The sequence below is a fragment of the Hyla sarda genome, chromosome 5 (genome assembly GCF_029499605.1).
Source record: "Hyla sarda isolate aHylSar1 chromosome 5, aHylSar1.hap1, whole genome shotgun sequence".
NCBI classification, from domain to species: domain Eukaryota; kingdom Metazoa; phylum Chordata; class Amphibia; order Anura; family Hylidae; genus Hyla; species Hyla sarda.
Window position 1 is genome coordinate 75,042,156 of NC_079193.1, and position 72,089 is coordinate 75,114,244.

Below are 72,089 nucleotides of genomic sequence, written 5' to 3' on the forward strand. Positions count from 1 at the left end.
TGAGGACACCATATAGTGGCTGAATGACACAGCTTGGATGAAGCTAAAGCATGAGGACACCATATAGTGGCAGAATGACACAGTGTGGAGGTGTTGGCTGCATGAGGACACCATATAGTGGCTGAATGACACAGCTTGGATGAAGCTAAAGCATGAGGACACCATATAGTGGCAGAATGACACAGCATGGACATGTTGTCAGCATGAGGACACCATATAGTGGCTGAATGACACAGCATGGACATGTTGTCAGCATGAGGACACCATATAGTGGCTGAATGACACAGCATGGACATGTTGTCAGCATGAGGACACCATATAGCGGCTGAATGACAGCTTGGATGAGGCTGAAGCATGAGGACACATATAGTGGCTGAATGACACAGCATGGAGGTGTTGGCAGCATGAGGACACCATATAGTGGCTGAATGACACAGCTTGGATGAAGCTAAAGCATGAGGACACCATATAGTGGCTGAATGACACAGTGTGGAGGTGTTGGCAGCATGAGGACACCATATAGTGGCTGAATGACACAGCTTGGATGAAGCTAAAGCATGAGGACACCATATAGTGGCTGAATGACACAGTATGGAGGTGTTGTCAGCATAAGGAGACCATATAGTGGCTTAATGACACAGCATGGACATGTTGGCACCATGAGGACACCATATAGTGGCTGAATGACACAGCATGGACATGTCAGCATGAGGACACCATATAGTGGCTGAATGACACAGCTTGGATGATGCTGAAGCATGAGGACACCATATAGTGGCTGAATGACACAGTGTGGAGGTGTTGGCAGCATGAGGAGACCATATAGTGGATGAATGGCACAGCCCGGAGTTGCCAGCAGCATGAGTAGGCACTAGGCCTTTACAATCCCTAAGATTAAAAGATGAATTAAGAAATTTAAACCGAAGATTTTGGATAGCGGGTGCTACCTATGAGAAAATTTGAAACTACCAGACCCAGGCCCCACAGCGGCATCAGTAATCCATATATTGCCTGAATGACACAGCCTGGAGTTGGCTGGTGCACGAGTACACAGCAGGGCTTCACAATCCCTCCCAAAAAAAAACACAATGTTAGAAATTTTTGAAAAAGATTTTGGATAGCGGGTGCTACCTATGAGAAAATTTGAAATGACCAGACCCAGGCCCCACAGCGGCATCAGTAACCCATATATTGCCTGAATAATACAGCCTGGAGTTGGCTGATGCACGAGTACACACCAGGGCTTCACAATCCCTCAAAAAAAAAACATAATTTTAGAAATTTTTGAAAAAGATTTTGGATAGCGGGTGCTACCTATGAGAAAATTTGAAATTAACAGACCCAGGCCCCACAGCGGCATCAGTAACCCATATATTGCCTGAATGAAACAGCCTGGAGTTGGCTGATGCACGAGTTCACACCAGGGCTTCACAATCCCCCCCCAAAAAAACACCAACACTTTAGAAATTTTTGAAAAAGATTTTGGATACCGGGTGCTACCCATGAGAAAATTTGAAATTAACAGACCCAGGCCCAGCAGCGCCATCATTTTTGTATTTGAAATTTAAAACAACCTTTGCGTGTCCCGGACCCCAGCGTGTGGGTACGAAGGATTAAATCCAACAAGCCCACACAGGGCTCATGTGGCCGAGAGATTTAGGCGAAACGTCTCCATTGCCCTGACCGGCTATTGTTTCCAAGACTTCTCGCCAAGGCAAACCATGTGAAGAACAGCGTGACACCGCCGTGACCGGCACACATGGAAGGGCCACTGAGACTTGTCCGGGCAGTGGAGGCTTAAGACACAGAGGAGGATGTGGAGGCGGAGTAGCACACTGTCGCAGGACCAGCGGGCTGACAGAGTGTAGCAGGACGCAGCATTGAGTACACACCAGGGCTTCAGAATCCCTAAGAAAAAACAACCGTTTTTTAAATTATTTTAAGAATATTTAGGACAGCGGGTGCTACCTATATGTTGCATGAATGACACACCCTGGAGTTGGCTGTTGCATGAGTACACACTAGGGCTTCAAAATCCCTCCAAAAAAACACAATTGTAAAAATTTATGAAGAAGACTTATGGATAGCGGGTGCTACCTATGAGAAAATTTGAAATTCCCAGACCCAGGCCCAGCAGCGCCATCAGTAAACCATATATTGCCTGAATGACACAGGCTGGAGTTGGCTGTTGCATGAGTACACATCAAAGCTTCACAATCCCTAATAAAAAAGACAAACATTTTTGACGAAAAATTTTAACGAAAATTTAGGACAGCGAGTGCTCTCTATATATTACCAGAATGACGCAGCCTGGAGTTGGCTGCAGCATGAGGAGACCATCGAAATGTGTGATTTTTTTATTTGAAATTTAAATCAAAATTTGTGTCCCGGACCCAGCCGTGTGGGTACAAAGGACCTAATCTCACAAGCACCCACAGGGCTCATGTGGCCGTAAGATGTAGGCGCAACTTCTCCATAGCCCTGACCGGCCATTTTTGGTTTTTGTACCTTTGTTTAAGAACAAGCGCATATCCAAGAGTCCAGAAGACTCTATAATGCAGGATGGTGGACCACCAAAAGACATTCTTCTATAAAAGAATTTTTTATGAAATAAAGAAGCAGAGTTCATCCCTCTGCATATTTTTTTTTTTAATTTTATTTAAAAAATCATTTGCAACAATCGTTCAATGGTGTAATGGTTATTATTGAGGAAAATTCAAGATTATTACTGTGATAATTATCAGAAAATTTGAAAAAAACACTACCCAAGAGTGTTTAATAACCCCATACATTGCACCATAAATGTTGAAATTTTAATTAAGCATGTATGTATGTATTTCAAAAATCCTAAAATGAAAGGCCCAAGCCCAGAAGCATCAGGAAGTCAAGTACTTCCTGAAAGACACAGGAGCAGTCAGGAGTAGGCATCAGCAGTACCCAAGAGGCTTTAATAACCCCTTTCATTGCACGATCACTCGTGAGATCGAGCAATAACAGGTGTGTTATGCCTTCAGATGTCCGGGGCTGCACGCACGCTACACTGAACGGACCAGCATGTGTCTATCTTTCACCAACAGGTGCGGGTAACCCACTGAACCCCCTTCGCGATAGGCATCAGGGATTACAATTATTTGCCAGGAAAGAAGAATCAAAGCTAAGCGCCGGTCATAAGCTCGGGTTCATTAAGTCCCTGCCCTTTACTGTGTCTCTACTACCGATTGGATGGTTTAGTGAGGTCCTCGGATCGGCCCCGGCGGGGTAGGAGAAGGCCCTAGCAGAGCGCCGAGAATTTAAAGATCATTGTTGAAATTAGCATTAAGCATGTATTAGCTACTGCTAAACTTTCAAAAATGTAAGGCCCAAGGCCTGAGGCATCAGGGAGGCAATTATTTCCTGAAAGACACAGAATGAGTCAGGAGCAGTCATTCGCAGTACCCAAGAGGGTTTCATAATCAACCCCTTACATTTAAAAGTCAATGTTGAAATTTGCATTAAGCATGTATTTAGCTACTGCTAAACATCCAAAAATTGAAGGCCCAAGGCCTGAGGGCAGGGAGGCAAGTAGTTCCTGAAAGACACAGAATGAGTATGGAGCAGGCATTCGCAGTACCCAAGAGGGTTTCATAACCCCTTACATTTAAAGATCAATGTTGACATTTGCATTAAGCATATTTTTAGCTACTGCTAAACATCCAAAAATTAAAGGCCCAAGGCCAGAAGCATCAGTGAGGCAAGTAGTTCCTAAAAGACACAGGATGAGCCAGGAGCAGGCAATCACAGTACCCAAGAGGGTTTCCTAACCAACCCCTTACATTTAAAGATGAATGTTGAAATTTGCATTAAGCGTGTATTTAGCTACTGCTAAACATCCAAAAATTAAAGGCCCAAGGCCAGAAGCATCAGTGAGGCAAGTAGTTCCTCAAAGACACAGAATGAGCCAGGAGCAGGCAATTGCAGTACCAAAGAGGGTTCCATAACCCTAATTGATAACCCAAGAGGGTTTCATAACCAACCATAATTGGGAAATGTTGGTGTAGCAGCTTGGTCAATCTACTCTGAGGCATCTGGCATTGGTGGCTGGAAATCCTGTCTGATCCATCCCTGTTTCATCTTGACAAACGTCAGTCTCTCCACATTTTTGGTGGACAGACGAGTTCGCCTTGGGGTGACTATGGCCCTGGCCGCACTAAACACCCGCTCTGATGGCACACTACTGGCCGGGCAGGACAGCTTTTCCAGGGCAAACTCTGCTAGTTGTGGCCATAAATCAAGTTTGGCTGTCCATAAGTCCAGCAGATATTCAATGGTTGTTGGCATGTCCATGTCAAGGTATGCCACCACCTGCTCCATGTCTACCTGCTGCTGATGAGTTGCTTCACTATGCGGGTGAAGAAAGCTACTCATCAGCGACTGTAGACTCAGGCTGCGGCTGATTGAGCTGGTACTGCTCCTTCCACCCCTCCCCTCCCCAGCAGCCATGGCAGTGGAAGGTGAGCGCAGAGGGCCCCCCGAGTCAGACCTGAGAGTGGATGGACCATGTGGCCGATAGGCATCAGCCAACTGACTACGTAGAATGTCTCTGTAGTAGGTCAGTTTGTCCTCCCTCTCAGTGGGTGTTAAAAAGGCCCCCATCTTGGGACGGTAGCGAGGGTCTAATAAGGTGGAGATCCAGAAGTCATCCCGCTGACGAATTTTGACAATTCGGGGGTCACTACGCAAGCAACTGAGCATGCATCGTGCCATTTGCGCCAGTGACTCGGAAGGACTACCTGCCTCCATCTCCACTGCATACTGCCACGGTGTGTCTAGGTCCTCTGTCTCAACTTCCTCATAACCCTCCATAACCCATGGTTTCAATCATTTGTTGTAGGAAATGTAGGAGTAGAATTACGTCGTTCATGGCGTAATCCAGGTGACTCACAAATAATGTGGCTTCCTCAAAGGGCCTCAGCAAACGGCAGGTGTCACGTATGAGCTGCCACTGGTTCACATTGAAGTTACACAGGGGAGTACACCTCTCTGCTTGGATCATCAAGAAATCGGTGATGGCTTTTCTTTGTTCGTATAGTCTGACCAACATATGTAGGGTGGAATTCCAATGTGTGGCAACGTCACAAATAAGACTATGTTGTGGGATACCGTTCGGACGCTGCAGCTCAAGGAAGGTGTGCTTGGCGGTGTACGAGTGGCTGAAGTGCATGCACAGTTTCCTTGCCATTTTCAGGATGTTTTGCAAATGGGGTGAAGACTTGAGGAAGTGCTTGACAACCAGATTCAACACGTGTGCCATGCAGGGCGCATGTTTCACTCTTCCTTGTCGCAGCGCAGACGCGATGTTCTTCCCGTTGTCTGTCACCATGGTTCCCATTTCCAGATTTCGTGGAGTAAGCCATACTCGGATTTCTTTACGAATGAACTTTAGCAGTTCCTCCCCTGTGTGACTCCGTTCGCCAAGGCAAACCATGTGAAGAACACACATGGCCCTACACACATGGTACGATGAATGGCCACCGAGATTTGGACATGCAGTGGAGGCCGAGGACACGGTGGAGCATGAGGAGGCTTCGTCGCACACTGTAACAGGACCAACTGACTGGGAGCGAGAGCGTGGAGGAGGAAGCGGTGTGACCTGTCCAAGTTGCTGTTGTGGCTGTGCAGGAACCACATTTACACAGTGAGCCGTAAAAGACAAGTATTGTCCCTGCCCGTAGTTACAGCTCCACACGTCGGCGCTGCCGTGCACTTTTGAACACAACGACAGGCTCAAGGACTGGCCCACCTTCTCTTGTACAAACTTATGCAGGGCTGGTACTGCCTTCTTCACAAAGAAATGACGGCTTGGGACTCTCCACCTCGGCTCGACACAGGCCATCAATTCTTTGAAAGGTGCAGAGTCCACCACTTGAAAAGGGAGGGACTGCAACACCAGCAACTTGGACAGGAGCACATTCAACTTCTGCGCCGTTGGATGAGTGGGCGCATACTGTTGTCTCTTGGACATGGCTTCGCCAATGGATTGTTGGCGGAATGGCTGACTAAAAGCGGGAGAAGCAGGAGCGACAGAAGGAGGGTTTGACATACAGCTCCCTTCGGCTGAGGTGGTGGAGCCTTGGCTGGATGAAGGAGGGAGTGGATGGCCACTGGGTGATGCCGCAGGCTGGACCACTACATCGGAGCCACAGTTCTCCCAGGCCGCTTTATGGTGGTGAAGCATGTGTTGAAGCAGGGCTTTGGTGCCGACATTGGGACCCTGGCCACGCTTCACCTTCTGCCGACAAATCTTGCATGTGGCTACGTGAACCTCCTCCAGATGCCTTATGAAAAACTTCCACACCGCTGAGTAGCTGATTTTCCCACCCGCACTCCACACTAATTGACTGCTACTGGCGCCGTCTCCAGGAACCCCTGTTCCACTACCTCCCGGAAAGGTAGGCTGCTGCGAAGGAGGTGGTCTCCCCCGTGCACATTTGGCTCCTGAATTTCCACTACTGCCACCACGCTGACTGTCAACCGTGCTACCGCCTTGCTTCCTCAAGGGCAACCTGCAACTCTCTTCTCCTGATGATGATGAAGCCCCTTCTGCACCCAGCTTCCAATTGCGATCGGCTTCATCATCATCAACAGTTGTGTGCACGTCACTGATGTCCTCCTCAGGTTCCCCAACAGTGTCTGCTTCAGGACCACGTCACTCTCCGCATCACTAATTGGCCGCCTAGCGGAGCAAGCGACGCATGTCTCCTCCCCTTCTTGGCTGTCCAGTAGCTGCTGACTGTCCTCTATTGGATCGTCCTCAGTAAATAGTGGAGCTGAACCCACAGCATAAGATACTTCTTTAGGAGAGGGAACAGCATAGGACAAAGGCAATGAGAGGACACGGACTGCTCCCAGGCCATGCCAACTGAGGGTTGTGTCTGAGGAACCCACCGACTGTTGACTGGGGGTGTCAGATGTAACTTGTGATGATGTGGATGAGCGTGTTAACCAATCGACGACAGCAGATCTGTTGCTGGTCGAGACACGACCACTGGCTGATAACGGGAGCTCAAGCCTCTCGCTGTGACTCCTGCTGCCACTCGCCCCAAGTCTGCTGCCAACTCTCCCTAAAGTGTTTAGGCCTCTGCCACTCCTCTGTGCACATCCTGGCACTTCTCTGCCTTACATACTTAGTGCGTTTATGAGGGTATTACAATACGCTACACTACTCTTTAAACAGTATTTGTCTAGAACAGCAGCAGGTGATTACTTACGGCTGTCCTTGAATAGTATGTAGGCCCTTGACAGATTAACAGGTACTAAATGGTACAATACTTGGATGTACGTATGCGGTATGCACTGATGAGGGCCTATTGGCAGAAAAAACTCTGTATTTTTGTAAAACACCAGCTGGTGGATACTATTGTTTGGACTTTGACGGTTTGGAGCACCTTGACAGATTAACAAGTACTAAATGGTACAATACTTGGATGTACCTATGCGGTATGCACTGATGAGGGCAGTAATATGCCTAACTATTAGCAGAAAAAACTCTGTATTTTTGTAAAACACCAGCCGGTGGATACTATTGTTTGGACTTTGACGGTATGGAGCACCTTGACAGCTTAATAGGTACTAAATGGTACAATACTTGGATGTACGTATGTGGTATGCACTGATGAGGGCCTATTAGCAGAAAAAACTCTGTATTTTTGTAATACACCAGCCGGAGGATACTATTGTTTGGACTTTGACGGTATGGAGCACCTTGACAGCTTAACAGGTACTAAATGGTACAATACTTGGATGTACCTATGCGGTATGCACTGATGAGGGCAGTTATGTATGCGTAACTATGTGCAGAAAAAACTGTTTAAAAAAACAAACAGCCGGTGAATAGTATTGTTTAGACTTGCACAGTATGTAGCCAGCCCCTTGACAGATGAACAGGTACAAAATGGTGCAAATGCCCTACAGTCCACTGAACAATCACGTATTTCTGAACAGCAGCCGGACCCAACAGTGCAGCACCAAAAAAAAAAAAATCCAGGGATTAAACCCTAAATTGCACTCAGTCACACAATTCTGTGCAGCAGAAGTTTTGTGGAGCAAACAAAAAAAAACTCAATTGGGCTGAACAATGAGGAGATAAGATGCTTCATAAAGTTCAGGCAGCTTGGAGATCTGTATGAGGCAGCTGACAGCTATCTGCCCCTCTCTGCTGCAATGCTCAATAACATGAATAGGAGGTTTAGCAATCAATGATCCTTCTCAGAGTAACAGCAAAGCACTCTGCACTCCTGTATTTCCCTAATGCTGATGTGTCTAGCAGTTGCAGTGTAACGCTGTGGTATGAGCTATTCACACACACGCAGTCCCGTCCTCTCCATCTGAGTGCATAGATTAAATGAAGAGAGGAAAGATGGCCGCCGATTATATAGGGGCTGTGGCATCACAGGGGTCAGTGAACACTGATAGGCTGCATCTCACATGTGATTCAGGGTCAGCCCTCCTACCTTCATTCCCGCCGCTGTTTCCCACCCTCCCATAATCCCCTGCCCCATGTACACACATGTGGATCCGCCATCTTAGGTCCCCAATAGCCTGGAACGCTGTAAAATGGAGTTTAATGAAGCGATTCGCGCGATAGAATCGCAGCGATATTCATATTCGTTGCGAATCGAATTTTTCAAGAAATTCGTAATGAATTCGGGTTCGTCAACTTAAATTCGCTCATCTCTAGTCAGATGGACCCTTGCCCCAACACTGTGTGCCAGACATGCCATTACTTCCTGTTGCACAATCGAGTACCGGTTGGGGATTGCCAGGGTACCTTCCACTGCGGTGTCCCAATAGCTAAAAAAAATGTTTAGCTGTTTTTTTTTTTTTTTTTTTTTTTTTTTTCTTAAATTTCCCCCAAAAATTTTTTATTAATTTTTTAAAAGCTGGCGGGCTATAAGTTCAGACAAGCCAGCTGTCAGATGCCGGGCTAGGGGGTGACCTTGTGACATTGGCATCTTATGCTCAAACATGTCCTTGACAGATGTAGAGTAGACGCTATAGGCCTGACACACACGCTTGCAGACAACTAACTGCTATTCAATCTATTACAGTCAAAATTGTATTTTTTTTGTTAAATTTACACAACTGTCACACCACATATGATTTGCACTAGTGTGACAATGAGCCCAGCAGGCCCAAAAACTCCCAAGTGTGAAGTGAACTGACAGATTTTATTTCACGGCCAAAAAAAAGGATTTTTTTTTTCAAATTTACACTACGGTCACACCACATATGATTTGCACTAGTGTGACAATGAGCCCAGCAGGCACAAAAACTACCAAGTGTGAAGTGAACTGACTTATTTTATTTCACAGCCCAAAAAGTTTTTTTTTTTTTTTTAAATTTACACTATGGTCGGTCACCCCAAAGATGATTTGCAATAGTGTGACAATGAGCCCTGAGGGCCAAAAGACTCCAAAGTGTGAATTTTATTTCACAGCCAAAAAAGGTTTTTTTTTTTTTTGCACAAGTGTCACACCAAATGAGATTTGCATTGGGTTACACAATTTGCCCTGCAGGCAAAAAAAAAACTGGCAACTGTGACGTGAACTGACAGTGACTGGTTTTATTTAACAGCCAAAAAAGTTTTTTTTTTAATTTGCACAACTGTCACACCAAATATGATTTGCACTAGTGTGACAATGAGCAAAAAAGCTTGCCAGCGGAGTTCCCCCTTTAAGCAGTGGTCCCCAACCAGGGTGCCTCCAGCTGTTGCAAAACACACGGACTGATATATTTCAGCCCTTTGAATACTGTAGTAGTTAGTTGCTTTAAAGAAAAAAAGCTTGCCAGCGGAGTTCCCCTTTTAAGCAGTGGTCCCCAACCAGGGTGCCTCCAGCTGTTGCAAAACACACGGACTGATATATTTCAGCCCTTTGAATACTGTAGTAGTTAGTGGCTTTAAAGAAAAAAAGCTTGCCAGCGGAGTTCCCCCTCTAAGCAGTGGTTCCCAACCAGGGTGCCTCCAGCTGTTGCAAAACACACGGACTGATATCTTTCAGCCCTTTGAATACTGTAGTAGTTAGTTGCTTGAAGGAACTTAAGTTTTATACTGGAGTACCCCTTTTAACCAGTGGTTCCCTCCCAACCAGGGTGCCTCCAGCTGTTGCAAGACACACGGACTGATATCTTACAGCCCTTTGAATACTGTAGTAGTTAGTTGCTTGAAGTAACTTAAGTTTTATTCTGGAGTACCCCTTTTAACCAGTGGTTCCCTCCCAACCAGGGTGCCTCCAGCTGTTGCAAGACACACGGACTGATATTTGAGCCCTGAAAAGGGCTTTTTTGGGTGCTGTCCTTAAAGCAGATGTTACTCTAGTGCTTTAGGAGTAAACTAGACCCTGAATACACCACCTAGCAGCAACCTAGCTATCGCTTTCCCTATACAGCAGGAGAAGCTTCTCTGACCTTCCACTTCCTAAGCCTGCAGCATGCCGAATGAGGGTAAAATGGCGTCCGTGCAAGAGGTAGGAGGGTCTGGAAGGGAGGGACTGCTGCTGATTGGCTGTAATGTGTCTGCTGACTCTGACTCACAGGGTCAAAGTTTACCGCAATGTTAAAGTATAGGGGGCGGATCAAACTTCACATATGTTCGCCCGCGAACATGCTAAATTCGCCGGGAACTGTTCGCCGGCGAACAATTCGCTACATCTCTAGTTACCATAACATAATAAATGGGAAAACACTGGGTAAATCTGACATGGAAAAGAACTTAGTGGACAGCAACCTGGAATGTAGCAACTAATGCCAGGCAGCTGCTGCCAAGGCAAATAAAATAATAGGATAAAGCATAGGATATGAGCATAGTTCAATTGCTTTACAAATCAATAGACAGCATAAAGGATTATTAGGTAAAGGTTTGAACACCAGAGATTGGTAGGACATAGCAGGGTGGTTGTGCTTTACTATTGTCTTTTCTTTTATAAAACTACTTTCAATAATATATGTTAGCTTTGGTATATTTAGATTTTACTCTCTATTTTGGCCCCAGATTTAAAAGATAAGCTGTTTCATTATCCGCATTTGATTTCATATTCCATGTGGTATGAATAACCTCCATGCAGGGCTGACTGCACACAGACACAGACATGATGAAGGATACGTCATAAATCTGTCACTCAGTTAACAGGGTCATCAAACACCTTTCCTGGTCACAAACATAGTGCCTTGGTGTAAGGTCTAACCAACAGTAATCAACACTCAATGTAAATGTCATGGATAGAGATAACCTTACATATGACATGTGTCAAACAAACCAGTCTAAATACTTCCTGGAGCACTTATAGCTAATAACAGACACCATGACAGATAGTACTGTCACAGTCGTCTGTGGCTCTGTCCATTGTCTCTTTGGGCGTTTCCTTGCGACCAATAGAGGAAAATGACAGTGTTTTTTTTTTTATTTTTTATGTTTCAACACTTGTTTTCAACCCACCACAATTGATTTTGAAGGGGTCCATGCACTGTCATTGGAATGGATGGCATGTAATGCTATATATCCTGAAGTGGTTGTGACTTACAATAACAGCTAATAGTAAGGGTTTAGAAAAGCCAGCGGCTACATAAGGGATGTGGGTTGATGTGTGTGTGAGACTATGAAACTTCACATGCCGCCTGTGCCCTGTGTGAATGGTGCAGTAGTGCCCCTCTGTGACCACCCTCTTTTACCGCCAATGGCACTGAAGAGATAGATGACTACAGGGCTAAGTCATCATTATCAGTCCTATAGATAGTGAATGGAGCAGCAATTATGCAGACGTACTACTGCTCTATTCACACGGCATTTTTTGACCGCTGTTCTCTTGATTAACCAATTACCAGTTGCTCCTTATGACTATTAAAAGCATTGACATTTTTTATTTGTACTGTTTTCTTATTTTCAGTTGACATTACTGGGGTTCTGAACCAATCACCAGTTTTCCATAGAGTTATGGTCTCAACATATAATGGTCCTCCCGGAACCAATTAATATTCTAGCTTAAGGGACCAATGTATTGGAAACAAGGAAGTACAGCACAAGCATAGAGTGTAGTACAATATACACATGCTATATATAGCACAAACATAATATTCATCATATAAAGAGACACATAATAAAAAATAATCTTTCCCTCTAGGGGAAAATTTCCCTGGCTCCAACCTCCTTCCAAGATTTTGATTTATGGCTTTTACAGCGTCTGTCTATTTTTCTCTTAGGTTAGGTAACATTACCTTAAAAAATTATGTATGTTGTCACATTTGCAGACTGTTTTTAAGACTTCATTGGGAAAGTTTTTTGTTCTGTGAATCTCCCTCTTACTACTGGCCAATCATATACGATACATGCCCCATTAATGTAAATACATGGTTGGATAATAGATTCTCCTTGCATGGTATCAGTCACTTGTTCAATTATATATACGCAGCTTATATACATTTATTTAACATTTTATCTTAGTTTCAGAAGTACAGTATCTTAACTATTTGCAGTTCAGGTTGCTCATAGTTTACACACTACAAATGTTATGAATCCCAGTAGGAGGCCAGTTTTAGGTTATATCTGTGGTAAATGGCACTACAATGAAGAATGGAATACAATACTGTATATCTCCCTAATATTTTAGTTTATACTTCCGAACTGGAGGAACAAGTTGACTTCAATGTTCGGAGAAATAAATAAAAACATTTCCTGTGTTCTGGCGCATCAATTAGACTGGAGCATAGATATCAATTGAATTTATTTATACAAACAATGCTTTTCGACCCTGGACTAAGGTCTTCATTGGGTTACAACAAACCATGGTATACCAGTCTTTTAACATTGTTTGTTGTAGCCTTATGAAGACCCTAGTCCAGGGTCGAAATGCGTCGTTTGAATGAATAAATTCAATTGATATCTACACTCCAGTCTAATCGAACACAGGAATTTTTTATTTTATTTCTCTGAACATTTATTTTACCGGACGTGGAGGCTCCCAAACCGGGCCGTTCCTGTGGTTGCTCATTGGACACACTACCTCCACAAGCTCCTGTAGGTGTTTTGCCCTCAGCACAACACCATTTGGTAACGGCAACTGTTATCATTTTATCCTGCCCTGCACATTTCTGACGGACTTCACTAGGGGCGCACCAGGGTCTCTTTCTTCTTTCTATTCACAAGTTGACTTCGAGGGACACAACTACAAACAGGGCTATTACCTGATTCCACTAAAGCTTGCAGAATCCTGTTATTCATTTTACTATTTCAAAACTCATTTTGATATTTTGCAAATTATTGTTCTTTTCTTGCAATCCCATCCAATAGTGAGAAGAGGTATAGTGGTTATCCACTTCATAAAAATGTATCCCTTATCCCCCATCTGTACTTTAGCCCCACCTCTGGAGATGTGTTCTTGCTTAACAGAAGTGACAGCACACTCAGCCAATCACCAGCTGAGTCAGGGTCCTGTCTTGGTTGGTGATTGGCTAAGTGGGCTGTCACTTCTGTTCAGCACCAGTGTGTCTACGAAGGTGGGGGTTGGAGCATGCTGAGGAAAAGTGGTGGACCCATGCATGCAGAGGTGAGAGCTGGGCCTTGTTCAAGAGATTACAGGGGGTCTCAGAAGTCAGACCCCCCCCCTCCCAAAAAAAAAAATCAGATGCTTATCCCCAATACTTTGAATAGGGGATACGTTCTTATAAAGTGGATAACCCTTTTAATAGTGATATATTGGTGAATGTGAAAAGAATCTAAAATCATCACACTTCTACTTGAGTCATACAGGTAGTGTGGTCATTTCAGATTTTCTTTATATCGCTTTCTGGAACCAGGTTATCAACTACTGAGGCATCTTAAGCTAAACTGCTATCAATGTATTGAAATAGTATTTTGCCTCTGTATGCACATGAACACTTGAAAGAGCATGATTCATTTAGGATTGGGACTAAGGGGATGACCCTCTCAGGCACCACTGGCAAAAGTTTTTCTCATGTGGAAGCGAAGAATCAAACTTGTTAAATTCCAACACATACAATACATTTTATATAAATAATAAATATAAATAATTAAGGATAAATAAATGTTACATTTTAACCCCTTAAAAATACACAAACCATTTTGCCCTTAGGACACAGTCAATTTCCTTTTTTCTTTTTCGTGTTTTTCTTGTCCCCTTTTAAACAGCATAAGGCTGGGTTCGCATAAGTCCGGCACCCAGCATAGTTCCCCTCTGGCGTGCATCGGAGGGAAACTGATGCTAGAACTGATCCCATTAATTTGAATGGGACAGATTACAATCATTCAACGTCTCAATTTTGATGCTGGATGTTTGGACACGCAGGACGGCACCGAACAATGGAATGCAGCTTGCTGCATTCCCCTGTCCAGCGTCCAGAAACAATGCCGGATGCCGTACATATGTGAACCCAGCCTTACTCTTTTCCTTTTCATTCCACAGACCCATGTAAGGCCTTGTTTCTTGTGCACCTGTGTGGTAGATGAGTGGTGTGGTCTAAGGTGCCGCTAGTTTTCACTAGAGCTACTCCTGGCACGACTCGACCACACAGGCGGCTGAGGAGATTCAAGGCACAGGTGGGATAAGGCAGCTCGTGGTCTAGATAGCAGGAGGTCAGGGCAGGCGGCACAGTAGCGTAGTCAGAAACTTAGCAAATAGTCAGTAGGCAAGCGGCAAAGGAGCAATGTCAGGTCACGGAGCAAGGGTATTATACACGGCAAGGCAATACACAGGAATGCTTTCTCCAAGGCTCTAGGGCAACAAAGATCCAGCAGGGAAGTGTGGGAGGTGGATGAATTTATCAGTGAGCCACAGGTGTTACTTCACAAATGGGCTCACTGGCCCTTTAAATCCCCCTAGGGGACGGGGACATGCACGCTAGAGCAGAGAGGCAGAGGCATCCCATGGACAAGATTCTTTTGAGAAAACCGGTTTATGACAAGAGGCTTGAGGAGAGAAACGTGGAAGGAATTGGGAATACGTAACATAGCAGGTAGACGGAGTTTATAGGAGACAGGATACATTTTTTGTAGAATCTGGAAGGGACCAAGGTAGCGAGGACCAAGTTTGTAACAGGGTATCTTGAAGCAGATGTATTTGGATGAAAGCCACACCATGTCACCAGGAGAGAAGGACGGAGGAGGTCTTCTACTCTTATCAGCTTGTGCCTTCATGCTGAAGAAGCCTGGGATAAAGACTGTCGGGTCTGTTGCCAGATGGCAGAGAAGTCACGGACCAGCTCATCAACAGCAGGTACACCAGTGGAAACTGGGAGAGGAAGAGGAGAAAGGAGATGGAGTCCGTAGACAACAAAAAAGGGAGACAACCTTGTGGACTTGGAATCCTTATGATTATATGAGAGTTAAGCCCAGGGGAAAAGGTCGACACAATCGTCTTGCGAGCTGAAACATAATGCTGAAGATAAGTCTCAAGAATTTGATTAACTCTCTCCACCTGACCGTTGGGCTGAGGGTGGTAGGCCGAGGAGAAGTCCAGATTGATGTCCAGACAGTTACAAAGGGCTTGCCAGAACTTAAAGACAAACTGCACACCACAATCCGAAACGATATGCTGAAGAAGACCATGTAAATGAAAGACATGCAACAAGTACTTCGCCAGCTGTGGTGCAGAAGGAAGACCTGGTAGAGGAATAAAATGAGCCATCTTGGAAAAACAATCTACAACGAGCCAAATGACGTGTTGTTATGAGATGGTGGCAAATCGGTGATGAAATCCATGGCGATATGGGATCAGGGTAAAGGCTGTAAGAGTCCTGCAGGTCTCTGTAAAGGAGTTTTGTCACGGGCACAAGTTTCACAGGAATGAAGAAAATCAGAAACATCACATTCAAGATGGAGCCACCAGTAGTGCCGGAAGATTAGAAGTAGAGTCTTGCGTATACCAGGATGACCTGCTGTCAAGGAAGAATTACCCCATTTCAGTACCTTGAGTCTCAATCTGGTGGGCACTAAAGAATTGAATTTCAGCAGGAGCAGCAGGAATCAAATGGACAGGAGGAATAATATGCCTAGGCGTGGAGTCCAAACCAATGACGTCCGAGGACCTGGAGAGAGCATCTGCCCTCATGTTCTTATCTGCCGGACGGAAGTGTTTGAAGAAGTTGAACCTAGAAAAGAACAGTGACCACCTTGCCTGGCGGGGGTTCAAACACTGAGCAGACTGAAGGTATAGAAGATTCTTATGGTCGGAGTAGATGCTGACCGGATGAGAAGAACATTCCAATAAATGTTACCATTCCTCCAAAGCTAGCTTGATAGTGAGGAGTTCACAATCTCCAATGGAGTAATTTCTCATAGCCGGAGAAAAGGTTTTGGAGAAGAACCCACAAGTTACACAGTCTTGCACTTGGAGTTTTTTCTGAGTAAGAACAGCACCCTCTCCAATAGATGAGGCATCAACCTCCAAAGCAAAGGGCCTCTGGTATGTAAGCACAGGAGCAGAGACAAACACAGACTTTAAACGGGAGAAGGCCTCTTCAGCCTCTTGAGGCCAAGATTTAGGATTAGAAGTCTTCTTAGTGAGAGCCACTATTGGAGCAACCAAGGACAAAAAATGTGGGATGAAATCACGATAATAGTTAGCGAATCCCAGAAAGCGTTGAATAGCACGTAGGCCCGAAGGACGAGGCCAATCCAATACTGCAGACAATTTATCTGGACCCAGGCCCGGTTGAGAGACAATGTAGCCAAGAAACAGAAGACTAGACTTCTAGAACAGGCATTTCTCCTGTTTGGCATAGAGATGATTCTTCCATAGTTGCTGGAGAACCAGACAAACATGAGTACGATGTTCCTCTAAGTTGGAAGAGAAGATCAGGATGTCATCTAGAACAACACAGGTGTAGAGAAGATCACGGAAGATATCATTGACAAACTCTTGAAAGACGGCTGTGTTCGTCACGAGTATTGAAGACTGTTTTCCATTCATCTCCCTTGCTGATACGAATGAGGTTATACGCTCCACGTAAGTCCAACTTGGAGAAAACCACATAGACGGTCAAAAATTAGGTATTGGGTAATGGTTCTTGATTTTGTTAAGTCCCCTGAAGTCAATGCATGGATGGAGTGAGCCATCCTTCTTTCCTACAAAAAAGAAACCAGCTCCAGCAGGAGAAGAGGACTTACAGATAAATCCCCTTTGGAGATTCTCCTGGATATACTCAGCCATAGCTTTGGTCAGGATCCAATAGAGGGTATATCCTTCCATGAGGAGAAGTGGTACCAGGCAGAAGATCTATAGGGCAGCCATAAGGACGATGTGGAGGCAAAGACTCAGCCTGCTTCTTGCAGAATATGTCAGAAAAATCTTGGTAAGGTGGCGGCAGGTGAGGTAAAGGAGGAAGACGAGAAACAAATTTAGGCTGAACTGGTTGGAGGCAAAGATTTTAACAGGATTGTCCCCAGCGAATTATTTCTCCAGTTCTCCAATCCAGTTGCGGAGAATGGCATTGCAGCCAAGGAAGGCCATGAAGAATCTCTGAAGTACAGTGTGGCAGAACATAGAATTCAATCTTTTCTTTATGCAATACGCCCACTTGCATGACGAGAGATTCTGTACGGAAGTGAACCATACAGTCCAGATTTTGTCCATTAACAGAGGAGATGACCAAGGGCTTGGCAAGCCGAGTGACAGGAAGATGATACTTGTGGACCAAAGAAGCACCAATAAAGTCACCTGCTCATCCAGAATCCCAAAATTCTGTAGCACTGAAGGAAGACTTGGCTGAAGCGAAGACTTGTACAGAAATAGTTAAGCGTGGAGAGGTAGTATTCACACCCAGGGACGCCTCTCCCACGTGCCCTAGGTGCGGGCGTTTCCCGGACACTGTGGGCAAACTGTACAGTCCTTGAGGAAGTGCTCCGGGCTACCACAATACAAGCACAAATTTTCACTGCGTCGTCGTGACTTCTCCTGTTGCGAAAGACGAGAACGATCAACTTGCATAGCCTCTTCGGCAAGAGGCGCAGGAAACTGAAGAGGTGGACATTGAAACACAGGGGCCAGGCTAGGATATCTCCGTGTTCGGGCTGGTTCCCTCTCTAAGCGCAGTTCCTCCTGTCTCTCAGCAAAGCGCACAACAATGCGTGTGGCCAAGTGGATAAGTTCAGTCAAAGAAAATGGAGGATTACGTGCTGCGAGGGCATCTTTAACCCCTTAAGGACGCAGGACGTAAATGTACGTCCTGGTGAGGTGGTACTTAACGCACCAGGACGTACATTTACGTCCTAAGCATAACCGCGGGCATCGGAGCGATGCCCGTGTCATGCGCGGCTGATCCCGGCTGCTAATCGCAGCCAGGGACCCGCCGGCAATGGCCGACGCCCGCGATCTCGCGGGCGTCCGCCATTAACCCCTCAGGTGCCGGGATCAATACAGATCCCGGCATCTGCGGCGGTTCGCGATTTAAATGAACGATCGGATCGCCCGCAGCGCTGCTGCGGGGATCCGATCATTCATAACGCCGCACGGAGGTCCCCTCTCCTTCCTCCGTGCGGCTCCCGGAGTCTCCTGCTCTGGTCTGTGATCGAGCAGACCAGAGCAGGAGATGACCGAAAACACTGATCTGTTCTATGTTCTATACATAGAACAGATCAGTATTAGCAATCATGGTATTGCTATGAATAGTCCCCTATGGGGACTATTCAAGTGTAAAAAAAAATGTAAAAAAATGTAAAAGTAAAAAAAAAGTAAAGAAAAATCCCCTCCCCCAATGAAAAAGTAAAACGTCCGTTTTTTCCTATTTTACCCCCAAAAAGTGTAAAAAACATTTTTTATAGACATATTTGGTATCGCCGCGTGCGTAAATGTCCGAACTATTAAAATAAAATGTTAATGATCCCGTACGGTGAACGGCGTGAACGAAAAAAAATAAAAAAAAGTCCAAAATTCCTACTTTTTTAATACATTTTATTAAAAAAAAATTATAAAAAATGTATTTTTTATATGCAAATGTGGTATCAAAAAAAAGTACAGATCATGGCGCAAAAAATGAGCCCCCATACCGCCACTTATACGGAAAAATAAAAAAGTTAGAGGTCATCAAAATAAAGGGATTATAAACGTACTAATTTGGTTAAAAAGTTTGTGATTTTTTTTAAGCGCAACAATAATATAAAAGTATATAATAATGGGTATCATTTTAATCATATTGACCCTCAGAATAAAGAACACACGTCACTTTTACCATAAATTGTACGGCGTGAAAACAAAACCTTCCAAAATTAGCAAAATTGCGTTTTTCGTTTTAATTTCCCCACAAAAATAGTGTTTTTTGGTTGCGCCATACATTTTATGATATAATGAGTTATGTCATTACAAAGGACAACTGGTCGCGCAAAAAACAAGCCCTCACTCTAGTCTGTGGATGAAAATATAATAGAGTTATGATTTTTAGAAGGCGAGGAGGAAAAAATGAAAACGTAAAAATTAAATTGTCTGAGTCCTTACGGCCAAAATGGGCTGAGTCCTTAAGGGGTTAATCCTGCTTGACAGTCCTTTTTTGAATGTGGCACACAAGGCCTCATCATTCCATGCAAGTTCTGAGGCTAGAGTGTGGAATTGAACCGCTTAGTCACCAATGGAAGAATTCCCTTTACAGAGGTTCAACAAAGCTGTCTCAGCAGAAGAGGCACGTCCGGGTTCCTCAAAGACACTCCAAAATTCTGCCAAGAAAGCTGACAAATTGGAGGATACTGGATAACCATGGTCCCAAAGGGGTGTAGCCCAGGCCAAGTCTTTTCCGGACAGTGGACTAATGGCCGGGAAATGCCACCTTCGCACGTTCCCTCGGAAACTGTTCAGACATGAGCTCCAAGCGCATGGGGCACTGTGTGACGAAGCCTCTGCATAACTTTTGAATCATACGGCCCGAGCGCATAACTTAACAGACACCTTTCATTTTACCATAAAATGTATGGCATAACCAAAAAAACATTTGTGGGGAAGGGAAAAATGACATATTCTTTTTATTCTGTGGGTTCATATGAATAAAATGATAACCATGTTTACATATCTTTTGTATTATTGTACAGCTCCTGCGCTTACTTCATAGTAGGACTGCCGCTCAGGTTGTAAATGTACACCCTAGGGCATTGAGTACTAGGGCACCAGGACATACATTTATGTCTATTGTGCTTAAGAGATTAAAGGAAATCTGTCATCAGTGTCACCTGCACTAACCTGATGGCAATGATACTTACCTGGTCATGTTCTGTGCTCCACTTCTTCTGCAATCTTCCACCGTAGCTTCTGTTCCAGGGCCAACTTGGAAAATGGAAGGGGCTTTGTGATGTCACTGCTGCTGTTTGCATGCAGCAATACGTCACATCATGTATGTTTTACATGCAGTGCATGGATGTCTTGATCTTATTGCAGGTTTGTTGCAGATTTCATGCAAATTTGGCTTCCCCATCAAAGTCAATAAGGAACACCAAATGAACATAGGTGATAAATGAATTAATGATGTGGAGCCCGCTACTAGGACTACCATCAATAGCTAGAACTGAGGTTCTGAGTGCCCTATTTCACCCAGCTATTACAAGAAAGGTGGATACACAAACATACATATTTCACCAGTTTTCCCATTCTGTAGGAATCAATTGTGCTTTTAGGTTGTCTCTGAGCTAGTGGCCTTCCTTGTCCCTATACATATGCTAAGAAGCAGCAGCAGCATGGAAAATATTATAGAGCAGTAGTGAGCTGTCTAAACTGTAAATCAAGCTCTGGGTAATACAAATAGCTTGTGTACTCGATGCAGTTTCTCTGCCTGCCTCTCCATCAACTTAACCCCTTAAGGACTCAGGGTTTTTCCGTTTTTGCACTTTCGTTTTTTCCTCCTTACCTTTTAAAAATCATAACCCTTTCAATTTTCCACCTAAAAATCCATATTTGCAGTGACATTAGTCATTTTACCCAAAAATGCACGGCAAAATGGAAACAAAAAATCATTGTGCGACAAAATCGGAAAAAAAACGCCATTTTGTAACTTTTGGGGGCTTCCGTTTCTACGCAGTGCCTATTTCGGTAAAAATTACACCTTATCATTATTCTGTAGGTCCATACATTTAAAATGATACCCTAGTTATTTAGGTTTGATTTTGTCGCACTTCTGGAAAAAATCATAACTACATGCAGGAAAATTTATACGTTTAAAAATGTCATCTTCTGACCCCTATAACTTTTTTATTTTTCCACGTACAGGGCGGAATGAGGACTCATTTTTTGTGCCGTGATCTGAAGTTTTTATTGGTATGATTATTGTTTTGATCGGACTTTTTGATCACTTTTAATTCATTTTTTAATGGTATAAAAAGTGACCAAAATACGCTTTTTTGGACTTTGGAATTTTTTTGCGCGTACGCCATTGACCGTGCGGTTTAATTAATGATATATTTTTATAGTTCGGACATTTACGCACGCGGCAATACCACATATGTTTATTTATTTATTTTTTTCCACTGTTTTATTTTTTTTATGGGAAAAGGGGGGTGATTCAAACTTTTATTAGGGAAGGGGTTAAATTACCTTTATTAACACTTTTTTTTACAGTTTTTTTGCAGTATTATAGGTCCCATAGGGACCTATAACACTGCACACACTGATCTTTTACACAGATCACAGGCGTATATCAACACGCCTGTGATCAGTGTTATCGGCGCTTGACTGCTCCTGCCTGGATCTCAGGCACGGAGCAGTCATTCGCCGATCGGACACCGAGGAGGCAGGTAAGGGCCCTCCTGGTGTCTGGTCAGCTGTTCGGGACGCCGCGATTTCACCGCGGCGGTCCCGAACAGCCCGACGGAGCAGCCGGGTCACTTTCACTTTCACTTTAGAAGCGGCGGTCAGCTTTGACCGCCGCTTCTAAAGGGTTATTAGCCGCGGGTCCCGGCCGTTAATGAGCACCGGGACCGACGCGATATGATGCGGGATCGTTCATATCGCGGGAGCCGGCGCAGGACGTAAATATATACGTCCTGCGTCGTTAAGGGGTTAAAGGGGTACTCCGGTGAAAACCTTTTTTCTTTTAAATCAACTGGTGGCAGAAAGTTAAACATATTTGTGAATTACTTCTATTAAAAAATCTTATTTCTTCCTGTACTTATTAGCTGCTGAATACCACAGAGGAAATTCTTTTCTTTTTGGAATGCTCTCTGATGACATCATGAGCACAGTTCTCTCTGCTGACGTTATTATAACAATAATAACACATCATTTATTGTTGTCATTAGTGGGATTTGAACCCAAGTCCCCAGCACTGCAAGGCAGCAATGCTAACCACTGAGCTACCATTCTACCCTTAGCATACATTTGCTGTGCATCTGCTATGCATGGTTGCTAAAATGGACAGAGATGTCAGCAGAGAGCACTGTGTTCGTGATGTCATCAGTGTTCCAAAAAGAAAGGAATTTCCTCTGTAGCATTCAGCGGCTAATAAGCACTGGAAGGATTAAGATTTTTTAATAGAAGTAATTTACAAATATGTTTAACTTTCTGCCACCAGTTGATTTAAAAGAAAAAAGGTTTTCACCGGAGTACCCCTTTAACCCTCCTTTCCCTATTCCCCTTTCTCCTCTCCAAAGACTTATATGAGTAACATGGAACTTGTACAGAAAAGATGAATTTGAGCAGTTCCTCAATGTGATGAGTTTTTGAAAAGGAGTCTGATAAACCATAGCATATAAAACAAACTTTCTTATATTTATTTATACTGTTGTTAATGTATGCAATGTTTGTTGCCATCTGCAAAGTGTTCTACCTCATTGCATGATCAATTTGAGGAAGAATTTTAAGGATGTATGTATGTATGCTACTGCTCTATTCAGTCATAGTTATCATGCTTGGTCCTTGCAGGTCTATAGTGGGAAACTGCTTTCCTAAGACAAATGCAAACGAGAGTTTCTTATATTACAATCTCTTTTTTAACACAGTCGAAGGGATCCAGGGCAGAACTTCCCTTTATAATTCTCAAACCCATATCAACATTTAAACAACATGTTTCTTTCTGTAGAGAATTTGTGAAATGTTTCTCTTCCAGACTGCAATCCATTATTAAGCTATAAAGTAATGCCCCTAGTTATAAAATGGGAAGATGTATGTATAGTGTGAATACAGATGGCAGATTTATAATGCTATATCTCTCAGACAGGATGTGACACTACATTCCACTACGAATAAGCTGCAACATTACTTACAATTTAGTTTATAAATCATCTTTGCTATTCAGCAGATTTCTCGGTTCATAATGTTAAACCTTGTTCTTATTATTCACTTCTGGTCCGTACCTGCCAGAAAGATTTTCTTTAAGTGATATATTATTTGAAATCTACATTTAATTTGGCTGTCAGATCTGAACTAAGACAATAGCTAGTTTTATATGTTTTCCTACATGGCATTTACCTCATTAGACATGTCAAAGGGCGGTAGACTGTTGCTGAAAGTTAAATTATAGAAGGAAAATATTAGAAAATATTAAAGAATCATAAGGAAACAAGGAAAATTTGGAGTTGCTGAATTTGCTTTGAATGTCCCTAATTTTTAAGAACATTCCTGGCAAATATTTATCCAGGGATTGTCCTGCAAATGCATGGGGGCATTTTTATTTTTATTTTATGTCCATCACTATTGGATTAATGATGGTAATGATTTTTAACTCCTCCTTTGCAGGCTCAGCTTTAAAGCTCTGGGCACCAAAGGGTATCGTCTGAGGTTAAAATACTGAGGTCTAATTTACAGTGTGGAACAGGATACGGCAGGTGGTGGATCCTCTGGGCCTGTGTGGATGATGACGTGAGCCATGCCAGGGAGCGGAGTCTAAGGTGCCACTGGTTTTCACCAGAGCCCGCCGCAAAGCGGGATGGTCTTGCTGCGGCAGGCGGCACCCAGGTCACTACCCCTGGCACGACTCGTCCACACAGGTAGCTGGGAGGTGGCGTGGCACAGAAGGAGACTGGCAGGATGTTGCAAGATGGCAGTGGGTCAGGGCAGGAACACAGGTGCTGGGTAGGTAAGGTAGCAAGGAGCAGGTACATGGTAACAGAGACACAGAACTTTCACTATGGCAATAGACAACCAAATATCCCGCAGGGAACCAAGGGAGGAGCTGATATTTAAGGACCAGGGTGCAGGTGTAGTCACTTGATTAAATAAGCACTAGCCCTTTAGAAGTGAGAGCTTCGGCACGTGCGTGCCCAAGGAGGCGGAGGCACACGCGTCAGGGCTTTGAGGACATGAAGAGGCGGAAGATGAGGGAGGTGAGTGACGGGCTGGGATTCGCATGCGGGCGCATCCCGCAATTCGAATCCCAGTCCTGCTGGCAGCGGGGACATGAGCAAAAGAGCGCTCGGCGTGTCCGGCCGGGGCACAGGCGTTACACAGCGTCTGCTCTTGAGTCTGAATATTGGTTTCTGGTCTGGTGTATGATCTCAGGTCTGAATCTTAAAGTTTGTGATGTGAAGAATGATGTAAGGGGTCTGAATACTAGTGTCTGGTCTAGGGTATGGACAAAAGTGTAAATATCCGGGTATGAATTGTGGGTGCTGGGTTGAGGGCAACATTTTGGGATTTGGTCTGGGTATGGAGTAGGATTTCCATCAAACGCCAACTGCACTTTAACTTTAACGCCGGAGGACCCTGAAGAAGATGCCGGAGCAGCGGGACCCCATAAGGAGCCCCTGGGAGACCATCGGGAGCGGTCAGGACGCGGTCCGGAGTGGCGGGGACAGGTGAGTATTTAATGCACTTTTACATTGCACGAATCCCTCAACATATGATGGATTCGACAAACGATGGGTCGTTTGGAACGAATTACCATCGTATGTTGAGGGACCACTGTACTGATCAGTGCTATGTCCTATACAGTGGGGATCAAAAGTTTGGGCACCCCAGGTAAAAAAAATTATTAATGTGCATAAAGAAGCCAAGGAAAGATGGAAAAATCTCCAAAAGGCATCAAATTACAGATTAGACATTCTTATATGTCAACAACAGTTAGATTTTATTTCCATCATTTACACTTTCAAAATAACAAAAAACAAAAAATGGCGTCTGCAAAAGTTTGGGCACCCTGCAGAGTTAATATTGTGCACTGCCCCCTTTGGCAAGTATCACAGCTTGTAAACGCTTTTTGTAGCCAGCCAAGAGTCTTTAAATTCTTGTTTGAGGTATCTTTGCCCATTCTTCCTTACAAAAGTCTTCCAGTTCTTTCTGGGCTGTCTGTCACGCACTGCTCTTTTAAGGCCTAACCATAGATTTTCAATTATGTTGAGGTCAGGAGATTGTGAAGGCCATGGCAAAACCTTCAGTTTACGCCTCTTGATGTAATCTCCCAGGGATTTCAAGGTGTGTTTAGGATCATTATCCATTTGAAGAAGCCATCCTCTCTTTAACTTCAGCTTTTTCACAGATGGCATCAAGTTAGCATCCATAATTTGCTGAAATTTTATTGAATCCATTTTTCCTTCTACTCGTGAGATGTTCCCTGTGCCACTGGCTGCAATACAACCCCAAAGCATTATTGATCCACCCCCATGCTTAACAGTTGGACAGAGGTTCTTTTCATTATATTCTGTTCCCCTTCTTCTCCAAACGTACCTTTGCTCATTCCGGCCAAAAGGTTCAATTTTAACCTCATCGGTCCACAGAACTTGTTTCCAAATTGCATCAGGCTTGTCTATATGTTCATTTGCAAAGTTCAAACGCTGATTTTTGTGGTGAGAACATAGAAGAGGTTTTCTTCTGATGGCTCTTCCATGAAGACCATATTTGTACAAGTATCTCTTTATAGTGGAATAGTGTACCAGAACTCCAGTGTCTGCCAGATCTTTCTGGAGGGATTGTGCAGTCAAATGTGGGTTTTGAATTGTTTTTCTCACAATCCTGCGAGCTGTTCTGTCTGATACTTTTCTTGGTCTTCCAGATCTTGCTTTAACTTCCACTGTTCCTGATGACTGCCATTTCTTAATTACATTCCGAACAGAGGATATTGACATCTGAAAACATTTTGCTATTTTCTCATAGCCTTTAGTGTTGAGCGGCATAGGCCATATTCGAATTCGCGAATATTCGCGAATATATGGACGAGTATTCGTCATATATTCGCGAATATTCGCATATTCGTAATATTCTCATTTTATTTCCGCATATGCGCAAATTCACGTATGCGAAAATTAACATATGCGAAAATTAGCATATACAAAATTAGCATAAACGAAAATTCGCGCACGGGTCTCACACAGTAGTATTAGAGCCTTCTTTACACCACACAAGCTGGAAGCAGAAAGGGATGATCACTGTGATGTGTACTGTGAAAAATAAATAAAAATAAAAAATATTCGTAATTACGAATATATAGTGCTATATTCGCGAATATTCACGAATTTGCGAATATGCTATATTCGCGAATAAAATTCGCATTGCGAATATTCGCGAGCAACACTAATAGCCTTCTCCAGCTTTGTGAGCGTCAACTATTTTCAGTTTCAGATTTCTAGACAACTGCTTAGAAGAACCCATGGTGCTGATTGTTGGGGCAAGGTCAGATGAGTCTGGGCATTTAAAACCTTTGAGATTGACATCACCTGGTCTTCCCAGATGATGATTGAGAACAATCCATGACACTGGAAGGTCTCAGCTTTGCAAAGGGGGCAGTGCATGCTATAAATTCTGCAGGGTGCCCAAAGTTTTGCAGGTGCCATTTTTTTGTTTTCTGCTATTTTGAAAGTGTAAATGATGGAAATAAAATCTAACTTTTGTTGCCATATTATAAGAATGTCTAATCTGTAATTTGATGCCTTTTTGAGATTTTTCCATCTTTCTTTGGCTTCTTTATGCACATTAATACAAATTTTTACCTGGGGTGCCCAAACTTTTGATCCCCACTCTACATAGCACTGAACAGTATTAGCAATCAACTTATTGCTATAAATAGTCCCCTATGGGGACATAAAAAGTGTAAAAAAAAAAGTAAAAAAATGTAAAATAAAAAAGTAAAAAAATTTGAAAAATCCCCTCCCCCAATAAAAAAGTAAAACGTCCATTTTTCCCATTTTACCCCCCAAAAAGCATAAAAAATATAATTAATACACATATTTGGTATAGCCGTGTGCATAAAAGTCTGAACTATTAAAATATATTGTTAATTATCCCATATGGTTAACGGCATAAACGTAAAAAAAATAAAAGGCCAAAATTGCTGTTTTTTGTCACATTTTATTCCCCAAAAAATGTATAAAAAATGTAGAAAAAGTTAAACCTAAGCAAAGATGGTACTGATAAAAACTACAGATCATGGCGCAAAAATTGAGCCCTCATATCACCCCATATACGGAAAAATTTGAAAATTATAGGTGGTCAAAATAGGGCAATTTCAAACATACTAATTTTGTTAAAATGGTTTGAGATTTTTTTTTTAAGCGGTACAATTATAGAAAAGCATATAACATGGGTATCATTTTAATTGTATTGACCCACAGAATAAAGAAAACATGTAATTTTTACTGGAAAGTGTACAGCGTGAAAACAAAACCTTCCAAAATTTGCTAAATTGCTGTTTTCTTTTCAATTTTACCACATAAATAATGTTTGATTGTCATAAATAATGTTGATTTTGTTACATTTTATGGTAAAACGAGTGATGTAATTACAAAGTATAATTGGTGATGCAAAAAAACAAGCCCTCATATGGGTCTGTGAATGGAAATATAAGAGAGTTATGATTTTTAGAAGGCGAGGAGGAAAAATGAAAATGCAAAAATAAAATTGGTCTGGTCCTTAAGGGGTTAAACACATTGGCCCTCATTTACTAAAGTCCAACCAACTCTTTTTCTCGGTTATTGCGCCTAAATTTTGGTCGCAACGTCTTTGCGACTAATTTTGCGACCAAATTTTAGACGCTCAACCGACATTTTAGAAAATACTCGGAGTGTTTTTTTTTCACTCTGAAATGGGCGTGTTTTATGCAAAAATTGGCCTTTTACCAACAAAAACAAAAAAATACTCGGAGTACTTCCAAAATCACTCCAGAAAAAGCGTGAGTTTGCCTCACACAATAACCGACAGCCAAGAGGCCGAGTGAAATTCCCAAAATGGAGTGATTTCTAACAAGGGACTGTTTGCCATTGTGTTTTGTGTGAAAGTAACTTGGTTTATAACCGGAAAACATTTTGTACAGTTAAACACTTTTATGAATAAAATATTTAATGTTTGGGTGATATTTTTTTTTTTTTTTTACATTACATTTACATTTACATTACATTTACATTTTTTTACACCTAAATAATTTTAATTAATGAAACTGTTTATAAACAAACTAGTCCAAAACCTTTTGACTCACACAAATACATTTTTATTTATAAATGGTCTTTAAGGTCCAAAAAATGTTTGTGTTACGTGTTTGGAGTTTGTGTGACACAATTGACTAGTGCGACACAAAAAACACGGGCGACAGAAAAATAACCGACATGTGCGACAGATTAGTAAATAAGCCTGGAAAAAAAATGGAGTGATATAGAAAACACTGCAGAATAAACACTGCACTTTTAGTAAATGAGGGCCATTGACTACTTTTGGTTAACCCCTTAAGGACTCAGAGTTTTTCCGTTATTGCACTTTCGTTTTTTCCTCCTTACCTTTTAAAAATCATAACCCTTTCAATTTTCCACCTAAAAATCCAAATTATGGCTTATTTTTTGCGTCGCCAATTCTACTTTGCAGTGACATTAGTCATTTTACCCAAAAATGCACGGCGAAACGGAAAAAAAATCATTGTGCGACAAAATAAAAAAAAACGCCATTTTGTAACTTTTTGGGACTTCCGTTTCTACGCAGTGCATATTTCGGTAAAAATTACACCTTATCATTATTCTGTAGGTCCATACGGTTAAAATGATACCCTACTTATATAGGTTTGATTTTGTCGCACTTCTGGAAAAAATCATAACTACATGCAGGAAAATTTATATGTTTAAAAATGTCATCTTCTGACCCCTATAACTTTTTTATTTTTCCACGTACGGAGCGGTATGAGGACTCATTTTTTTGCGCTGTGATCTGAAGTTTTTATCGGTATGATTTTTGTTTTGATCGGACTTTTTGATCACTTTTTATTCATTTTTTAATGGCATAAAAAGTGACCAAAATACGCTTTTTTGGACTTTGGAATTTTTTTGCGCGTACGCCATTGACCGTACGGCTTAATTAATTATATATTTTTATAGTTCGGACATTTATGCACGCAGCAATACCACATATGTTTCTTTTTTTTACACTGTTTTATTTTTTTTTATGGGAAAAGGGGGGTGATTCAAACTTTTATTAGGGAAGGGGTTAAATGACCTTTATTAACACTTTTTTTAAACATTTTTTTTGCAGTGTTATAGGTCCCATAGGGACCTATAACACTGCACACACTGATCTTCTACACAGATCACAGGCGTGTATTAACACGCCTGTGATCAGTGTTATCGGCGCTTGACTGCTCCTGCCTGGATCTCAGGCACGGAGCAGTCATTCGCCGATCGGACACCGGGGAGGCAGGTAAGGGCCCTCCCGGTGTCCGGTCAGCTGTTCGGGACGCCGCGATTTCACCGCGGCGGTCCCGAACAGCCCGACTGAGCAGCCGGGTCACTTTCAGTTTCACTTTAGAAGCGGCGGTCAGCTTTGACCGCCGCTTCTAAAGGGTTAATACCGCACATCGCCGCAATCGGCGATGTGTGGTATTAGCCGCGGGTCCCGGCCGTTGATTAGCACTGGGACCGACGCGATATGATGCGGGATCGCGGCGCGATCCCGCTTCATATCGTGGGAGCCGACGCAGGACGTAAATATACGTCCTGCGTTGTTAAGGGGTTAAAGAAATTCTATGTATCTTTACATCTGAACATTAAAATTACATATATGTATGCAATCAATGATATAGATAGATAGATAGATAGTTATTTGGGGGGGGGGGGGGGGTACACCTCAACATTGAAATTGTAGCTCCAAGAAGGAAAAGTCATGGTATTATAGAAATAAAGGATCGAAAGACATGTTAATTATTTGCTGATTTATATGTTCATTGAATGATAAAAAAAATGGAGACAAAATGTTCAAAACATCTAAAGTTATTTAGTATTGAGTATGAGTGGCACATGTAGAAATACACGTACTTACACGCCTTGGCATGCTATAAATGAGCTTATTAATAGTTTTCTGATCTGCTGATAATCATTAGTTATTGATGGAATGTTCTGCCACACTAAATGCGCGTGGGCAGAAGTGGTCGCTGCAAATACAATGAAGGAGTTTAAACATGCATGGGATAAGCATAAGGCTATCCTCCATATAAGATAGAGCCAGGGACTATTCATAGTACAGTGACCCCTCGACCTACGATGGCCCCGACATACAATAATTTCAACATGCAATGGCCTCTCAGAGGCCATCGCATGTTGAAGGCAGCATCAACATACGATGCTTTTTTATGTCGGGGCCATCGCATAAACGGCTATCCGGCAGCGCTGACTGCTTCAGCTGCCACCGGATAGCCGTTTACGGTGCCCCATGAGCTCCGGTGATGGTCACTCACCTGTCCTCGGGGCTCCGGCGCGTCCTCTTCGGTATCCTCTGCATCGTCGGGGCTCTCCATCATCGTCATCACGTCGCTGTGCACGCCGTCCCGTCATCCAATAGGACCGGTGTGCGTAGCGACGTGATGGCGGCGACAGAGAGCGTGGTTGCCGGGGAAGCAGAGGCCTTGCCGGAGCGGCGGGGACACCTCGGGGATGCGGTGACAGCGATGGACGGCGACATCCCGGGCTGCGGTGACGAGCCGTGACGGTCCGGAGCAGCGGGGACAGGTGAGTACAACTTTCTCTAACAGTGGTCTACAACTTGCGGACCTCCAGATGTTGCAAAACTACAACACCCAGCATGCCCGGACAGCCAACGGCTGTCCGGGCATGCTGGGTGTTGTAGTTTTGCAACATCTGGAGGTCTGCAGGTTGTAGACCACTGTCCTATACTTTACTTTTCACGGATCCCTCAACATACGATGATTTCAGCAAACAATGGTCCGGAACAGATTACCATCGTATGTTGAGGGACCACTGTATTCAGATTATTGGGCAGACTAGATGGGCCAAATGGTTCTTATCTGCTGACACATTCTATGTTTCTATGTAAATCATCAAGATCCGCTAGTTGCAGCTCCTTTTGCAATTGCCAACCAATGATGTCCTAGTTGTGCTTGATGGGAGATGACCCAGGCATGCTGCAGGCTGTGGTAGCACGTTTAGACCACACGCTGCTCACAGTAGCACAAGTAACAAGCGTCCTTGTATTGTCATGATAAAAAAACACCACTTCAGAGAAATTGCCTTACCTTTGGTTCCAAATTAATGTAATGCGTAGCTGTTAGTGTACCTGGAATGAAGACTTGAGAAGTCCAGCAATGTTCCCTCATGAAGGCCTCTTCATGGAGTTGCCCACGGGTTTCCAGACCAATCTCCAGCTATAAATGCATCTGAGACAAAATCAGGACTGATGGCTGAAGAGGCTAGACCTTTATTCCAGCCTCTATTGCTGTTTGAATCCACACCATGATAGCCTTTGAGAGTGGTGACGTGAGGTCAATGGAGCACCAATAGCTGGATGTCTGGCTCATAGCTCAATATTGGGCAAGTGCCTTCTGATGGTTTGTGTAGACAATGTTTGATTTCCTAAGCTTGGTATGTGACAACCAATTTCTCTTACAGTAAAGAATGGATCACTATGAACAATTCTTTTAGTTTGACAATCCATCCATCGCCTCTGTGAACCTCTTTCTGTGGGGGTGGGCACCCCGGGTGTTGTGTGCTGACTAGTGTAATGGGGACAAACAAACAGTTTGTGACACCAGGGCAGTGTTAACCTGCACGCTCTGAGAGTAGTAATTTCCTGGGCCAAGTGTTGGGGTAATAACAACAACAAATGCAGGGTTACGGAAACCACTCATTTTTACTCAGGAACGCGCAATGATACAGGAACAGTTTAAATTATAGTGCAAAGTTCACAGGAGTGCTTCAGGGCACTATGCGACTTGTAGTCCTTGCTGATAAACTAGCTTTTTGTTAGCTGAATTTTGGTTAGACTATACTAGCTTGTATTGTTTAACTTCTATGAGACTTGGGAGCTGACAGACACTGACTTTACTCTTCACCTGGAAATCCTGAAGTAGGGCTAACCACCAGACTGGACCTATCTAAAACTTGACTTGCCTGAACTTGAATTGGACATTACAAGGTCTGGTCAGCTGAATTCTAGGAAGGTTGCTGTTGCTCTGGAACAGAATTAGTGCTGCAACTGGATCTTCTTAGGCCTGACCTATTGTGGTGAGGCACAGGTATACAGCAGCGGTTTTAAGGTGACCTACACTCTCTTCTCCTCCTTACTCTCAACTGAACTATCTCCACCCTGTCTAGAAGACTTGGGGAAGGCAGGACTGCAGCCCTGGTTGGCTAGAAGCAAACATGTGATTACCCTAGCATCAGTCTGCATAAACAGATTAACCCCTTAAGGCACATTAAACATAAAAGTGCATTAGCAATACATTACAGCATAATAAATATCACAATTGCCCCTGAGTAGTGAGCCCGGAGCAGAAACTGTATGTGACATCCACCTGACAGGAGAGGAAGATTGGTGTGTTTCGCACTGGGGCACCACACTGTAAGTCCAGTCCGTCATTGGTCTTCCAACACCCGAGATACACATAGATGAACAGTGCTGATGTGGTGATGGGGTGTGAGGTGCAAGGTAGATGCAGGGCAGATGTTATTGCCCAAGGGGCAGATGGTATTAAAGAGAATGAAGAAAAAGCAAATGATCCAGCAGAGTCAAGGACTGGACCTGAAGAAGAAGGTATAACCTTTGAAACTCATTGTCCATGCTGTAAACTGCCATCCTTAAACCAATAAAGATGGCATTGATTTACCTATCTGAAGTCTCCGGAAGTGCGCCGTGTGAGCCAATTAATCGGATTTTTCCCCTTGATCCAGAAGTGAACCCTGCCAAGCTGCCTTCCTTCCAGCTGTTCCCTCCTGGATGTGCTAAGAGAGAGATTGCAGCCCCTCCCCTTGTTATATAGGGGGGCTGTGCAAGGAGCCTATAGGTCACTAGTGCCTCCTGGGTAACAACCACTTGGTACAAACATTAAAGAAACAGTACACTTTTATAATACAAACATATATACATTATGGTGATACTATAAGGGGGACCCTGGGGACATGCAGGGACTCTGCCTGACAGGGCAAAAGGACAGTATGGGGCCACATTATCCCGTACTGGGACATCACACTGACATCTTGACCTATGGGCTTAACAATCTGCTTGACTAATAAACTAAAGTCTTTGAGTCCAAAGATTCTGTCCCTCTTAGATTGCGACAAGTGACGATAACTGGCACATCAATGAGTAGGAGGCCTCACACAATCATACTCTACTGACTGGAACCAATTTCTTAGGTTTTATGTGGCTGAAAATGACTTTATTTGGAGAGCTTAGTAAAACCTTTTACAGTATTTACTCAATTTACATAAACGTATGGCTTGTCCTTCTTGGTGATACAATTTCAATGTTATGACATATATGGGGTAGACAATTGCACACATATTACCTGAGTACTTACATAGGCATCCATAGGGGTACAAATGCCAATAGAGTTAGATAGAAATAGACAGGTACAAAATGATAGATAGATAGTATTCCCAGGAGAACAGCAAATGCAAATTCAGACAAACTGGAGGCATGCGAGGGTTCAAACAGGTATTGGTATTTTTTTTTTTTAGTGTGTAGAGTTAATAATACATTATTTATATAGCAAACACGCTGTACACTCAAATTGGTCCCTGTCCCCACTGGGGCTCACAATGTAAAATCACCTATAAGTATGTTTTTGTTGATAAGTGTGGGAGAAAACCATAGTACCATAGAAAATCAGAAGAAACCTATACAAAGGGAAAACATGCAAACTCCTTGCAGATTATATCCTTAGTGGGATTTTAACCTAGGACCACGACACTGCAAGGCAACAGTGCTAACCACTGAGCCACTTTACTGTTACAGGCAATGTATCTGCTTGCTCATCTAGCCATCGTCAAGCAACAATAAGTGACCCATGCAAGGTTTAACCCCTTAACGACAATTGTCGTAAATGTACGTCACGGTGCCGTGGTACTTAAGGCACCATGACGTATATTTACGCTCCACCATGACTGCGAGGACCGGACCGGAGCTCTAGTCATGCACAGCAGGTCATCGGCATCAGCAGCCAGGGACCCGCTTGTAATGGCAGACATCTGCGATCGCGCGGATGTCCGCCATTAACCCCTCAGATGCCGTGATCAATGCAGATCATGGCATCTGCAGCTGTGTGGTACTTTAAATGGATGATCGGATCGCCAGCAGCACTGCCACGGGAATCCGATCATCCAGAATGGCTGCCAGAGGTCCCCTCACCTGGCTACGGCTGTCTCCCGGGGTCTTCTGCTCTGGTCTGAGATCGAGCAGACCAGAGCAGAAGATCACCAATAATACTGATAAGTGCTATGCTCTATGCATAGCACTGAACAGTATTAGCAATCAAATGGTTGCTATAAATAGTCCCCTATGGGGACATAAAAAGTGGGTAAAAAAAGTAAAAAAAATGTGAAATGAAAAAGTAAAAATATTAGAAAAATCCCCTCCCCCAATGAAAAGGTAAAATGTCTGTTTTTTTCATTTTACCCCCCAAAAAACATTAAAAAAAAATCATTAATACACATATTTGGCATCGCTGTGTGCATAAAAGTCTGAAATATTAAAATATATTGTTAATTATCCCGTGCGGTGAATGGCGTAAACGTAAAAAAATGAAAAATGTCCAAAATTGACGCTTTTTTGTCACATTTTATTAAAAAAAAATTATAAAAAATTAATAAAAAGTAAAACCTAGGCAAAAGTGGTACTGATAAAAACTACAGATCATGGCACAAAAAATGAGCCCCATACTGCCCTATATGCGGAAAAATTTGAAAGTTATAGGTGGTCAAAATAGGGCAATATCAAACATACTAATTTTGTTACAATGGTTTGAGATTTTTTTTAAGCGGTACAATTCTAGAAAAGCTTATAACATGGATATCATTTTAATTGTATTGACCCACAGAATAAAGAAAACATGTCATTTTTACTGTACCTTCTGAAATTAGCTAAATTGCGGTTTTCTTTTCAATTTTCGCACATAAATAATATTTGTTTGGTTGCGTTGTACATTTTATGGTAAAATAAGTGATGTAATTACAAAGTACAATTGGTGACACAAAATACAAGCCTCATATGGGTCTGTGGATGGAAATATAAGAGAGTTATGATTTTTAGAAGGCGAGGAGGAAAAAACGAAAATGCTAAAATTAAATTGGTCTGGTCCTTAATGCCAAAATGGACCTGGTCCTCAAGGGGTTAAATACAAAGATATTCAAGAGAATCCATCATTGCTATTGGTATATCATTGTTGTAAAATGCAGTGAATAACTATAATCCTATAGATACATTCATTGGTACATAAGGTGCCAATATTGAAGGACATTTATCATCGTTGCTTTGTAAGCGAGTTCTGTGGGCATTTTTTCCTTGCTTTTGGTTTTGCCTATGTGTGACATTTATTTTACTATCACAGGGGGTTGATAAATTTGGCTCACATAAGCAAAAAGCAATAAATCACTTTTGAATACCATTTTTTTGGCACACATAAGCAAAAACCAATAAATGACTTCAGAAAGGGCATGCTGGGAGTTGTAGTCCTGCGGCGTGGGTGGGAGATGTGCGGTGGGTGACAAACTTGTCACCCACCCGCACATCTTCCGCCCGCCCATTCTGCACCACTACAACGCCCAGCATGTCCTCACAATAAGGACATGCTGGGACTTGTAGTCCTGCAGCATGGGTGGGAGATGTGCGGGCGGATGACAAACTTGTCACTCGCCACACATCTTCCGCCCGCCTGCGCCGCACCACTACAACTCCCAGCATGTCGGTAAAATAAGGACATGCTGAGAGTTTTAGTCCTATGGCGCGGGCGGGTGGCAAGGAACCAGGGAAGTGGGCGGCTTGTGCTCTGCTCCCTGGCTTCCCAGCGGGGAAAATGAAGTTACAGCACTGTAACTTCATATTTCCCTCTGGCAGCTGTGATTGGCTAGGAGGTCTGAACCAATCACAGGTCTGCCCGGGATATATGAAATTACAGTGCTGTAATTTCATATTCCTGTCGGCTGGCTCTGCTCCCGGCCACCCGACCGACCTGGCCACTAGATGTTGTAACTATAACTCCCAGCATGTCATCACTGTAAGGGCATGCTGGGAGTTGTAGTTCTGCAACAGCTAGCAGGTGGGTGATAGATCCGGTCGGATGGCCGGGGAGGGGAGCTGCACAAAAAGTCACCCAAAAAGTTGCAGTTGCAAAACTACAACTCCCAGGATGCCCTTACAGTGAGGACATGCTGGGAGTTGTAGTCCCAACAGCTTGAAAATGGGTGGTAGATGTGAGTGGGTGCCGGGGAGCTAAGCTGCGCAAAAAGTCGCACAAAAACCTGCACAAAAAGTGCTGTCAAAATCAAGTTTGTAAGCCTGGTCTGACCTGGCTTACACTTGTGACTTTTTGAAGGGGGTTTGCGAATTTTTTTTTGCTTACATGCGACTGTCCTGTTCAGACATTGTCTATGTCTGAACAGTTTCTGTGTTAATTCTTCCTGGGATGGGAAGAGTTAACCTTCTTGACTTCAGCACTGGGAGGAAATATAAAACCTCTTCAGGTGCTGTTCTGTGCTGGTGATTAGACCTGTATTCTGGCAATGTTGGCATGATGTTCACTATATCTGTCTGAGCACATATCCTAGTATTAACCATGGTTATCTGTTTGATTTCATATATAGATTTTATCCTGCTTTGTTTTAGTACATTTGTCAGGTTTTAGTATTTTTGTATGTTCATTCTGCATTTGCTTTATGTTGCCTTAGTCTGTATTACAAAAAGTCAATGAAAACGGAAAACCAGCTCACCACCATATAAGTTCTTGAGAAGGGAAGGATTTCAAATGTAGGTAGGAAGCACGGACAACATCCAACCGCACGTTTGGAGTGAAGACTTGGGATGAAGAAAGAGAGCAGGGTCCAGCTCCCAGGAAAACGGATAAAATGCAAAATTTTAATTCAAGCCATTAAAATTGAGTGAACAAAAATAGAGGAGGGAAATAAAATCATAGCAGAAACGCCGACGCGTTTCGGACCATATAGTCCTTAACCCCTTGGGGACGGAGCCCATTATGACCCTAAGGACGGGAGCATTTTTTGCAAATCTGACCACTGTCACTTTAAGCATTAATAACTCTGGAATGCTTTTACTTATAAGTTTGATTCCGAGATTGTTTTTTCGTGATATATTCTACTTTATGTTAGTGGTAAATTTTCGGCGATACTTGCATCCTTTCTAGGTGAAAAATTTGAAAATTTCATGAAAAATTAGAAAATTTTGCATTTTCTAACTTTGAAGCTCTCTGCTTATAAGGAATATGGATATTCCAAATAAATTATGTATTGATTCACATATACAATATATCTACTTTATGTTTGCATCATAAAATTGATGAGTTTTTACTTTTGGAAGACATCAGGGGGCTTCAAAGTTCAGCAGCAATTTTCCAATTTTTCGCAAAATTTTCAAAATCGGAATTTTTCAGGGACCAGTTCAGGTTTGAAGTGGATTTGAAGGGTCTTCTGGTTAGAAATACCCGATAAATGATCCCATTATAAAAACTGCACCCCTCAAAGTATTCAAAATGACAATCAGTAAGTGTGTTAACCCTTTAGGTGTTTCACAGGAATAGCAGCAAAGTGAAGGAGAAAATTCAAAATCTTCATTTTTTACACTGGCATGTTCTTGTAGACCCAGTTTTTGAATTTTTACAAGGGGTAAAAGGAAAAAAATCCTCTCAAAATTTGTAACTCAATTTCTCCCGAGTAAGAAAATACCTCATATGTCTATGTAAAGTGTTCGGCGGGTGCACTAGAGGGCTCAGAAGCGAAGGAGCAACAATGGGATTTAGGAGAGTGAGTTTTTCTGAAATGGTTTTTGGGGGGCATGTCCCATTTAGGAAGCCCCTATGGTGCCAGGACAGCAAAAAACCCCACATCGCACACTATTATGGAAACGACACCCCTCAAGGAACGTAACAAGGGGTACGGTGAGCCTTAACACCCCACAGGTGTTTGACAACTTTTCGGATGTGTAAATGAAAAAAAAATATTTTTCCACTAAAATGCTGTTTTTTCCCCAAATTTTACTTTTTTACAAAGGGTAATAGGAGAAAATGCCCCCCAAAATTTGTAACCCCATTTCTTCTGAGTATGGAAATACCCCATATGTGGACGTCAAGTGCACTGTGAGCGAACTACAATGCTCAGAAGAGAAGGAGCGCCATTGAGCTTTTAGAGAGATAATTTGTTTGGAATGGAAGTCGGGGGCCATGTGCATTTACAAAGCCCCCCGTGGTGCCAGAACAGTGGACCCCCCCACATGTGACCCCATTTTGGAAACTACACCCCTCACGGAATGTAATAAGGGTTGCAGTGAGCATTTACACCCCACTGGCGTTTGCCAGATCGTTGGAACAGTGGGCTGTGCAAACAAAAAAATTTAATTTTTCATTTTCACAGACCACTGTTCCAAAAATCTGTCAGACCCCTGTGGGGCGTAAATGCTCACTGTACCCCTTATTACATTCCGTGAGGGGTGTAGTTTCCAAAATGGGGTCACATGTGGGTATTTATTATTTTGCATTTATGTCAGAACCGCTGTAAAATCAGCCACCCCTGTGCAAATCACCAATTTCGGCCTCAAATGTACATGGTGCGTTCTCACTCCAGAGCCTTGTTATGCGCCCGCAGAGCATTTTACGCCCACATATGGGGTATTTCCGTACTCAGCAGAAATTGCGTTACAAATTTTGGGGGTCTTTTTTTCCTTTTACCTCTTGTGAAAATAAAAAGTAAAGGGCAACATCAGCATGTTAGTGAAAAAAAATTTTTTTTTTACACTAACAGGCTGGTGTAGACCCCAACTTTTCCTTTTCATAAGGGGTAAAAGGAGAAAAAGCCCCCCAAAATATGTTAGGCAATTTCTCCTGAGTACGGAGATACCCCATATGTGGCCCTAAACTGTTTCCTTGAAATACGACAGGGCTCCAAAGTGAGAGAGCACATGCGCATTTGAGGACTAAATTAGGGATTGCACAGGGTGGACATAGGGGTATTCTACGCCAGTGATTCCCAAACAGGGTGCCTCCAGCTGTTGCTAAACTCCCAGCATGCCTGGACAATCAGTGGCTGTCCGGAAATGCTGGGAGTTGTTGTTTTGCAACAGCTGGAGGCTCCGTTTTGGAAACACTGCTGTACAATACGTTTTTTTTTTTTATTGGGGGGGACAGTGTAAGGGGGTGTTTATGTAGTGTTTTACTCTTTATTAGGTGGTAGTGTAGTGTTTTTAGGGTACATTCACACTGGCGGGTTACGGTGAGTTTCCCGCTAGGAATTTGCGCTGCGGCGAAAAATTTGCCGCAGCTCATACTTGAAGCAGGAAACTTGCTGTAAACCCGCCCGTGTGAATGTACCCTGTACGTTCACATGGGGGGGGGGAACCTCCAGCTGTTTCAAAACTACAACTCCCAGCATGCACGGTCTGTCAGTACATGCTAGGAGTTGTAGTTTTGCAACAGCTGGAGGCACACTGGTTGGAAAACCTTCAGTTAGGTTATGTTACCTAACTCAGTATTTTCCAACCAGTGAGCCTCCAGCTGTTGCAAAACTACAACTCCCAGCATGCATGGTCTGTCAGTACATGCTGGGAGTTGTAGTTTTGCAACAGCTGGAGGCTCACTGGTTGGAAAACCTTCAGTTAGGTTCTGTTACCTAACTCAGTATTTTCCAATCAGTGAGCCTCCAGCTGTTGCAAAACTACAACTCCCAGCATGCACGGTCTGTCAGTACATGCTGGGAGTTGTAGTTTTGAAACAGCTGGAGGCACACTGGTTGGAAAATACTGAGTTGGGTTCTGTTACCTAACTCAGTATTTTCCAACCAGTGTGCCTCCAGCTGTTGCAAAACTACAATTCCCAGCATGTCTGATCACAGAAGGGCATGCTGGGAGATGTAGTTATGCAACAGCTGGAGGTATGCAACTACAACTCCCAGCATGCCGAGACAGCTGTTTGCTGTGTGGGCATGCTGGAATTTGTAGTTTTGCAACATCTGGAGTGCTACAATTTAGAGACCACTGAACAGTGATCTCCAAACTGTGGACCTCCAGATGTTGCAAAACTACAACTCCCAGCATGCCCAGACAGCAAACAGCTGTGTGGGCATGCTGGGAGTTGTAGTTTTGCAAGATCTAGAGGGCAGTATAGAGATCACTGTGCAGTGGTCTCTAAACTGCAGACCTCCAGCTGTTGCAAAACTACAAATTCCAGCATGCCCACATAGCAAACAGCTGTCTGGGCATGCTGGGAGTTGTAGTTTTGCAACATCTGGAGGGCTACAGTCTAGAGACCACTATAGTGGTCTCAGACTGTAGCCCTCTAGATGTTGCTATGCAACTACTCACCGACTTCCGTCGCATCCGGGAGCCATCCTCTTCTGCCGCACGCCGCCGCAGATCTCCGTCGCCGCCGCCGATCCCCGTCGCTCCGCAGCCTCCGGAGGGGTAAGTGGACTCCGGCGCCGGTCCTCTTCGTTTTCCCCGTTCTGCCCCGCCTATTGTGGGAGGGCAGGATGGGGAAAACGAAAGTAAACCCCTCCGCCCCAGATCTGCTATTGGTGGTCGCGTCTAGACCACCAATAGCAGAGATAGGAGGGGTGGCACCCATGCCACCTCACTCCTATCGCTTTAGGGGGATCGTGGGTGTCTTAGACACCCGCGATCCCCCTTCTATTCCGGGTCACCGGGTCACCATAGACCCGTAATGACCCGGAATCGGCGCAAATCGCAAGTGTGAATTCACTTGCGATTTGCGCCGATCGCCGACATGGGGGGGGTCTAATGACCCCCCTGGGCATTTGCACGGGGTGCCTGCTGATAGATATCAGCAGTCACCCCGGCCCGGTCCCCGCCCGGCGCGCGGCGGGGGCCGAAATTCCCACGGGCGTATGGATACGCCCTTCGTCCTTAAGTACCAGGACGCAAGGGCGTATGCATACGCCCTTCGTCCCCAACAGGTTAATCATGCCATGATTAAGGACTATATGGTCCAAAACGCGTCGACGTTTCTGCTATGATTTTATTTCCCTCCTCTATTTTTGTTCACTCAATTTTAATGGCTTGAATTAAAATTTTGCATTTTATCCGTTTTCCTGGGAGCTGGACCCTGCTCTCTCCCTTAGTCTGTATTCACACTGTGCTTTTTGCCAGTCCTGTTTTGACCTTGATTGATCCTACACTCCAAGGATAAAATCCTGTACTGAGCCTTGGGCTAATATGTCTATCTAGGAGTGAGTGAGTCTTGTGTCTTTCCTGTGTTTGCTTGTATTTAGGATTTTTGTTTCCTCCTATGCCAGTATCCTGATCACTCGATGGGGAGTGCCCACTGGTTAGAAGCCTATTTGGCTTTGGTATTGATGTCTCTCCATGCTTTGAGTGGGGTATCTAGTGTGTTCCTTGTTCTGTGAAAGTGCTCTTTATTTCCTGACTGTTTAGTTTTCTGACATTCAGTTAACTTGTTCATCTCTTGAATCTCCTAGTTTTGTCTGCTGTAAACTTATCTCCATATCTTGTCTTGTTCCGATTATCATATCTGCCGTTAAAGGGGTACTCCGCTGCTCAGCATTTGGAACAAACGTACCCCTTTAATCTTGATTCTGGTTTCTGAACTGTATGTTAGTATGCTATATCCTGCCTTGTGTGTATTCATATACCTGTTTGTTGGTTCTGTTATGTTTCTGACTTGTTTCCCAAAATGTACAGTTGGTTTGTTTTGTTTGAATCGTACGCCCATGCACTTCAGCGCATGAAGGGAACCAGCGCCGAGTTGTCAATCCATCGTTTAGTCCATTCATCACAGTAAATCTATGAATCCCTATAGTCAAGTACTAAATAAAGTGGAATCAGACAAGTCTGAAACCACATTCCACACAAATAAAAACCCAACATTCTTAGTAAATCAGGGACACTGTGTAACTAGGAAGTAACTGTCATGGGTGGGACACAGATGAGAGGCAGACAGACATGACAACTAAGGGCATAATGCCAGTATATTAAAATGGACAGGCAGGCAGATTCACTGGTGATGTAATGTTCATATATCCTGCACAATGTTCAAGACTGGCATAAAAGGGCTCACTGTATGGCTCAAGTAAGTAATAGTGATGAGCGGCATAGGCCATATTCGAATTTGCGATATTTAGCGAATATATGGATATATGAATATTCATCCTATATTCGTGAAATTCACATATTCGCTATGTTCGTTCTCTTTTTTTTTCCCATGCTAAAATGATAATGAAATTTGCATAGTGTGTATGCACAATTATATCTTTCACCTGAAAGAAGGGAGGGATCAGTGTCCTCTGACTGGAAGTGCCGATATTCGTGAATATTAGCATATTTGCAAATATTAGCATATTTGCATATATTGGCTTATTCAAAAAAATGAATATTTGTCATTTCGAATATATATCGCTATATTCTAAATATTCGCAAAATCGCAAAGTGCCAATATTTGCGGTAAAAAATCGCATTTCGAATATTCGTGCTAAACACTAGTCAGTAAGCAGTATATACAGCCCCATGTGTGCACACGTACATTCTCTGGTGTGCTGCAGTGATAGCTTGTGCAGATAGATAGTAGATAGATAGATAGATAGATATAGGATACTGCTTGACAAAGGCCATGAGAGACAGCTGAAACATCACGTCTGTGATATCTGGTGAATAAAGCCACATTGCTTCACATTTCCCGAGTGCTGCTGATTTCATCACGGATTTATTGGACCCTAACCAGGTTGCTCCAGCGTGCACCACCTTCACAATCACAGTGCTGCCCATTTTCTGATACTAGATAGATAGATATAGGATACAAAAAAGGATAAGTTGGCCAGCACATACTGATACCAAACTACTGCATGGACCCTGTATACAGGTGCACGTTGCTAGGCTAAATATACATAAACAGGAGAATACAGCAGCACACTGCTAGCACAAAGATACAGACAAAACATGAAATGCTATATTGCTACAATGCAAAAATGAAAATATTGAGGTACTTTGCCTACCATTTGGCCAAATAGTTTGGACCATCCCACCACAATAAGTTGACCTCATTGGGACGGACCCTACACTGTGAATGTGCCTCTGTGCAATCAGTTACCAGGCTTGTAAGGTCTGTAACTGATTGCACAGAGGCACATTCACAGTGCAGGGTCCGTCCCAATGAGGTCACCTTATCATGGTGGGATGGTCCAAACTATTTGGCCAAATGATGAGCAAAGTACCTCAATATTTTCATTTTTTGCATTGTAGCAATATAGAATTTCATGTTTTGTCTGTATCTTTGTGCTAACAGTGTGCTGCTGTATTCTCCTGTTTATGTGTATTCTCCTGTTTATGTATATTTAGCCTAGCAGCGTGCACCTGTTTGCCGGGTCCATGCAGTAGTTTGGTATCAGTATGTGCTGGCCAACTTATCCTTTTTTGTGTTATACATATGGGGGAGTGGCTACCTCCATGTTGGCTCCTGCGCCCCACCCATCTTATAAGGTGCTGGATGTTCCAGACCATACAAGCCTGGTAACTGATTGCACAGAGGCACATTCATAGTGTAGGGTCCGTCCCAATGAGGCCACCTTATCGTGGTGGCATGGTCCAAACTATTTGGCCAAATGGTGAGCAAAGTACCTCAATATTTTCATTTTTTGCATTGCAGCAATATAGCATTTCATGTTTTATGTGTATCTTTGTGCTAGCAGTGTGCTGCTGTATTCTCCTGTTTGTTTAGATATAGGATAGATAGATATAGGATAGATAGATGGATAGATAGATAGATATAGGATAGATAGATGGATAGATAGATAGATATAGGATAGATAGATAGATAGATGGATAGATAGGTAGGTAGATAGATAGTTCCCAATAGATAGTGTTCCCAATGCTGCAGAACTTTCATCAGATACTTTCTATTTCTATTCGGCATGTCTATTTTTAACTGTTTGAGAGAGAGAGAGAGAGAGAGAGAGAGAGAGAGAGAGAGAGAGAGAGAGAGAGAGAGAACTGTATAAATAGAAGATAGATCAATAGTAGATGGATAAATAGATAGATTGTAAATAGAAGATATATTAATGGTAGATAGATAAATAAATAAATAGATTTAGATAGATAGATCGATTGATATGGGGCAGATAGATAGATAGATAGATGCTATGTGTCTATCTTTAACTGTTCCAGGTAGATACTGTAGATATGGGATAGATAGATAGATAGATAGATAGATAGATAGATAAATAGAACTAGATTTTGTATTTAATTTAATCAACAACACATTCATTTATAGAGGATTGTTTTATATAAATGAAGGAATTAATTGAACCTTTCTATTTTTCAGTCAGCTATTGTTGTCATTTCCTTGCACCCTCTTTAATTTGTTCTCATTTGTTGATCTGTTTAAAATTTTCCTTCTTAATTACGATTAATTGTTCTTGCATTTTTTCTGTGTATTGACCAATTTTGCGCTGCTGTTGCAATTGTTTAGAAGTGACATACTTTTCTCCAACAGTCCTCCTGCCATGCAAGGTCAATTGTAAGTCTTTCTTCTCTAAGCAGCTCCATTGCCTCATGCATCACAATGCAAAAAAAAAATCACTTTTAATACTATGAATGCAATTCTTATCCCAACCAGTGGCAGTGGAATTAAGCAGCAGTCTCTAGCGTATAGAATATTCACAATAGCCTCCTACGGTTCAGCGAAAACCATTAATTTCACCTTTCAATGGGGATAAAGAACTTGCAAATTTGATGCAACCCAACAGTGCTTCAGCATTTTGAAGTCCCTATGATTTAGACTAAGCACATTTTTTTATATGTCTGGTTTTCATTTTATACATATGATTACTATTTACTAGCACAGGCTAAAAAATATTTATTGTTACATTTTAATCATTTTCAATTACAGCACATTATTATTATTTTAATTTAGCCTTTTTAGTCTATGCACAATCTAAGTTTCCATTTTACCTAATTATATAAATTGTTTAAAAAATGCCCCGATGCTTGAGTCATCAAAACTAAATAGCTTCTGTTGTTGGACCTACAAGATATGTTAAGTAGATATAACAATAAAATCATGATGAAAATACCACCTATTTACAAAATCACACATGGTGCAGCTTCATCTCAGTTCTTTTGTATTACTGTTATAGTATGTTTTTTTCCTTCCTTTTTTGTTCTTAGTACTGTAGCGATCTTTAAAAGAAAAAAAATTCTATATAAATAATAGAAATTCCTGTCTATGCATTTCAATTATCTATGCAAAGACCCAGTTGTGTCCTCGTCACATTGACATAAATTTATACCAATGAAAACATATACAAGAAGCTATAAAAATAATCAAATATTTGAGTGTAAAGAATGCTAATTTAGCTGATTTAGCTAAAATATCAGCGGCCGACAAGGGCCTTTACCCCTCCTTTCTATCAAAACACATGAACATTAGGCCGTACTGAAAGTTCTTGTGTATGGGAAGATCTGGAGAGACAGCTATTCTGCTGACAGATTTTGAAGGTGTATGGTCATCTGTATAGCCAGTTTCAGATGGTTACATGGAGTGAAGTTTAAATGGGCACAGCCATTAAACATTTTTTTGCTATTACACTCCTTATGGTAAATAAAAAAATCTTTCTAATGTACTTTGTTTAAAAAAATGAAGTTTCCTATGTTTTTTTTGTGTTTAAAAAAGCTACCACTGGGTGTCTCCCTACTTGTCAAGAGCACATTCCCCCCCCCCCATCTCTTGCACAGATTTTGGACTCCTGTTGGCCTGGCAGAAGTCCAAAATCAGGAAATGCAGTCTGGAGTGCTGAGGGTGTGTGTGCAGCCTTAGCCAATCATAGCTCATCTTACACTGAACTGCACTGGGCTATATTGCGACTCTTATGGATACTAAAGTACTGCTGTCTGAAACTGGACTGAAACTGCTTTGAAATCTTCGTAGCAAAACTGTTTAGCTCAGAATATATTTCCACACCTGGTGAGACGCCATTATCTCCATTGTCTGGCTGGAGAAGAGAAAAATAATGAAACTAAAATAAACTCTGTAATTACTTTCTTTAAGTTTTGTGTGAAAAATGTGCTACTATAACTTCTTTTATAAATTAGATGAATTTCCCAGTTGGTCCTCTCTATCTTCTGCTTTTATTCTTGTACAAAATATCACATCACATTACATTTCTTTGTTAAAAACAAAAAGTTGGGTAACTAACATTTCACCATATGCATACTAAGGGCACCATCACATATATGGGCCATTCGGCTCAGTTTCCCACCAGAAACTGATGATCGAACTGAATAGGACTGTTTAGATTTATCTGGTGCCTCAAATGGGATGCCGGATCGCTGGACCCCCTGAACGGTGAGACAACTCTTGTAGCGTTTTCCCACCTGGCCCTGCAGAAATAAATGGGTGCTGCACCCATAGACAACTGATGAACTTCTCTATCGATTGTGACCAGTTTTCTAAGCCAGATCACTGCATATATGTGAGGGCACCATTATTAATGCATCAAAATATTTAAAGAAGCAACAAAATGAAATAAAATGGTTTGTCCTTCCCTGTAAAATGTGCCCACAAAAGCTTTTATTGTTCAAGCTGGTATTTTACAAAGAGCCTTCTAAAATAGCTTAATGTATGAGAAAATACAAGTAGCCTGAAGGCAATGATGTTATCAGTATCAGCCTTTACTTCAATCTGATGAAGTTATTATATGGTTTCTCATACAAATAAAATAAAGTTTGTGTGTTCAGCCTGTTTAGACTTGTTTTATATTCATGTCTAAGTGTATAACTATAATAAGCTACATCTGTTAATTTAAAATGCTTGGATTTTGGCTTCTCATCTAGAAAACTATATGCAGTTCTCCGAGCTTTATTGAATTCATTTAATACAGCAATAGCTATTTTGTACTGCACCTTTATTGTATGTGTGCAACTAAGTGGGAAGAGTACAGCCTTTCTCTATAGTGGTACAGTAAGGCAAAGCTAAAGGCAAGGCTTAGGAGGAGGCAAGCCAGCTTGATAAGGGCTGGAAGGAGTTAAGAGGAGGGGTGTGGGGAATTGGGGGGGGGGAAGCCATTAGAAAACGAACCTCTTTTTTTCCCCCTCTTCTGTTGGAGGGGGGGTTAGTGCAATGTAATGAAATATAATAATAATTTTCCGTGAATTATGATAATTGTATTTAATTTTTAATGGTTATAATAAAAATTTGTTTAAATTAAAAAAAAGAAAACAAACCTCAGCCATGTAACCAATTGTAAGAATGATATAACACAAGCATAATACTGCCCGACATAAGCGCCGATCAGGTAGATGGCTGTTATTAACTTCCTCCTGTCACCTCCTATCCAAAATTAGATGTTTTAAGGTATATACATTGAAACACTTGAGTAATATCTCTGCATGCTCCTTCACACAAGAGGGAAGCATCACCCTATCCAACGAGTCTGTTCTTATGTGTGGACCACACTCTCTCTATTTACTATTTTCATCTTCTCATGTTTTTTCCCGTCTTTCCTTTAATTTTTGAAAATTTTGACATTCCTGTGATGACTTATAATGAAAGAAGTTTGAGAAAAGAAATAAAAATCTCAGTCACTTTATTCCACCTTCCATATATGACCTCTAATAATGCTTCCCTCCTCGAACAGCCTCCCCCCCACATTGATGACATCCTCTGAAAATGTCAAATACAGATGTCAAATAAAGACACTTTTCCAGGGCCCTCTTCCAGTGCTCTAGAGTAGTGGATGCTGTTACTGCTCCTGCAGGAAGATAAGTCCCATACTTGCATTCAACCTGAGTTTCACTGTTTCGCTAGATTGGATAGACTCCTTATTATCCTTATCCTCCATATCGGTGTGTGTGTGTGGGGGGGGGGGGGGCATCTTTCTCTCTCATTGATTATGGTTATAAATCTTAATCTGCAATTGTGTTAATCTTCTTAGACAGTGATGGTTTGGCAAGATATTATGCCAAGAAGACAATTGAGAGATGAATGGTCAGTAAAGCAGCTAAATAAGGATCGTAGAAAAGTCAGGTGGTTGGTGGCATTGTTCATGGCTAGAAACATGAGCTAGAATTGAGCACAGGTGAGCGAATCGAGGCTGACGAAATCCAAATTCATTACGAATTTCATGAAAAATCTGATTTGCAACGAATGCGAATATTGACGCCATTCTATTGTGCAAATAGCTTCATTAAACTCCATTTAGTGTGGTCCAGGCTCCAGGACCACACTTTTAGTCAGTCATTCCACCGACAATCCATTGGCGAAGCCATGTCTGCGAGACAACAGTATGCGCCCACTCATCTAATGGCGCAGAATCTCAATGTGCTTCTGTCCAAGTTGCTGGTGCTGCAGTCCCTCCCTTTTCAAGTGGTGGACTCTGCACCTTTCAGAGAATTGATGGCTTGTACCGAGTCGAGGTGGGGAGTGCCAAGCCGTCATTTCTTTGCGAAGAAGGCAGTACCAGCCCCACACAATTTTGTGGAAGAGAAGGTGGTCCAGTCCTTGAGCCTATTGGTGTGTACCAAAGTGCACGGCAGCGTCGACATCTGGAGCTGTAACTATGGTCAATACATGTCCTTTTTACGGCTCACTGGATGAATGTGGTTCCGCTTCCTCCTCCTTGCTCTCAGGCTGTTGGTCCTGTGACAGTGTGCGACTCCGCCTCCTCATCCTCCACCATGTCCTCAGCCTCCACTGCCCAGACAAGTCTCAGTGCCCCTTCAGCATACCATGTGTGCAGGGCACAGCGGTGTCACGCTGTCCTTCACATGGTTTGCCTTAGCGAACGGAGTCACACAGGGAAGGAACTGCTAAAAGTAATTCGTAAAGAAATCGGAGCATGGCTTACTCCACGAAAAATGGAAATGGGAACCATGGTGGCTGACCATGTAAAGAACGTCTTGTCTGTGCTGCGACTGGAAAGGCTGAGCCATGCGCCCTGCATGGCACACGTGTTCAATCTGGTTGTCAAGCGATTCCTGAAGTGTTCCCCCTGTGATGACTCGCTCTTGACAATAGGTGCGGTTTGCAGTATAGAGTTAAGGAGACTGCGATTTTAAACTAAAGTTCATTGTTTTATTCACACTCAGCATACAGCAACACAGTCTTTAAATGCAGAACAAAGGAAAACATAACAAAAGTCCGTCTGTATTTCCTTGGTGTTTGTTCACACCTGAGATCCTTCCATGCGGCAATAAGCAAGAATTTTCCCAGCCTCCAGCTTGGCTGTCCAGCAGCTTCCACTCTTGGAGCAACCAGAGGGAAGTACTCCACACGCAGCTTTCTCTGCCACTGTGAGCTGCAACTAGCAAATCCCCCTCAGCTGGTGAGGCAGCCTAGCTTTAAGGTGAACAAAAGCCAGCCTGGATTGTGGGGAATGTCCCCCACCCTGGACTTGGTCATTACCAGTAAGAGCCGTCCCTGATTGGCCTTCCAGCCATACTACAGTCTTAGTGTCAGACTGCATCGCAGTACAGACCCTGAATAATTCTGACTCTTACTTCACCAAAGCCAGGATCCTGGGTAACACATAGCATCCATCCACCACCATACCCTTCACCTTCTCACATACCACCCCCCCCCCCCTTTGTTCAAGCCCGAGGGGGTGAACACTTGTACAACAATGGACCCATGACAGGGCATTGGCGTTGCATAGCAACCAACCAGCCCTGCGTTCAACCGTGAACTTAAAGTTTAGTAAGGACAAAAACCACCAGGTGACCCTGGCATTTTTGTCTTTAGCCTGTCACATCCACTTCAGAGGAAAATGATCCATCACGAGATGAAACTTTCTCCCCAACAAATAATAGCGCAGAGACTCGAGTGCCCACTGAATAGCCAGGCACTCTCTCCACTATACACTATACTATACCTGGTCTCAGCCAGGGTAGGTTTGCGGCTGAGAAAGACAACGGGATGCTCCTCCCCGTCGACTTCCTGTGAGAGTACAGCACCGAGGCCTACCTCAGAAGCATCCGACTGTACTACGAACTCCTTTTTGAAGTCGGGTGTCAGGAAAACGGGAGACCTGCATAGGGCCGACGGGGAAAGCCTGCTCTCCCTGTTTATTCCAATGCACCATTACTGACTTGTGTCCCTTCAGGAGGTCTGTTAATGATATTATTATTATATTATCACACCATTATTGCGCAATAATATATCTTTGTATGTATATGCACATGTGAGTTGCAACTTATTTTAGCACTTGTTTGCACTAAATTATATTCTATTATACCCACAATTGTGGTCAGTGTATATTATAAATACTGTATATAGAGCACTTTAGTAGTAATAATTGATATGCAGTGCAGTTCTCTTAGAGACTGAGATACTATATTAATTACTTGTTACACCATATTATGTGTTAGCCCATTGCAGCTGGCAGTAGCCCTATTTTTTTGCACTGGAATCTAACCTTAATCCCATTTTCAATTATTGGCGTCTGTTTACATTGTTTTTTAAATTGTATTAATAAAATCATGATTTTAACTAAGGAGTTGTTTGAACTCGATTTTCTCTTTGTGTACATGGTATTATGAGTTCTCCTGTGTCTATGCAGGAATTAGTGTGCCCCCGATTGTATGCCATAGAGGCAAGGGGTGATCACGCACGTTTTATGCTAGAACCTGTATTAAATAGGTCTGTTAATGATGCAGCTACTGTGGCGAATTGGGGGATGAACCTCATATAATAACCCACCATCCCCAGAAACAACTTCACTTATCGGGTAGTGACAGGTCGTGGCCAATTCCGAATGACCTCTACTTTGTTTATCTGGGGTTTGACAACTCCATGCCCAATGACATACCCCTGTTATTTGGTCTCTTCCAACCCAATTGCACATTTTGGGGGGGTTAGCAGTTAACCCAGCTTTCCTGAAAGAGTCTACAACCGCCTGGACCTTAGGTAGATGACTTTCCCAGATGGTGCAGTGAATAATGATATCGTCTAGGTAGGCTGAAGCATAACGATGATGTGGCCAGAGCACAATGTCCATTAGCCTTTGGAACATAGCGGGAGCCCCACGTAGACCAAAGGGCAACACCTTGCATTGAAACAAGCCTTCAGGTGTGACAAATGAGGTTTTCTCTTTGGCAGCCTCCGTTAAGGGCACCTGCCAGTACTCTTTTATGAGGTCCAAAACATAAAAGTACCAGGCTTGTCCCAGCTTCTCAATAAGCTAATTAACTCGGGGCATGGGATAAGCATCGAATTTGGAAACTTCATTAAGTTTCCGGAATTTGTTACAGAACCGTAACGTACCGTCTGGTTTGGGTATTAAGACTATGTGACTAGCCCACTCACTTTTTGATTCCTTGATGACATCTAATTTTAACATTTGTTAAAATTAGGCTCATCGTCGCGACTCAGGTACCCGGTACGGTTTCAACCGTATTTTTACCTGGGGTTCAGTGACAACGTAATGGCGGATGACAGAAATACGTCCAGGAAGGTCTGAGAACACATCGGTGTTCCTACTGACGAACTCCCTGGCCTCCTGAGTCTGTGCAGAGGAAAGGTTGTCAGCAATCTTTACTGTGGCAACCGCTTCCCTCGCACCAGACTGATGGATGGGAAACTCCACCCCTAACAAACCTGGCCGAGGACTGTCATCCACACCAGTCTCCCTATCTTTCCATTGTTTCAGCAGATTTACATGGTACACTTGCTCTGGCTTCCTTTGCCTGGGCTGGTGTACCCCGTACGTCACTTCCCCTACCTTTTCGATCACTTCGTAGGGACCCTGCCACCTAGCCAGGCACTTACTATCGTCTGTTGGTACCAGAACCAGAACTCGATCTCCCGGGTTAAAATTCCGAATCCAGCGATTATAAACTCTGCTCTGAGTTCCCTGAGCTATCTCCATGTGTTCCCATACCAAGGTCAATTCCATTTCCATTCATTGCTGCAACTGAGTGACATACTCAATTACACTTTTGTGCGGTGTGGGCTGTTAGCAATGAGTTTGGCCGAGGTATGTTGCAGAGGCAGCGCCTTGGGATACCTAGTTGCATAGTCCAGAACTACCAGTATGTGTTGGTGCCCCCTAGCGGATTTTGGCAACGGACCTACCAGATCCATAGCGATCCGTTCAAATGGAACTTCAATAATCAGGAGGGGAACCAGGGGACTATGGTTATGTGGCTGGGGGCTAGTTATTTGACATGTTGGGCAGGACTCACAGTACCTCTCAACCTCTTTGTACACACTGGGCCAGTAAAAACACTGCAAAATTCGGTCCTGTGTCTTCTGCTGGCCCAGGTGCCCCCCTAGAATATGTTGGTGGGCTAACTCTAACACCAACCTCCTATACGCTTTAGGCACCACCAATTGTTCCACATTCTCACCCCGCATCTGATTTACCTGGTACAGCATCCCCTGATGGACCACAAAGTGGGGGTACACCATCTCAGCCGCCGGTTGTTGTGGTGCACCTTCCACAAGCAAGACATTTTCCCAGGCCCGAGAAAACGTCAGATCTTGGTGCTGTGCTGTACCGAAATTTTCACCAGAGATGTTGAGATCTGCCAACTCGGGACCTGACGGCAGCTCCTCCACGTCTCCCACCATTACATGCAGTGGAAATGTTTCCATTTCTTCCACTGTAGGAGTAGTCACCCCAACCGTGGTTGCCTCAGACTCAGGTTCCCAGGGTTCCGGGGTCACCCCTGAATAGGGCCAGTCTTTTGAGGACACTTCTGCCTCACAGGTCTGGGGAACTCTTAACTGGGGCCACAAGGACACAAATCTCGGAAAGTGTCTCCCAATGATCAGTTCGTGGGGAAGTTTTGTAGCTACGGCCATGTCATGTTTCCATTGGCCGGTCGGGGTTGACACACAGGGCGGTGGGTTAGTCTCTTAAGTCCCCGTGGATGCACAACACCCCGCCTGTCGTCCTGTGTAGTCGAGGCGTGGCACCAGTTCACCATACTCCCCGAGTCCAACAAAGCCTCCACATCTTGCCCCCCCAGCTCCACCTTGCAGAGGTGACCCGAGTGTCCTACCCTAGGGATACCTATGGCACATAGTCTCTGGGCATACATGGAGGGGCGGTGGGTAAATTTAACGTCCATGGGTTCTCCCAGGTGGGGACAATTGGCCCTGAAATGTCCCAGCTCCTGACACCTCCAACACAGCAATGGGGCCTGGTCTTTAGGGAATACCTGCCGGGGAACCTTAGGGTTTACCAACCTCTTGGGCAAGGGTGGGGACCTCCTGGGTTTAGCCTCCTCCTCCCACAGTCTGGTGGTGTACTCATACCTCTCCACAAGGTCTACCATACTCGAAGCATTGCTAGGGGATACCTGGCCCACCCAGCTCTGGAGGGTGTATGGCAGAGCCCTCCAGAATATATCAGCCAGGAGTTGGTCCAGCATGGCAGTGGGACTCAGGACCTCCGGCTGTAGCCACTTCTGCAGCCTCTGCAACAAGTCATAATACTGCGGCCTGGCAGGCTAAGCCGGCTTATAGCCCACTCCCTCACCCGCTGGGCCCGAACCCACACTGACCCCAGTCTTGCCAATATCTCACCCTTGACTTTATCGTAGTTAGCCGCCTGGTCATCCGGTAGGTCGAAATATGCCTGCTGGGACCCGGACGCCAGGAATGGTGCGATGACCTCAGCCCACTGGTCCCGGGGTAACCTATCCTTCACGGCCACTCTTTCAAAGACCGCCAGGAAAGTCTCGATGTCATCTGCGGCAGTCATCTTTGGCATCACCATCCGAACAGCTTTCCGGGCGTCAGGGTTGGTCCGGGTCGTCGCTCCAGCCTGAAGTGCCATCACCTGCTGCAGTAGTAGCTGGTTGGTCTCCTACTGGTGCTTGTTGGCCTCCTGCTGGTGCCTGGTGTTCTCCCACTGCTGCAAGTTAGCCTCCATGAGCGCTTTCACCACAGCCTCCATTTTTGCCACTCTGCAAACGCTGAACAGTCACTGGTCGGCGGTTCGTTGTCCCCTAGCAACAATCTCCAGCGGCTCTACCAGGTTTGGTTCTTAGCCAACAGAGTGCTGCAACTTCAAATGCTGACCTCACTGCGTTGCCCGCATCCTCCACCAAATGTGACGACTCACTCTTGCCGATAGGTGCGGTTTGCAGTATAGAGGTAAGGAGACAGCGTTTTTAAACCAAAGTTCATTGTTTTATTCACGCTCAGCATACGGCAAAACAGTCTTTAAATGCAGAACAAAGGAAAACATAACAAAAGTCTGTCTGTAATTCCTTGGTGTTTGTTTACACCTGAGATCCTTCCATGCTGCAATAATCAAGACTTTTCCCAGCCTCCAGCTAGGCTATACAGCAGCTTCCACTCTTGGAGCAACCAGAGGGAAGAACTCCACACACAGCTTTCTCTGCCACTGTGACCTGCAACTAGCAAATCCCCCTCAGCTGGTGATGCAGCCTAGCTTTAAGGCCAACAAAAGCCAGCCTGGATTGTGGGGAATGACCCCCACCCTGCACTTGGTCATCCCAGTAAGAGCAGTCCCGGATTTGCCTTCCAGCCATACTACAGTCTAAGTGTCAGACTGCATTCCGGCTATTACTTCAACATAGGCAGGAGCCTTGGTAACACATAGCGACCATCCACCACCATACCCTTCACCTCCTCACACCCCCCATTTGCAAGACATCCTAACACTAACAGCCACTTGTACACCGCAAAGCACACCCTCCTTGAGCTGCAGCGTCAGAACGGTATCCCCCAACATAGTCTCATTTGCAACCTTGCCATACGTTGGAATTCCACCCTCCATATGTTGGACCGACTATATGAACAGAAAAAAGCAATCACCGATTTCTTGATGATCCAAACGGAAAGGGGGACTCCACTGTGTAACTTCAAGGTCAACCAGTGGCAGCTTATACGTGACACCTGCCGCTTGCTCCAGCCCTTTGAGGAAGCCACATTATTAGTCAGTCGCCAGGATTACAGAATGAACAACGTCATTCCACTTCTTCATTTACTACAACAAGTGTTGGAAGTGATGGCTGGTCAGGGCAATGGAGACGTGGCGCCTACATCTTACAGACACATGAGCCCTGTGGGGGCTGAACTGGAGGAGGGGGAGGGGCACAGTGGAGCACAGTTTAGGTTTCGCGAAATGGGCAGTTTTTCTAGTCATCTGACAGGGGATGAGGAGCAGGAGCAGCCAGAGGAGCTAGAGGGTTATAAGGAAGGTGAGAGAGGGGACCCAGACACATCGTGGCAGTATGCATTGGAGATGGAATTAGGGAGTCCCTCCGAGTCACTTACACAAATGGCACGATGCATGCTCATTTGCTTGTGTAGTGACCGCCGAATTGTCACCATTCAGCAGCGGGATAACTTCTGGCTCTCCACCTTATTGTACCCTCGCTACCCCCTCAGAATTGGGGCCTTTTTTAAACCCATTGAGAGGGAGGACAAACTGATCTACTACAGAGACATCCTACATCGGCACCATCGTCCATCCTCTCGCAGGTCTGACTTGGGGGGCCCTCTGCGCTGCACCTTCCACTGCCATGGCTGCTGGGGAGGGGTGGGGTGGCAGGATCAGTGCCAGTTCCATCAGCAGCCTAGTCTACAGTCGCTGATGAGTACCTTTCTTCACCCGCATTGTGAAGCAGCTTATCAGCAGCAGGTAGACCTGGAGTAGGATCTGAACCAGCAGGTGGTGGCATACCTTGACATGCAAATGAAAACAAACCTTTAAGATCCACTGGACTTTTGTGCATCCAAACTTGAGTTGTGGTCGCAACTAGCAAAGTTTGCCCTGGAAAAGCTGTCCTGCCTGGCCAGTAGTGTGCCATCAGAGCGGGTGTTTAGAGCAGCGGGGGCTATAGTCACCCCAAGGAAAACCTGTCTGTCCACGAAAAATGTGGAGAGACTGACTTTTTGAAGACGAATCAGGCATGGATCAGCCAGGATTTCCACCCACCAATGCCTGATGCATCAGAGGAGATTGACCATGGTGCCACATCAACACTTCATAAATATGGATAGTGCCAAACAGATTTAAGGCGCTGCTCCACAGTTACAGACATTAATCCGCATCAGACCTTTTTTTTACCCACCTTTGTCACCAGGTACTGGTATTGCTACCTACCAGACCACTCTGTCACCAGGTCACTTTCAGGGCTCCTGGTGCTGCTGCTGCCACCTCCAGGCTGTGTCATTCAGCCACTATATCCTCTCCACATGCTTCTGCCAGCTCCAGGCTGTGCCATGCAGTCACTGTATGGTCTCCTCATTCTTCACCACCTCCAGGCTGTGCCATTCAGCAACTATATGTTCTCCTCATGCTTCAGCCAACTCCAGGATGTGCCGTACAGCCACTATATGGTCTCATGCTTCAGCCACCTCCCGGGTGTGCCATTCAGACACTATATGGTCTCCTCATGCATTACCACCTCCAGGCTGTGCCAATCAGCCACTATATGGTCTCCTCATGCTACAGCCAACTCCAGGCTTTGACATTCAGCCACTAAGTGGTCTCCTCATGCTTCAGCCACCTCCAGGCTGTGCCATTCAGACACTATATAATCTCCTCATGCTTCACTTCACCACCTCCAAGCTGTGCCATAGCCACTATATGGTCTCTTCATGCTTCACCACCTCCAGGCTGTGCCATTCAGACACTATAAGGTCTCCTCATGCGTCAGCCATCTCCAGGCTCTGCCATTCAACCACTATATGGTCTCCCCATGCTTCAGCCAACTCCAGGCTGTGCCATTCAGACACTATATGATCTCCTCATGCTTCAGCCACCTCCAGGCTGTGCCATTTAGCCACTATATGGTCTTTTCATGCTTCCCCACCTCCAGGCTGTGCCATTCAGCCACTATATGGTCTCCTCATGCTTCACCACCTCCAGGCTGTGCCATTCAGCCACTATATGGTCTCTTCATGCTTCACCACCTCCAGGCTGTGCCATTCAGTCACTATATGGTCTCCTCATTTTTCAGCCAACTCCAGGCTGTGCCTTTCAGACACTATATGATCTCCTCATGCTTCAGCCAACTCCAGGCTGTGCCATTCAGCCACTATATGGTCTCCTCATGCTTCAGCCAACTCCAGGCTGTGCCATTCACCCACCATATGGTCTCCTCATGATGTTACAAACTCCAGTCGGTCATTTAACCACAATATGGTCTCCTCATACTGATGCCACCTCCAGGCTCTGTCATTGTGCTGCCATGTGACATGTGACTCCTTGTTCGACTTGGCCCTTTGTAACCACACGCCGGGGCCCGGGACATTAAAGCTTGGGAGTGTTATCTTAAATTTCAATTTCAAAATCTTCAATTTCAATTCTAAAATTCATCTTTTAACCTTAGGGATTGTGAAGTCCTATTGTCTACTCATGCTGCTGCCAGCTCCAGGCTGTGCAATCCAGCCACAATATGGTTTACTGATGCTGCTGGGCCTGGGACATTACCTAAAAATATTTTATGGCAGCACTAGCTACCATAAATCTTCAATTTCATTTTTAAAATTCATCTTTTAATCTTAAGGATTGTGAAGCCAGCTCAAGGTTATGTCATTGTGCCACCATGTGGTCTCCTTATGCTGTTGGCACCTTACATTAAACTTTGAAAATTTTAATATATCTAAAATATATCAAAAATATCTTTAATCTTCTCTATTGTGAGGACCCATGGTCTTGTCAGACTGTTGCTAGGTCCAGACTGGGTCATTCTGCCACTATATAGTCTCCTCGTGCTTCCTCCAATTCCAGGCTGTGTCATTCTGCCAGATTATGGTCTCCTCATGCTGCTGCCACCTCTAGGCTTTGTCATTGTGCCGTCCTTTGACTCCTTGTAAGATTGGGTTTTGTGGTTATACAGTATTAGTTCAAAGTTAACACCGGGTCATTAAACTTAGGAATCTAATATAAATCTTAAATAAAAAATTATCAATGTAATCTTTTCAAGACTGAGACCTTATGGTCGTCTACATCATATTACCTGTGGAATTATCACAAGAATTAAATGAAACATTCACACTTTAATAGTCAGGGGGGCGCTGAGAGGCAGGGGCTGGAACAAGTGGTATCTTGCCTGGCGAAGGACCGCCAGCTCGATGCTCAACAGAATAGGTGCTCAAAAAGTTTTCATAAATTCAAATAAAATTACAATAAAATGACATTAAAAATCTCTTTATTCTCTTCAATTTTGACACCGCATGGTCTCCCTGTTGCCACATCGACGCTCTGCAGCAGTGATTCTAACAGCGATGCCTCTAATCTGCATGTCATACTGAATAACAGTATTATTTCACTAACACAGCACACTCCCTATGCATGTTACGACAAGGCAAAATGCTCTACACCCCTATTGAGGCTCTCTGTAGCTATTTTTAATAGCAATTTGATGCAAATAAATTCAGTCTGAACCTTTTTTTTTTTCCGGAAAATTCGGCTAATCGGCCGAATCGAATTTTTCAAAAGTTTGCTCATCTCTAATGGTGTTCACCTAAATTCCATAGGGATCTATTGATGGTGCCTTGGGTTGAAGGTTATGCAGCATTACACATGCTTTTATGGTGTGTACGGATGAAGAAAGAGTCAAGCATACATTCGTCAAGTTGATAGTCCCTAGGTTGGTGGAGATAAAGTTTTTTTTTGAAGGAGAGGTCTCCACGGTGGAATTTGGACCCACAGTTCAGTGTAAAATACTAGTTTAGGGCTTGTGGTTTTTCTCATAGAAGGTAAGAAGGGAAAAAGTAATATCATTACCCTTTTGAGACTTCAAGTACATACCTAATTTTTATTCCTATACATAATTATATATATATATATATATATATATATATATATATATATATATATGTTGTTATATAGTGTTTTTATACCATGTCTTAGTGGATATAGACATGGAGTTGGAATGGTTTTGTATCTTCTATTATTTGTTTTGAACAATTCAGTCCATTCATGTGACCTGTGTTTTATTTGGGTTTGACCCTTTGGTAGGAGGTGAGATAATGAATAGGAGAAAATTGACAATACCACTTTCATGTATGTACTAAAGGGTTGCCCCTTTGTTAGAGGTCTCCCTTGGCGATTAGCAGATCACAAAGTACTATAATCCAATGTTGAGTAAATCTGCAGGTAAAAGAGACATTTGTTTCCAGCTTGCGTGCGTTTATCCGTATCTGTCTGTAACATATTACAATGGTGGTCAGATTTACCAGGTCTTCTCATGTTAATGATATTTGGTAGCCCTGTTCTCAGAAAAGGTCATAAGTGGAAGACACAATCATTATATTGAATGTATTTACTCAGAGTAACACCATACACCATCTATCCTTGAAGAAATGAGCTCATAAATCATGAATGCAATATATTAGAGCAATTTTTTTTCACAACCATTTGTTTCCTGCCACATGAGCTTAACACCTGCCAATGGAAAAAATCTGAGCTTAGCGCAGCAGAGTTTGAAATGTGGCACAAAACTATCTTTAGGGACTTTTTTTGGGCACAAATGCTGCTGCCTGTTGTTAGCTTGGAGGGGAATATAAAAATCCATACTTTCATGGTGTAAAAGAACACCAAAAAATGCATATGTAATTTTGTGTGGGAATTTTTTCTGCTATCATGTTGTTCAACAGAAATCTTTGAATCACACCATCAAAGAATCACAGGGGAAATTTATCAAAACCTGTCCAAAGGAAAAGTTGCCCAGTTGCCCATAGCAACCAATCAGATCTGATTTGTTGCTATGCGCAACTGGGCAACTTTTCCGCTGAACAGGACTTGTAATGAGAAAAAAACTGGTAAAAAAAAAACCCATTAAAAAACACATTAAAAAAAGCATCTGCAATACACGTGACAAAAATGGCTTGAAGAATGGGCCGTTTTATGTGATTATTTTTTTTTGTTCAGCACAAAAACTTTGTCTGGAGAAATTTTATTCAGCCCAAAAACTTTGTCTGGAGAAAGCCAACAGGGATTCAAAAAGACTATTGCTTTTTAAATTGCACGAAAAGGAAAAATGAGCAGCCACTCTATAGAATCGACGTTTCCCTGCTACCTTCAGGGACCACGTTACCTGGGGTAATACTCCAGGCGCTGTCCTCTGTTTTTCTTTTTGCTTTTTAGGCTTGCCTATTTGGGACATTTGCCCTAAGAATAATAACCCCCAAGTGCAGAGGACACTAACCTATCCGCAGGGAAAAAGAGTCAAACTAGTTGGAAGACAAATTGGTAGAATAAGCAGACAAGGGATGATCAAGATACAGTCCAAGGGTCCGAAGTCAGGAGGTCACACTGTTGCAGAACTGGCAGGCAAGGGCTGTCAGATTTTAGTTTAAAGGTCCAGAAGCCAGGATGGTATGCAAGGATATAAATTAGAAGGCAGAGGGGTAAATTAGATACTAACCAGAGGATCAGGTTCACAGCAGATCAACAATTACAGACAGCTGATTGTGGCTACCAGGTTTGTCTGTTTTGTCTGTTCAAATAGCACAGGTTGAGAGAACATAGGACACCAGGGCTGAGCATCAATCGCCTGGCATCCCTGCTCTCTGATTGGCTAATCAGCCCCACTAGTTTCAAGGATGGTAGATGTAGCAACACAGTGAAGCGCACAGCTTTGTGGGTGGTGGGGAGCTGTGGACAATGCACTTGTCGATTGAATGGACCCAGGTAAGTATATTACAAAATGAATAGCCAACCACTTAATACATATATAGGCTGGGTGTGGGAGGAGCTTTAGCGAGCGACTCAATACTCTGCTTTGTAGTGGAAGAGAGGGATTTATCCATGTCTGGGATGTCCATTTGCTCCAATTGGACATATAAAAAGCAACTGTCTTTATAAGACAACCACTTTAAGTTTTATAAATAACTGTAATAGGTTATCCACATGTTCAATATTTCACAAAATAAACTGTTATTGGATTTTTTTTACCTTTTATTTTTTTTCCTTTTTTTCCCCTCTGCTAGAGACAATGGAGGTTTTAATCATGGAACAAATAAGAAAAATTTTTATGATTAAAAATAAATGAAATACAAACCTATTCTTGACTATCGTCAATTCTAAAACCGAAATGTGTCCCTGATGTAATGTTAGGGTACGAAAAACCTCATCTTAACATGCTGTTATTTATTAGAAATGCCATTCATATCTATAATGGTCCTGCAGAACTTTTTTTTTTATATGTATTACAATGTGAAGCCTACAATAGTATCTGTGAACATCAACCTAATAATTTACTCCCCATACAATTCATGGAAAATATTAGTAAATAAACAGTTGTTCGAGAAGAATAAAATCCTGATCATAATGCAACAGAATTGTGTGGGATACAGAAAAAAAGAATGCCATTAGTAATTAATATTTTACTCATTAGGAATTCTCTATTGTGTTATTATATTTACTTCTTTTTGATTTTTGTTGTTGTAAAATAATACAATTATATTTACTTATTTGCAATTGTGTACAGAAAAAACAACTACTGTCCACCTATGTACTTTAGATGCAGACATCCAGGATCCCATGGATATATTATGAACGTTTTGTGAAACCCATGGACACATTATGAGGAAGTTGGTGCTAATTTCTGATTAATTGATTTCACACTGATTTGCTTATATTATTGTGTCAAAGAAAAAAGTGGACGTCCATCTATGAAGACATAATTATTACTACTCAGGGCTGAACATGACTCCTGACCCCTGTGGATACATTGTGCAGAAGGTGGTACTCATTTCCCATAATTGACTTCATGCTGATTTGCTGATATAGTTCATTCTTATGAGGTCGTATGAAGGAGGTTCAAAAACATGCTGTATTTTCCATGAGAACTCAAGCACACAAAGTGCACACATTTCTAATTTCACACTGTAGTTACCTCATGCATAATATTTCCCTTGGAGCATTCTCTAAAAAACATGAAAAGTAACTTATTTGTATTATAACATAAAATCTAAAATGTTCACCTACATTAAGTGATTTTGTTGATAGACATATACATTATGAATTTGGGTAGAAAAACAGACATGGTGCACATCTACAATCTTGTTGTCACGATGCCGGCTGGCAGGAGGTGGATCCTCTGTGCCAGAGAGGGATAGGCGTGGACCGTGCTAGTGGACCGGTTCTAAGTCACTACTGGTATTCACCAGAGCCCGCCGCAAAGCGGGATGGTCTTGCTGCGGCGGTAGTGACCAGGTCGTATCCACTAGCAACGGCTCAACCTCTCTGACTGCTGAAGATAGGCGCGGTACAAGGGAGTAGACAAAGGCAAGGTCGGACGTAGCAGAAGGTCGGGGCAGGCAGCAAGGATAGTAGTCAGGGGCAACGGCAGGAGGTCTGGAACACAGGCTAGGAACACACAAGGGAACGCTTTCACAAGGCACAAGGGCAACAAGATCCGGCGAGGGAGTGCAGGGGAAGTGAGGTATACATAGGGAGTGCACAGGTGAAGACACTAATTGGAACCACTGCGCCAATCAGCGGCGCAGTGGCCCTTTAAATCGCAGAGACCCGGCGCGCGCGCGCCCTAGGGAGCGGGGCCGCGCGCGCCGGGACAGGACCGAGGGAGAGCGAGTCAGGTACGGGAGCCGGGGTACGCATCGCGAGCGGGCGCCACCCGCATCGCGAATCGCATCCCGGCTGGAGGCGGTACCGCAGCGCACCCGGTCAGTGGATCTGACCGGGGCGCTGTAGTAGCGAGGATGAGGCGAGCGCTCCGGGGAGGAATGGGGACCCGGAGCGCTCGGCGTAACACTTGTATAATGATCTGATTGCTTCTCAGCATAATATCAAAAACTAACAGGTTGTTAGTATACATTTTTGATCAAAAAGTACAAGCCCACTCGCCACGTCAAGGCCACCTATCCAGAGTGGGTCCCTAACGTCCCTAGCATAAAATGGCGCAGCGCCAGGCGGCGACCACCACCGCCGCGACGCCAATGCCCACAGGGGGGAACGACCCACTGGCAGAGCAGCCCCAATGCCACTCAAACCAGTCTATGGGCCGCACCCCCCCGCAGATACGGCGCCACGGCAGCAACGGACACCGCACAGCACCACACCAGTGTGAACAGGGATGTAATAGCTCACTTACCATACTCTCCCGGTCAGACCGGGAGGCAGCTAGGAAAGAAATGGCCCATGTGCAGCTAACTACTGCTTATATAGGGTTGGGCTGAGGGGGTGGGGAAGAGTGCAGCACATGTTAAAACAAAGAAAAAGGAGGGGATAGAAATCACAGTGTGAATTCGGGTAGAAAAACAGACATGGTGCACATCTACAATCTTGTATAATGATCTGATTGCTTCTCAGCATAATATCAAAAACTAACAGGTTGTTAGTATACATTTTTTATCAAAAAGTACAAGCCCACTCGCCACGTCAAGGCCACCTATCCAGAGTGGGTCCCTAACGTCCCTAGCATAAAATGGCGCAGCACCGGGCGGCGACCACCACCGCCGCGACGCCAATGCCCACAGGGGGGAACGACCCACTGGCAGAGCAGCCCCAATGCCACTCAAACCAGTCTATGGGCCGCACCCCCCCCGCAGACACGGCGCCACGGCAGCAACGGACACCGCACAGCACCACACCAGTGTGAACAGGGATGTAATAGCTCACTTACCATACTCTCCCGGTCAGACCGGGAGGCAGCTAGGAAAGAAATGGCCCATGTGCAGCTAACTACTGCTTATATAGGGTTGGGCTGAAGGGGTGGGGAAGAGTGCAGCACATGTTAAAACAAAGAAAAAGGAGGGGATAGAAATCACAGTGTGAATTCGGGTAGAAAAACAGACTTGGTGCACATCTACAATCTTGTATAATGATCTGATTGCTTCTCAGCATAATATCAAAAACTAACAGGTTGTTAGTATACATTTTTGATCAAAAAGTACAAGCCCACTCGCCACATCAAGGCCACCTATCCAGAGTGGGTCCCTAACGTCCCTAGCATAAAATGGCGCAACACCGGGCGGCGACCACCACCACCGGGCGGCGACATATACATTATTCTGTATCAAAAGAGATGGAATGTTTCAAATAGCGGCAGTCGTACAATAAAGACTACAGACTAGGAAAAAGAAGATTTATCAAATTGAAAACAGTTTAAATGAAGAATGCCTAAGTCATATATATATATATATTTATATATATATATATATATATATTGATAGATCAATAGATTGAGTGACTGATATATATATATATATATATATATATATATATATATCCATAGATAATTGTATTATTAATAATAGACATATAGGGGGACATTTATCATTGGCTTTACACCTCTTTAATGTTCCAAATGTCCCTGCACATTTTTTGCACAATTTTTTTTTGGCACAATTTTGGGTAGAACATCTTTTTAAGTTATCTACTGTTTGGTGCACCGTACACCACTTTTTGCATTGAAGCTGTATTTATTATTTGCGCAAAATAAATTTAGAAGTGTTTTTTTGCACAAATGTACGACAGCTAACAGGACATGTACAAATGTGCCAGATGCCAGAGCACAAAGCTTCAGCCTCGCACTGCAGTTCACTGGTTTCTATAATTGTGCAGAAGTTTTCAAGCCTGTGCGCCATTTTGATATTTGAGAAACTGTGTAAAAAAAATACACAAAGCAAAAAGGGGTAAAATCTATACTAATTCACACCAACATTGATAAATTTCCTCCATAGTAATGTTCCAGCTAATTATTCCAGTGCTGTAGTGTAGTTTTTTACATACTTTCTGGCACTATCAGGTGTCAGAACACTTCCTGCTTAGCGGTCCTCTCCCACATACAGTCACTTCATGTACAACAAATATATTCACTTCCATATGTTTTTATATGCATTTAATATACACTTTAAAAATATGTACATTAAGAATATGTAGCCAACAGCATTTAACTTTATTATTTTCACAAACAGCAAAACACATTGTAAAGGTAAACCTTGGCCCACCTAGTCTCTAAGTAAATACTCTGGCCCACATTTACCACTACTGGCTTATAGTTTGGTAATAGATTAGATGAAATCTAAAAATGCATCAAATTTATCACAGTGGTTCATGCTGTATGATACATCCGCCAAGTTTAGTATTAGTTGGCTTACTTTACTCCAAAATGCTATACCACAGTTTTGGCGCACTGAACCATACACAAGCCATGCCACTTTCCATCATACCCCCTCATCAAGCAGGGCACAAACTTGTCTAAAAAAATATCTGAAACTCATATAAATGTGGTTTAAACGATATAAGCAAGTGTTTTTTTGGCACAAATTGTGACCTACTTGCAATACTAAATCTGCCCCAGTGCCTCTCACTATGAGACCCTGAGCCAACTACACACTGCCTCAAGCAAAAAAGTATTTGTTCACCTCAATAGTCATGTTCCACCGGCTTTGGCACAACCTGTCTTTCTCCAGGCTTGAAGCTCAATGCGTATTTAAAGCTCCCTCAGGTGACTCTTATTAAGCCTAATGATCACTTATGATTTCAAACAACTTCCCCCCATGTGATAGCCTATGTATTTACTAATGTATTTTTTAATTAATTATTTTACCAATAAAGACTCTTTAAACCAGAAAATGCCATTAATTCATAGTCTCACTGTGGATATCTGGGATATTTTCTCCTGGAAAGTCTTATTTTGGGATTTCTCTGACCTTCTGGACAGGTAAAAGTCATGAAAAAACTCGCCTGCTCGCCTCCTCCAACACCTAAGTCACATGTAGAGATGAGTATTAACTATTCAAAAGTCTTGTTAACACTGTCTAAGAACCCTAACTTCCCTGTATAACACTTTTAGGTCACAAATAAGTGTAGGCAAAGGTAATGTATTGCTATAGATAAGCAGATGATAGTGCATGGTAACTAACAACTTGTTTAAAAAGCTTAAAAAAAAATACCAAAATGATCTCTCTTTGGAAGTAGATGTCTGCCAGTGCTTTACACACATGAAGGAAGGTATGAGGAAAAAAAGCATTTTAAGTGGTCCAAAAATGGTCTATTTTTTTGAAAAGCAACCAGTTGTGCACCTAAAAATAAAGAAGCAAGGGCTTTGTACAACATCAAAAAAACTATTCAATTTTTGGGAGTAGCAACAGGAATAATGTCCTAGAAAAACCCTCTATGCACTGTTTTTTTAACAACAGTTAATATACCACAAAAAAGGGGCACTCATAGTTTACAATTAGAGATGAGTGATCTTTAGAAAAATTAGATCCGGCCTATTCGCCAAATTTTTCGAAAAAATTTGTTTCTATCCAAATTTATTTGTGGTTTATTTGCTGTGTTCTAACACACATATGGAGTGTGCTGGGAGACATATAGTGGCTGGATGACACAGCTTGGATGAGGCTCAAGCATGAGGAGACCATATAGTGGCTGAATGACACAGCATGGAGGTGTTGGCAGCATGAGGAGACCATATAGTGGCTGAATGACACAGCGCGAAGGTGTTGACAGCATAAGGAGACCAAATAGTGGCTGAATGACACAGCATGGAGGTGTTGGCAGCTTGAGGAGACCATATAGTGGCTGAATGACACAGTGTGGAGGTGTTGGCAGCATGAGGAGACCATGTAGTGGCAGAATGAAACAGCGCGGAGGTGGCGGCAGCATGAGGAGATCATATAGTGGCTGGATGACACAGCTTGGATGAAGCTGGAGCATGAGGAGACCATATAATGGCTGACTGACACAGCGTGGAGGTGATGGCAGCATGATGAGACCATATAGTGGCTGAATGACACAGCGTGGAGGTGATGGCAGCATGATGAGACCATATAGTGGCTGGATGACACAGCTTGGATGAGGCTGAAGCATGAGGAGACCATATAGTGGCTGAATTACACAGCGTGGAGGCGTTGGCAACATGAGGAGACCATAAAGTTGCTGGCTGACACAGCGTGGAGGTGATGGCAGCATGATGAGACCATATAGTGGCTGAATGACACAGTGTGGAGGTGTTGGCAGCATGAGGAGATCATTTAGTGCCTGAATGACACAGCATGGAGGTGTTGGCAGCATGAGGAGAACATATAGTGGCTGAACGGCACAGCCCGGAGTTGGCAGCAGCATGAGTAGACACTAGGCCTTCACAATCACTAAGATTATAAGATGAATTCTAAAATTTAAACCAAAGATTTTGGGTAGTAACAACATTTTTATTCCCAGGCCCAGCAGTATCACTAAACCATATATTGCCTGAATGGCAGAGCCTGGAGTTGGCAGCATGAGTAGGCACTAGGGCTTCACAATCCTTAAGAGAAAAAGACAAAGTTTTAATTTTGAACCAAAGATTTTGGGTAGTTAGTGCTACCATAACAACATTTTTATTCCCAGACCCAGGCCCAGTAGCCTTAGTAAACCATATATTGCCTGAATGACACAGCCTGGAGTCAGCAAAAGCAGGAGGAGACCATTGAAATATAAGAATTTTAAATAGAAATCTAAGATTTTGAAATTGAAATCGAAGATTTTGAAATTGAACTTTTAACTCCCAAGGTTTAGTGTCCCAGGCCCCGGTGTGTGGGTATGAAGGACCTAATCTAACAAGGAGTCACATGTCACATGCCAGCACAATGACAGAGCCTGGAGGTGGCATCAGTAGGAAGAGACCATATATTGTTTGAATGACACAGGCTGGAGTTGTCTGAAGCATTAGGAGACCCCAGGGCTTCACAATCCCCAAGAAAAAAGATGAAGTTTGAAATTTAAAGTGAAGATTTTCGGTAGCTAGTACTGCCATAACAAAAGTTTTTATTCCCAGGCCCAGGCCCAGCAGCATCAGTAAACCATATATTTCCTGAATGGCACAGCTTGGAGTTGGCCGCAGCATGAGTAGACACCAGGGCTTCACAATCCCTAAGAAAAAAAGACAAAGTTTGAATTTTAAACCAAAGATTTTGGGTAGCTAGTGCTACCATAACAACATTTTAATTCCCAGACCCAGGCCCAGCAGCATCAGTAAACCATATATTGCCTGAATGGCACAGCCTGAAGTTGGCTGAAGCATGAGGAGACCATATAGTGTTTGAATGGCACAGCCGGAAGTCGGCAGCAGCATGAGTAGACACTAGGCCTTCACAATCCCTAAGATTACAAGATGAATTCTGAAATTTAAACCGAAGATTTTTGGTAGCTAGTTCTACCATAACAAAAATGTTATTCCCAGACCCAGTCCCAGCGGCATCAGTAAACCATATATGGCCTAAATGGCACAGCCTGGAGTAGGCAGCAGCATGAGTAGACACCAGGGCTTCACAATCCCAAAGAAAAAAAAGTCGAAGTTTGAAATTTAAACTGAAGATTTTGGGAAGCTAGTGCTACCATAACAAATTTAAACAATATATTGGCTGAATGACACAGCCTGGAGTTGGCTGAAGCATGAGGAGACCACATAGTGTCTGAATGGCACAGCCTGGAGTTGGCAGCAGCATGACGAGACCATTGAAATTTATGATTTTTTAATTTAAGATTGTGAAATTGATATTATGGATTTTTTTATTGAAATTTCACTACTCAGCCTGACATACTTATTGGGTATATGAGGGGAGTACAATACGCTTCACTTCACTTAAAACGGTGTTTGTCTAGAACAGCAGCAGGTGTGTACTATTGGCTGTTCTTTTACAGTATATAGACCCTTGAGAGATTAACAGGTACAAAATAGCACACTACTTAGATGTAGGTATGTGGAATGCACTAATGAGGGCAAAAAATTTGCTACAGTACGCTTAAAAATATTTCTTTATACCTGTGTCCCAGTTTACAAAATTCCTTTATAATTAGAAATTGTCAGAAAACCACCCGACATTCAAAAGAATAAAATGATACATACGTTCTCTGAAGAAAAGGATCTTTCATTAGATGACAATATGAGTATTGTGTGTTCCAGTGACATTAGCTCATCGGAGGAACAGGAAAACATGATACAACTTAATTCTGCAACTGAAGAACCACAACAAAGAATGAACGACTTAAAGCCTACTGGAACTGAGGAAATTCAAAATGGTAAATCTACCACCTGGGATAGTCTGTCAATTCCAACAGCCGGTGGTCAGTATCCACAGTTTCCTGATTCTGCTAGTCCTTCGCAATATTCCTTTTAATACTGGTCTGGTATCAACATGGCAATAATGCTGGGAGAGTAACTCAAGGATAGACACATGTTTCCTACAATACACAGTCAATATATGGAGACCAAATGGTGGCTGAATAATGCAGCCTGGAGGTGGCTGAAGCATGAGGAGACCATATAGTGTCTGAATGGCACAGCATGGAGTTGGCGGCAAATGAAGAGACCATAGGGCCTCACAATCTCTAATAATAAAAGATGAATTTTGAAATTTCAATTGAACATGTATGGTACCTAGTGCTACCATAAACTTATATAGGTAATGCCTTAGGCTCAGCAGCATCACTAAACCATGAAGTTGCTATATGACACACACAGGAGCAGGCAGCAGCATGAGTACACAGGAGGGGTTCACAACCCCTAACATTAAAAGGTGAATGTTGAAATCTCTATTGAAGATGCATGTTGGCTAGTGCTACCATCCAAAAATTTAAGGCCCAAGCCCAGCAGCATCACTAAACCATATAGTTGCTGAATGACACAGACAGGAGCAGTAAGCAGCATGAGTACACAAGAGGGTTTCATAACCCGTAAGATTGAAAGATAAACGTGGAAATCTCAATGAAGCATGTATGTAAACTAGTGCTAACATCCATAAATTTAAGGCCCAAGCCCAGTAGCATCAGTTAGCAGACATCAGCAGTACAAAAGAGGGTTTCATAACCCCTTACATTGAAAGATCAATGTTGAAATCTCAATTAAAGGGGTAGTCCAGTGGTGAAAAACGTATCCCCTATCTTAAGCATAGGCGATAAGTTTCAGATCGCGGACGGTCCGACCGCTAAGGCCCCCGCGATCTCCTGTACGGGGCCCCGGCTCGCTGGCCAAATAGCACATGTTGACCACTGCACGATGCGGAGGCCAACACGCCCCCTCAATACAACTCTATGGCAGTGCCGGAGATTGCTGAAGGCTCCGGCTCTGCCATAAAGTTGTATTGAGGGGCATGTCGGCTGCCGCTTCATGCAGTGGTCAACACGCCCCCTTCCCACGGGCTGTCGGGGCCCCGTACAGGAGATCGCGGGGGGCCCCAGCGCTCAGACTCCCCGCGATTTGAAACATACTTTTTTCACCTCTAGATATCTCCTTTAAGCATGTATGTAAGCCAGTGCTAGTGCTGCCATAAATCAAGTTTGGCTGTCCAGAAGTCTAGCGGATCTTCAAGGTTTGTTGGCATGGCCATGTCAAGGTATGCCACCACCTGCTGGTTCTGGTCCTGCTCCATGTCTACCTGCTGCTGATGAATTGCTTCATTATGCGGGTGAAGAAAGGTACTCATCAGCGACTGTAGACTCAGGATGCTGATGGAGCTGGTACTGCTCCTGCCACACCACCCATCCCCAGCAGCCATGGCAGTGGAAGGTGAGAGGCAGAGGGCCCCCTGAGTAAGACCTGCTAGTGGATGCACGATGGCACCAATAGGCATCTGTCAACTGACTATGTAGGACCTCTCTAGTAGGTCAGTTTGTCCTCCCTCTCAGTGGGTGTATAAAAGGCCCCCATTTTGTGCCGGTAGCGAGGGTCCAATAAGGTGGAGAGCCAGAAGTCATCCTGCTCCTCTAGTTGATCATGCTCCTCCTCTCCTGTCAGATGACTAGAAACACCGCCCATGTCATGAAACCTAAACTGTGCTCCACTGTGCCCCTCCTCCTTCAGTTCAGCCCTCACAGGGCTCATGAGGTCGTGAGATGTAGGCGCAACGTCTCCATTGTTCTGACCAGCCATCGTTTCCAGCACTCGTTGTAGGAAATGAAGCAGTGGAATCCCGTAATCCTGGTCACTTACTAATAATGTGGCTTCCTCAATGGGCCTAAGCAAACGGCAGGTGTCACGTATGAACTGCCACTGGTTCACATTGAAGTTACACAGGAGAGTACCCCTATCTGCTTGGATCATCATGAATTCGGTGATGGCTTTTCTCTGTTTGTACAGTCGGTCCAACATATGGAGGGTGGAATTCCAACGTGTGGCAAAGTCACAAATCAGACTATGTTGGGGGATACCATTCTGACGCTGCACTCAAGGGTGTGCTTTGCGATGTACGAGTGCCTGAAGTGCATGCAAAGTTTCCTTCCCATTGCTAGGATGTCTTGCAAATGGGGGGAACACTTCAGGAACTGCTTGACAACCAGATTTAACAAGTGTGCCATGTCGGGCGCATGGCTCACCCTTCGTTGTCGCAGCGCGGCCAACATATTCTTCCCGTTGTCGGTCACCATGGTTCCCATTTCCAGTTTTTGTGGAGTAAGCCATGCTCCGATTTCTTTACTAATTACTTTTAGCAGTTCCTTCCCTGTGTGACTCTTTTCGGCAAGGCAAACCATGTGATGAACAGCGTGAAACCGCCATGCCCTGCACACATGGTATACTGAAGGGCCACTGAGAATTGTCTGGGCAGTGGAGGCTGAGGACACAGTGGAGGATGAGGAGGCAGAGTCGCACACTGTCACAAGATCAATGGGGTGGAGGAGGAAGCGGCGTGACCTGTCCAAGTTGGGGTTGTGGCTGTGCAGGAACCACATTCACCCAGTGAGCCATAAAGGACATGTATTGTCCCTGACCGTAGTTACAGCTCCAGATGTTGGCGCTGCCGTGCACTTTGGTACACACCGACAGGCTTAAGGACTGGACCACCTTCTCTTCCACAAAATTGTGCAGGGCTGGTACTGC